The 60,948-nt window shown below is 39.0% G+C and overlaps 3 protein-coding genes across 5 annotated transcripts; 2 read left to right on the forward strand and 1 right to left on the reverse strand.

Moving 5' to 3' along the window:
* The first annotated feature begins 1,252 nt into the window (after nt 1-1,252).
* Nucleotides 1,253-31,408, forward strand: LOC121511135 (RING finger protein 122-like). Of its 3 annotated transcripts, none has more exons than XR_005992023.1 (8): nt 1,253-1,630; nt 1,711-2,143; nt 17,597-17,753; nt 21,729-21,771; nt 21,865-21,906; nt 22,657-22,739; nt 24,977-28,444; nt 30,884-31,408. XR_005992023.1 is itself a non-coding variant. In XM_041789711.1 (7 exons), the coding sequence occupies exons 2-7, from the start codon at nt 2,119-2,121 to the stop codon at nt 25,095-25,097; spliced, it is 471 nt and encodes a 156-aa protein (XP_041645645.1). In that variant the 5' UTR covers nt 1,253-1,630; nt 1,711-2,118; the 3' UTR covers nt 25,098-29,090. The 3 variants fall into 3 exon arrangements, 1 of the variants encoding a protein (XP_041645645.1); XR_005992024.1 differs by having other exon boundaries at nt 24,977-28,378; XM_041789711.1 differs by lacking the exon at nt 30,884-31,408 and having other exon boundaries at nt 24,977-29,090.
* Nucleotides 31,409-35,730: 4,322 nt separating this feature from the next.
* On the forward strand, nt 35,731-45,702 carry pcgf6 (polycomb group ring finger 6). The gene is made up of 10 exons (XM_041788750.1): nt 35,731-36,179; nt 36,374-36,473; nt 37,691-37,787; nt 38,106-38,161; nt 38,263-38,322; nt 38,608-38,725; nt 38,875-38,902; nt 40,763-40,861; nt 44,718-44,804; nt 44,912-45,702. The coding sequence occupies exons 1-10, from the start codon at nt 36,108-36,110 to the stop codon at nt 44,960-44,962; spliced, it is 768 nt and encodes a 255-aa protein (XP_041644684.1). The 5' UTR covers nt 35,731-36,107; the 3' UTR covers nt 44,963-45,702.
* Nucleotides 45,703-47,732: 2,030 nt separating this feature from the next.
* On the reverse strand, nt 47,733-60,646 carry inaa (internexin neuronal intermediate filament protein, alpha a). Its single transcript, XM_041789710.1, has 6 exons — nt 60,571-60,646; nt 59,994-60,303; nt 58,248-58,478; nt 57,094-57,621; nt 52,396-52,520; nt 47,733-48,570 (listed from the first exon to the last, which is right to left on the reverse strand). Exons 2-6 carry the CDS (start codon nt 60,288-60,290, stop codon nt 48,378-48,380), a joined length of 1,374 nt encoding a protein of 457 aa, XP_041645644.1. The 5' UTR covers nt 60,291-60,303; nt 60,571-60,646; the 3' UTR covers nt 47,733-48,377.
* Between the last annotated feature and the right edge of the window lie 302 nt (nt 60,647-60,948).

Here is a 60,948-nt window from a genome sequence, read left to right on the forward strand (position 1 = left end):
AAGATTGCCCTTCAGTGGAGATAAGGGATCTAGCCCAAACCCTGAAGAACCATGCAATATCCCTTCTCAACCAAACTTCACAGTTGGCACTGCTGAGTCAGGCAGGTAACGTTCTCCCAGCATCCTCCAAACCCAGACTCACCCAATCATCTACTAAACAGAGAAGCGTGATTAGTCACTGCACAGAACACGTCCACTGCTCCACAGTTCCATGTCTGTATGATTTACACCACTTTTGGTGATGTGAGGCCTGCATGCAGCTGCTCAGCCATGGAAACTCATTCCAGAAGCCCCCACCACACTGTTTCTGTGCTTAGATTACTGTAGTGGAAGCTCAGACCTCTTCAGCTATAGAAACAGCAGAGTGTTGGCGACTTTTATGCACCATGAGCCTTAGCAGTCATTAACCCCGCTCTGCCAATTTACGTGGCCTTCTGCTTCATTGCTGTTGTTCCTAAACACTTCCACTTTTTGATGATATCACTTACAGTTGACTGTGGAATATCCAGCAGGGATGAAATTTCCCAAACTCTTATTGCAAAGGTGGCATCCATCACAGTACCATGCCTGAAGTCACTTAGCTCTTCAGAACAACCTGTTTTGCAAATGGAGACTGCATGACTAAGTGCTCGATTTTTTTTTACACCTGTGGCAACAGGTCTGATTGACACACCTGGGTTCAATAATGAACAGGTGTGGCCAAGTATTTGTTCCATGTATTGTATCATTTTAAGCCCTTTTAGTTCCAGTTAATAAAAATTAATTAGTGAATAGACAAACACTTTCGCAAGTTATTATGCAACTGAAAGCGGCTTTTTCTAATGACAATCTTGAATCCCTTGTGTCCCCAGAGGATCTGGGGCAGTGGAGCAGTTTACATACCAGTCTGGCTGTAAAAGGATTAAACTCCCTCTTTTGAATCAGTTAATTTTAATGAGTTGTTATTGATAAATTCTCCAAACATCATGTGATCAGCCAAACTTCCTCATAACTGTCATATCACAGTCTGTTTCCACATCTGCCGCTCTGCCATCTGCTCTGCTGCTACTTCAATAATAGCTCGCAGCTGCAGAGGAAGGAGGGGTGTGTGTATGTGTGGAGGGAGAAACCCAGAGGGGGCGAGAGGTAAAGGGAGGGCACAGGAGGGAGGGAGGGAGGAGGAAGGAGGGGGCGGTGAAAGCAGAGCTGTGATGCAGACGTTGAATCACATGAGCAGGGATCTGTTTACAAACTGAGCTTCAGACCAGAAGAAGTGGAGACGAGGAAGGAGAGGGAGAGAGAGAGAGAGAGAGAGAGAGAGAAAAGAAAATATCCAGGAGAGGAGAGGACACATTGTGTTCCTGTGCTCTGTTCCTCCCTGGTTGTTCTTTGTTCAGAGCTCAGGGATACATGAGACGCTGCTTTTAAACAGGAACACTGAGGCTGCCTCCCTCTCTGCCTGTTTGGCTCGTGCTGCCGGGAAACCCATCCATGTCCTTCCCTTTGTCTCTCCATAATTGGCCACGGCGAGATTTCACAGCCAGAGAGGAGGACAGCAACGTGGAGACCTGAAGCAGGAGAACAGAGAAGAAAGGATGGTGGGAATGTTTGAAAGGCAGACAAACAAACAAACAGACTGACTCGTCCACAGGTATAGAGCACAGTGCTGGATGGGATTTGCAGTAGATCACCTCTTTCTGTCACTGACATTGTTGTCTTTTTATCCTCCAGGCTCCCAGACTCATCTCCAAGACTGCTTCCTTTGTCTGTCACTGGAGATAACAAAGGAAAATCTCTGCCTCTGACACATTTCGGAATTTAAATCCAAATCCATGTGGATGGTTGTGACATGCTCTCGGTGCTAAATCATCACCGCAAACTGAGGTTTTATTGTTCAAACAAGGAGCTGGTTATGTGGGTGATGTCTTCTTGAGGAGTCTCAAACCAGGTCTGTTTACTGCTTATCATGTGGATTTAATCCCTTGAACATCCACCCCATCAACTTCCAAGTTTTGAACCGTAGAAGTCGGGAAAACCGGTTGAAATTGGTCTTTTGTGGCAACCAGACTGGGAAATCAGAGAGGTCACAACCCCTGACAGATTTTGTGGATTTTTGCAAACCAAACATCTGCACATTTGATGCATCCTGTCCAGTGGTGTAACGGTAAGTGTCCAGAAGGGTTGTCACGATGCCAGAGTTTTACATTTTGAAACAAATTAGCATGAACTCAGAAAATATCCTTGATTTGAACCCCTGCACTCGGTCTTAACGAGAAACATTGGCAATGTTTTGGTATTTTTTATTTATATTTTTTATTTTTTTGTGCAATTAAGACAGTTCACAGGAGTTGGCTTCCAAATTTTGTATAACTGATTCCTCCCCTATGCCCTTGTCTTTTAAAAAAAAGACAGTTTTAATAAAGCTGTGGTGCTTCTAACGTTATCAATCACTGCAATATCAGAAAATGTTTCATTTTAAAACTCATGGTATCAAAAAGTATTGCAGAATCAAAATTTTTTACAACTTCTGCATTTTTTGTTTGCAGTTTCAAATCAAAGACTGGACAAGGCTGTTATGATGTCAGCTGTTAACTTTGCAAAGCCAGTGGATTGGCCAGATTTCATGTCTGTCACCAGACGATCCATCTTGTAAAAGCTTCAAGCTCAAACACTTGTTACCAGACAGGGAATGACCAGACCAATCAGTGTCATTTAAGGAAAAAGAAGCAGTATCTACAGATGTGGTTAAGTTGTTCTGTAAGCCTGTAAACAATGAAGGCCGCTGGAGAGACTAATGTGGATGGAGCTATAGCTATATTAAAGGATAGCACATAAATAGCACAGATAAAGATGTGTTTGCACTTCTCCTGACCTACCTTAGCCAAAGCTTAATTCACCAACTGGCTCCACCAATGGTTAACAATTATAATCGCTGCCTGTCAAGTTCTGTTATGTAATTTATTCTCTGGGCCATGCACGCCTTCTGTGTCTCATGTTTTTCTGTCTTAATCTGACAGACAGCACATCTAATCACCCCCTCCAGGCCCCTCCAAAATGCTGCGTATGGTAGGGCTGGGTATTTCCCACAGCCAAGCAATTAGATATGATACGATCAATATGATACAATCAATATGATATGATCAATATGATATGTTCAATATGATACAATACAATCACTACAATTTGTTACGATCACTACGATAAGATCATTACTTTGTGATACTATCACTATGATACAATATAAGATCACTACAACACAATACAATATAATACAATCATTATATGAATATGACACGATTTAACAGGATACAACCATACGATATATGATACCATATGATACAATCACTATGCTACAATAACATCACTAAATAAAATATAATAGGATACTATATGTGTCCTGGTACACTGATTTTTGGTTAACGTGTCCATCACAGAATTTATTTCAGCAGCTATTCTCTATCTTAGAAAATCATAGCAAGGATCCTCTAAGGATTCTAAGGATCCTACAGTTGAAGCCCTTAATTTCAAATCTTCAGAGATCCAAGAAGTAAATTGAAATTAATACATTTGTTATCACATAGCTATTGATAAATATATTTGTTAACAAGAAAATGTAACTTTTAAAACTTGATATGGCCCCCTCTGTTGCTCTCTTGCTTTAGTTTTTACAACAGTAATATTATAGTGTCCTTTTACTATAAGCCCACTTGTATATCGGTGGGGTTCGGCCAAAACCACATATTTCCGAAACCATTATTTTTTCAGGAAATGAAAAAATGTTGTATTTTTTATATAATTTGACATAGATTGATCATTGTCAGCATCATATTGGCATTTTATATTGGTTTAACATTTGTTATCACCTATAACCCACTCACAGATGTAAAAGGTGACCAATAGCACCCCTTCTTTAAAAATTAAAAAAAAAAGATAAATGATGAAAAATGAAGATTTGAGGTTTGGGCCCAATGCCAGCGATTTGTAAGAATGTGTTTCTACTTAGTCAAAAACACACCACAGTAGTCAACACAGTTTCTAGGATGAACCAATGAGTGGGTTTTAAACAGTGTTACTCTCACTCAAATTAGCTGCCTGAAACCTTCATTATCATCTGTTTTTATGATATGAAAAGCATAGAAGTGCTACTGTTGTCTTCCAAACCCATTTAGAAGTTAAAGGAAATTTTAAGTTTACAAAGCCAATCAGTGATGGATGTGACGGCCTGTTGTATCAAGCCTAGCTATTGTTGCCAGCTTCTAATAAGCATTGTGTCTTGTCATCTGTAGATGGAGGTTAGTGTTGCTGCAGTATTTTACCTTGTTTTTGCTTAGTTTGCACGTTGCATGAGCCATGTCTGAATCCTGACTTTCTGGTGCTTAAAGAAACTTGAAATAATCCAATAGCCTCTGTTGTGCCTGCAGTAGATAGACTTCATTATCCATGTTGGCGTTTTTTTTTTTTTTTTTTTTTTATCTTTAGCATGTGCTTAAGCATTTGAGGCCTTATTGTTTCTGTACCATCAATATCAGTACAAAACAGGCAAGGAGCAGGTGAACTATAGCACAGTACAAGTCTAGTGTCAGGAGTGTTACCCAGAAAGATGTGAAAATATGTCCCATGCAATGAATATGTGGAACAGACCATCAGGTGTGTCAGGATAGAGGATAATTTGACTGTAGGGAGATGCTGTCCCTCGTGGAAGCTGACACACACCACTGCCACCATGCAGCCAGAACACCAAGTTTGAAACAGGAACTACTGATTTAACATCAAAGATTCAGACCAGATCTGATCTAGATTAGTACAGCAGAACAAATTCTTAAGTAGGTTTGAGACAGACACGTGAATGTGAAGTTCAATGACTGTATGTTAGTAGCCTCATTTGCCAACAGACTGTCAATTACAAAATTAAATCCATTCATTTCTACACAAAATACAATTTTAAAAGAATTTAAGTAAAAAAATAAACAATTGGACATAAATCAGGATGGTAATAACATTAGGTTTATGACTTAAACTGCAGCCAGTCATCAAGGAGGGCTCCAAAAAAGTTGGCTTCACTCCCGTGCGGTTATGATTCCATCCATCTTGATAGACAGCCTATGGTTTGGAACAGAAATGACAATAACGCAGAGTGGTGTATATGATTAGCCCTTTATTTTCATTGCTAACCTCATGGTACATGATAGTTTAGTTAATCCAACAAGGAAATTTCTACTGAGGCAATAAACGAAGTTATAACTGGTGTCCTTTTGGCATGTTTTAACAATCATGTGAACTGCATCCTGCTGGACGTTAAAAGCAACACAGGTTTGAGGCACCAGTGGCATGGTAGTTATGTCCACGCACCCCATCTAGAGGCTGTTGTCTGGGATCAAATACGGCCTGTGGCTCCTTTCCAGCATGTCTCTCTTCACATCTTTTTTAAACTATATCCACCATCGACACGACATCCTCTAATAGAAAATCCTTTGAAAAGTAATGCAAGATTCAAAAAGTTCAAACTGGTGTCATTTATGTGTGACCAACATTTAATTTACCCTAAAACCACCAATCCAAGTTGCACTGGAATATAAGATGCAGTCTGTGTTTGGGGGTCTCTGTGAGGAAAAAAGGTCTAAACAGTGTTCAGCAAATGTGTAGCTCCTCAGTCCCTTCTGTTCTCACCATGTAGAGCTGTGAGTCACTTCGCCAACCTAAAATGTGGTGCTACTAGCCTGGTCAGTGTTGCCACCTTAGTACATTTTGCACATCAATGGGACCACTTGCAACACCCAGTAAATGGAGGACATTTTTTAGTGACATTAGGGTCACAACCTGTGGGTAATGTTGGCTGATGGCTTCAATTGAAGCAATTCCAACAATTTTTGAAAATGTAAGTTTATTTTTTTTTTACACCACAATAGTATGCGAGTATCAGACACTGATATGGAGGTGGCTGGGGTGGAGGAGGTTTGGGGTGTCTACACTGAAATTACAGGCTGACTATGAAAGAGAGGACGACAGATTCAAGATTATAATAGTTTGGGATTTTTCATTAGTTTTTATTTCTGTTTTATTTCTGTTTTCTGTGTTTGATTTCATACTAGTTTTTATTAGTTTTTACTGCTGGTTTTTTAGTTTAGTTTACTTTTTATTTTGCAAAAATGCTTGCTTTTAGTTTAGTTTTTATTAGTTTTAGTGTTAATTTGAGTTTTTTACGGATCGATAACGGGGCTGAGTGAGCGTAGTACATTTTTTAAAACATATTTAAACAGGCTACTCTTCACTTATCATTCTATTTACTCAATGATGATGTTTGAATACAACTACAGACATAAAACTACCACTGTGTGAAGTCTTAACCAATCAGATCAGGCAATTTTACTCTCCCCAGACTTGTGTGTAGGTGCCAGTCAGTATGGTTGTGTCAAAGACTAAAACTAAGGATATTCTGTCTCATTGTTATTTTTATTTGAGTTAGTTTTCACGATACAGTTTAAGTTAGTTTTTGTTTTTTGGTAAAGCTTAGTTTTTATTTAGTTTCAGTTAACCAAAATGATTTTTGAATGTTAGTTTTAGTTATTTAGTTAGTTTTAGTTTACTATAACAACCTTGGACAGATTTAAAGTATGAGAGGTGTATGATGAACAAGGTTGATGCAGAATCTCATTAGCTTAGTATCTCAGAGAGAGAACGCCACTAATCAGCCGATCACCTGAGCAGGAAGAGAGAAAGAATAGAAGAAGGGAGAGATATGAATAAGTGGTGACTAAATAATGAGTAGCAGTCTTCCTGCATGAACTTTCGCTGAGCCCCATTTAGTCATGGTATCATAAATTAAAGCCAGTTGAACTAGAAGGTTTTGCAAAAGCTGTGATGGCTCATTCTTTCATCTTGACTAATGGTATTTTTTTTCCATAGTCCAAAGATGATTGATTGTAATTAAGAACATGATCCAAAAGGATTACATCTCTCAGCCTCATAACAGGATTATCATTTCCCAGTGTTTATACCAATTCTTCATTTGAGTATGAAAAAATTAAGTGGAAAATGTGACTTCTTGCAGTTGAAACACATCTAACAAACATTGATGCTTTTGGACTAACATAGTTCAGTAAGCCCAAAAAGCTGTTACAAGCAGTTTTAGCACATAGGTGAGGAGAAACGTTGTTCAAAATTCTCCATTTCCTCTGTAAAAATCCTCTTTTTGTTAAGTTTATCACTTCACTAGTGCCTACACATACTTTTTATGTGTTCAGGGGTATGGTGTCCCAACTTTTGTTGAACTGTAGATGCAGGGTGAAGTTCTAGGGCTCCATGGCCCTTCAGACAAAGATCTCCCAGAGGCTCACTCCAAACAGAGTGATATGGGAAATCTCCCAGAATGCCTTTCAAGTCACTGGCATGATTAAAAATTTGACTGTCTAATTTAGTGGTTCTCAAATGGTGTGGCAAAGCACTCTGGTGTGCCTTAATTAATGCAAGTTTGGGTGTTTTGTGGGAATTTAACCATATGTTATTACCAAAGCTGCACAACAACTAAAGAATCTTTAACACATGTTCAAGAGGCTATTTTTGGATGTGAATACTGTTGGTTTTACGATTTTGGCTTGACCTGAGATGCGCCTTGGACAAATTAAGTGAGAAAATCTAATCTAAAACCATCATCTAATGTTGTTTCAATGCATTATGGTCCTTTTGATTTCAAACTAGCATTTTAAATGATTGCTGATGCTTTTAACAACCCCTAATGACAGAGGAGCTTGAAGAGTCGTCCCATTTAGTAGAGTAGGATTTTACCCCTTTTAACTCTGTTTCAACAAGGAAAAGGGACTTGAAATCAAGGTGTAGGGATTAAAGTTAGAAACAGTACTGAGCCACAGGCTATAAAACATAAAGCAACATGTGTTGTGGCCTCCTCTTTCACTGTTTTTCTAGAATAGCACCACCTCCTGCTTGACCTGTTGACTCCTAATTCCCTGCAGAGAAACACTAATGAATTTACTTTTTTAAAAACTTTTGTTTAATTTCAAACCCTGGTTTAAAGTTTGCAGCACACTTATAAACACAGTTGTTACAAACATCAGTGTTTAGATGGCATTGAGCCAAGTGGCTACTTAAAGAAATGCTTGTGGCAGTTATGAAGGTCCCTGCTTTGCTTCTTTATTTATTAGACAAATAGGCTGGTTAGAAACACACCATGAAGGTGCTGAGGTAGGTACACATCTGTTATGGTGAGCTACACCCCCCCCCCCCAGATGAATTTAAACAGAGGTGTCAAATAACTAAGTACAAATACTTCGTTACCTTACTTAAGTAGAAATTTTGGGTATCTATACTTTACTGCAGTAATTATTTTGCAGCTGACTTTTTACTTCTACTCCTTACATTTTCATGCAACTATCTGTACTTTCTTCTCCTTACATTTTAAAAATAGCCTCGTTACTGCTATTTCATTTTAGCTTGTTTTCATTCCGGCTTGGCATCGTTCAAAAAAACACAAATAAAAAACCCAAAAAACTATCCAGATAAATTGTGCCATCTGGATAGATTAAATGTGGTTGGATGAGAAGTATAAACATAATACCATTCGGACACCCTATTGGTTTGTACGCGATCCATTGCACCTTCCAACTTGACACAAATCACGTATGCAGCCTAGTACGAAGATGTACGTGGCAGAGACTCAAGAGAACTGGAGCGAAATGTCCCAACCAATCACCAGCGAGGAGGTTGGTAGTACACATACTGTTTATGGTTCCTGAATGTATTTGCATTGTATTAAAATGCGTTCATTTTCAATGGGCATAAATGCGGCTGAAAGAGGTGCATCCCAAATTTTTCAACATTAACATTTTAATATAACATTATAGTCATTATGGCCTTTAGAAAACAGTTTTTTAGGGGAGTTGGAGTAGTGCACTGTGGTGTAATGCAATGGTAGAATGGAATTAGCCCCTGTGGCGCGGCCTAAGCTTTTGTCCTTAATGGTATTTTTCCGCCTTACATTACTTTAATTTTTATACTTTAAGTAGTTTTGAAACCAGTACTTTTATACTTTTACTTGAGTAAAAAGCTTGAGTTGATACTTCAACTTCTACTGAAGTCTTTTTAAAACTTCTACCTGAGTAATGAATGTGAATACTTTTGACACCTCGGAATTTAAATTGTTTTCATTGTTTAAAGCCAAACAAAATGGCCCAAAACACAAGTGTTATTAGCAAAAAAATGAATTTCTCAAACTAAAGTAGAAAAGCAGTTTGAAAGTGTCATAGTCCAGCTTACGCCTCCAGCGGATGCAAGCGACTTGCAGTGTAGTTAAGGACCCTGGAGCTGCGCAAGGCTGGAAGGCACTGGCCCGTTTTAAACATCTCTTCTCTTTCAATATGAACATTTACCCACCAAAATAAAATATTGGTGTACTTTGTAGCAGTGGTTCACAACATAGGGGTTGCAGCCCCCTTGGGGGTCACGAGACACTGAGAGGCATTAGCCAGATGCCTTCCAAAAAACAAAGAATATTTTCAAATGATTTGAAATGGTATATTTGACCCTTTTTTTTCTCAAAAAAATATATGCATAAAATTAGTTAAATGAAAAATTAAAGCATAGTCATTTGGTGAGATTCATGCTTAAATCAAAGTAAAATTTAAAAGTCCACAACTATTCTTAAATTTGCATGGCTTTGTTCAACTATGCTCCAGTTACCTTCAGGCACTGAGGGGGTCCCTGGTCTCCGGCGCCTTTATTTTGGAGCTTGCATGCTGAAAAGCTGGAGAACACCCGGCTTTATAGCACCTACACCGTATGACTTCAGTTTTAATGAAAAGTCATATAAATTCTAAAAATGCAAGTAAGCAACGGAGATTGGTGGAGCACAACAATTCACTGGATCGCTGCTTGGATGTATTCAGTGGTACGGCAAGTCATTCATCACCAACAACTAGAGTCTCCAACTACAAAAATCTTGCATGTCAAGCACATCTTTCTTAGGTCCAACTCCTCTTCTTGTCAGTTTGTAGTATGTTTTAATTGGACGCGTTGTAAACACTCTTATTGTTGCCGACAAATCAACAAGTTCATTGCTGATGTTCATCTAACTGTATGCCTCAGCTTTGCTATCATTGCTATGGCTGTGTTTGTTGTGCTTCCTCTTCTTGGTCAGTTTTCTTCCTGACTGGCTATTTTCTATTCCAGGTAACAATCCTACTCATGTCTGCTTGGCTGCCCTCAGGGTTCCCCCACACAACAGGAATATACTTCTGATTGAATATTTACAGTCTTCAATCAGAGCAGCTTTGATCAGAGCATATCAGAGAGGGACTGATCACTCTTAACACACCACACAACATAGTTAAATATGGCAAGACAATGTTAAGAACCATCTTCTGGCCTTTGCTGGGGGGAATCAGGTAAAAAAAATCAGCATGGTTATCTTCTAGCATGGGCCAGACTTTAATCACAATGTTTCACTCAGAGATCTTCTTCACTAAGTTTTTGTGATGCTGAGCAAATATGCATGCTTCTCTATTGTGTCCTGGTTCAGCCTTGAATAAAAAGAAAACACTGATGACAATGTGACTAAAAAATAAATACAAATAAATAAATTAAGAGTACATGATCACTTTGTCAGACTAGGAATGTCTTTTTTTATTTTTGAATGAATGCAAAATGATCTAAAATGATCTCTCAAGTTCATTCAGGCTGCTCTGACACACTTTTTAAAGTCAAAATAACTTTTCTTTTCCAAGCAGTGTAAACCCCATGAAACCAAAGCTTGCTCCTCTCTAACAGCCTGCAGGTTGTCTCCTGTCCAGACTGCATACATTTGCACAATGGCCTACCTTTTAGCTCTCCACTATCAATGATTTACCAACATTGTGCTAAGATTACAGCTGCCTCCTCCTTCACCCAACTCTACCTCACCACCGCTCCAGCTCCTCAGTACAACTGAACACTGTACCGTCGTGTTGCCAGATAAAGAACGAATGACTTGTGATTTTTGAGGACAACTCTAAAGATATTACATTCAACAATAAGGAGCAGTTAAAGCAGGTTTTCAGCCCCTCAGGCAGACACTCTCCTCTCTACTTCAGCCCATAAGAAAGGAGGTAACTCAGGCCAAGAGGCCAGTGGAACAAATTCCTGAGTGATACAATGTTGGTTGTAAAAATTCACATGAAAGTGACTTCAGATTTCGAAGAAGTGGATAGTAAACAACAGCAGAAGAAAGCAGTAAATCCATTGTCAATGTACTAACTTTTAATCTGAGTTAGTTCCTCATTGCTTTGGATTCATGTTGTAATGATGATGGTGCTTTTGTCCCCATAGCTGCTTACAAAAAGTTCATTCAAACCATGTAGGAACAATAGGGAGAATTTCACTTTAACAATAATAGCTGCAAGTATTTAAGTCACTGATATGTATTTCATTTGAGTTCAGAGATATTCAGGGCAGCTCATTGTAAAGTCAGTCACAAGTCAACAAAAGGCAATCTTCCAATGCCCTAAGAGGACATACTGTCTATCCATGTTTTGCATTATTGTATTTTCCCATTAAGAAGTAAATTGTGGTCATTTTTTTCAGTCTTACTCATTTATCTCATTAACCTTTGAAAACAATGCTTGGTTTATCAAGGTCTCAAGAAAACGGCTGATATTTAACATTTGAAATGGAAAACAGAGTAAAATTAGAAAAGCACTCGGAGAGCGCAGACCTCTGCCATCAGCCCTATCTCCCAATAGTGAAGAATCCTTTAAAAACATTCCTGGATCCAGATGGTGATCCAGATCATTCCCAAAATCTAATTCGCCAATTACTCCCTCCCTGGTGGGATGGAGACACGGTGAGGCAAAGCATTGGCTTTAGTACATGTGGACTGTCATGGCGGAAGCACCCATGGTCTCACAGGACAACTGAAAGTCATGGCAGAGGGTGAATATTCCTCTGTTCCTCCCAGCATTGTGAGTATTCTCGCTATAATTCACTGTCTTGCTCTCTGTTACGCTCCAACTCGTCTCCTCAACCGGGAGTGCGTCTTTCAAACTCTATAAACTCCAAAACTTTGAATAGAAACACACCAAAAACATGCTGCTGGGATTGAAGTTACTCATGTTCGCCATCTCCTGGTGTAAAGTGGTAACAGCACAGAACTCCACCATTAGCCTTATATCCCAATAGTAAAGAATCCTTTAAAAAATTCCTGGATCAGACGGTGATCTGGATCAGTCCCAAAATCTAATCAGTTCTTCCTTATGCCATTTCTGACATTTCCTGAAAATGTCATGAAAATCCGTCCATGACTTTTTGAGTTATGTTGCTAACAAACAAACAAACAAACAAACAAACAAACAAACAAACAAACAAACCTGATCACATAACCTCCCTGGCGGAGGTAAAAAGAACTACTTCCTGGAAATCATATTCCTCCATTTTCTCATGTGGAAAAAAACAATGTGAGAAAAGAAGGCATAGTTCAACAAAAGTAACCATATAGTACAAGGCCTCTAAAGTCATAGTGACCTTTGACCTCCAAAATCTAATCAGGTCACTTTTAAGTCAAATGAGTCAAATTCTACAGAAGTCCCCCTACTGTATTTTGAAATATTGTACTCTCAAGCTTTGAGGTCACAGAGACCTTGACCAAGCATCAGCTGACTAGGCAACAACCTTGACCTTTGACCTCCAAAATGTATAGAGTTAATCCTTGAGTCACAGTGGGCATCAAGCAAAGTTTGTTGAAATTCCCTTTTAAAATATTAAAGGATATTGGGTTCACAAGTAAGGGATGAACACAAGGCCCAAGGACTTTGGCCTTTGCCCTCCAAAAGTATTCAGCTCATTCTTGGTCCTGAGGTCAAAGTTTGACAAGAATCCTTAAAAGAATTCTTGAGATGTTGTGCTAAAAAGCAAGGGATGTACGTGAAGCCTTGTCAGCTTGGTCTTTGACCTTTGACTTCCAATTTCTAATCAGTTAATCCAAACGTCATCGTGGATATTTGTGCAGAGTCTGAGGAAAATACCTTACAAAATCATTAAAGTATGTTTTTCAGGTATTTTATTCACAAGAACAGACAGATGAGCTTCCAAATGGACTTGAGTTTGTACAGTGCTGTTCTAGTCATTTGACTACTCAAAGTGCTTTTACACCACAGGTCACAACTACCCATACCCTCTCACACCACTCACCACTCATACACACACTGATGGGAGAGTTTGCTGAGGAGAGCTGGCCATCAGTTTTAGCTGATCATATTCAGTCGCATCCATACCCATTTACACGCCACTGACAAGCATTTGGAGCACACTGGGGCTAGTGTCCTGCCCAAGGACACGTAGACATGTGACTGCAGGACTCGGGGATCGAACCCACAACCTTCTGATGAAGGACAACCAACTCAACTTACTGAGCCACAGTCGCCCCAATCCTCGGGACAGAATGCCTCCAGCCATGGCTGTCATCGACGTACAGGCATAAAATTTTCTGGATGAATCTCTTAAAGTTTCATAAATCATGTCCCAAATTGCATACTTCTGATAGTATACTGTTTCATAATATACTAAATTGCAGTTCACATATCACAACTGGTTATCATTGTCCCTAAATCTCCCACTGACATTTTACACTTACAGGAAGTGACAACAGTTCAACAGCCTCTGTTTTCTTCTTCTACTTCTTTTTTAACAAGTTGTAAACAGACATTAGGTGATAATAACTTAAATTTGACAGCTATTTTAACTGACTATTAACTTGTATTTTATGTAAGAATTTTTGCAAAATGCCTTTCTGATTGAAATATTCTGCCATGGTTTCGGTAGTATATGGCACTGGACTACACTTCTCAGTGTTAACGCACCTTGTACACTTGTACGCACAGAATATGTACTATTATGTACAGAAGCATGTGATTTGGCACATGCTAATATTGCCAATGTCTTCTTTAAAGTTTTATATATTTCTTTATTTAAAATTTGTTTGAAAATATATTTAGAAAATGGACTTGCAAACAAAAAGGGTGACATTAAAGTAATACGCTTAAAGCAATGCAATGTACAGATACTGTAGGTCAAAAAATAGTTAAGGACCCTCACAGTGAATCAAAATAAGAAAATATGAAGTACGAGACTTTGGAAGAGCAGCTTGGAACGTGTGACAGTGCCTATGCACACATGCACACAAATACAGTATGTTTGTGCCCTGCCTGAAATCCTACTCATGTCCTCCCTATAGGACATGGACAGAGACAAAGAATGAGTTTAGCAGACGGGTTGATGTATGCTGGGAAATGTTGTTTTCTGCTTGCATAAAATATTCAGAATGAACTTACCGTGAGAGTCTGTGTCTGTGTATGACCTCTGCTCTGCTCACAGTGAAAGAGTTTACTGTAAGAAGACAATACTGACATTCACAGTCAAAACACCGTCGCTATCTCACTGGAGACAACTTATTATGTCATTCTCATGTGCTTACATAAAAGCTAACAGAGCTGTTTATTTAGAAAGCTGTACTACTAGTCGTAATACATTTTAATTTAAGGAAGAAATGTTGGCAGAATAGATTATATGGTTGTTAAAGCTATGGTTGAGGCATATATTTACTGTAAAAACATGGACATAGTCTCTGTGACGTCACCTAGTGGTTTATCAAGAGGAGCTTTGTAGCCCAACAATGTTGGAAGCGCTGTCTCCAGCTAACTCAGAAGTGAAACGGAGGACTTAAGCCCCCTAACAAATAGCAACAACAAACCTGTCAGTGAACTCAGCCTTGCCCCTAATTATGCAAATTTAGGAAAGACTGCTCGCCCAAACACTCTTATGTCAATAAGTCCAACTATCCCGTGATCTGCTTGTGGACTCCCTTTCTCAGTCTTTGTGATTCCGCTGCACACGCTCTGGTCCATCTCTGGTGCTTTCCAGAAGCACCAATCTGCTTCACTCTGCTAAAGATACTCGCCAGATCTATTTTCAGTTCCAGGCACTGCCAAACCATGTTCATCCACCTGGAGAAGATTGATCCAAACAGCCAGAAAAATGTGCAAAGCATCCAGCCAACTTCAAAAGACAACACAATTCAGACAGGAACACTCTTGTCGGACTTTACAGTTTTACTTTTGCAGGGAAGGTTCTGCTCAGAAGATGCTCCCTGGATTAGTGGAACAGCATGCTTTGACCTTCCAGGGAGCACATAGCTAGAAACCCCCACAGATACATTAATGAGGATGAATACAATGAAATAAGTTCAAAAGCATTAATACATAATAGCATGAATCTAAATATGAGGGTACAACAAGATTTAAGTTATGAAAGAGGAGGCTGGGGTGGAGGAGGTTGAGTTTGCCAGCAGCAGCATGGTGCATCAGCATTAATGCAAGTAGGGATATAGAGAGAAGTGCGTCAAATTTAAATACAGCCCTGTTTTGAGAGAAACAGCTGTGATTGGCTGTTGTGGTTGGGAGGCGATGATTGGGATCAGCCGGCCGTCAGCTGATCACAGCTAGGCATGTGACTTCTGTGTCGTGCATGAACTGAAGCTGAGCTGCATTGTACAGACTCCGTATAAAAAAACATCCCTTTATCAACATAATGTCTCATCCAGTGGCACAAGATAGTAGATAGATAGATAGAAATCCTTTTAAAGTGATAAAAACTTCATTCTAGGTTTGACAGGCCACTGTATTATGAACCACCAGGCCTAATTTCAGTCATGAAAAACATCTCTAAGTTTATTAAAGTAAGCTTCAAAATCTATTACCAAAATCTACTATCACATGACCTTGTGATTTTGAGTCTCCAGCTGCTCAAGACCGACCCCCATAAGCCAAAGAAAGAAATTAAATGACTCTATCGCTCAGGTGCAAAACAGGCAGGTCAAGATTATTTCAAGGCCAACCTATCCAGAAGTTTTAGTCAGATATTTGTGAAATGGTTTATAATCTATATTCTCTACCCTCACCTTAACCCACATGAATATCAAGTATTTGATCCATCCATCCACCCACCCACCCCTCTAACTCAGTGGATAACGTCATTCATGGTGTCACATCAAAAACAACATTTCCGTTTTTGCTGTCTTGGGATATGATGTGGAATCATTCTCTCACTATGTGCTACTATGTTGTCAACATAGTTGGGAAAAGCACAAGAGTATTGTACTCAGGTAAAAGCACAGTTACTCTTACTTAAGTAGGAGTAAAAGTACTGATGTCAAAATGTACACAAAAAGTACAAGTAGCCAAAAAGACCTACTCAATTACAGTAATTTGAGTAAATGTAATTAGTTACTTTCTACCATTGCTCCGCAGCGATGTTTTCCAACTCCTCTTAGAAGATCATGAGATTTTCCAGTCCAGAATGGATATTTTATCCTCTCAGCAGATTCTGGGTCTACCCTGGGGTCTTTTCCCTGTGGGACGTGCCCGGAAGACCTCTACAGGGAAGCGTCCAGCAGGCATCCTGACCAGATTTTGAACACATCAGCTGACTATTTTTGACACAAAGGAGCAGCGGTTCTACTCTGAGCTCTCCAGATGTCTGAGCTCCTCTCCCTGTGTTTAATGCTGACTCTGGCCATTCTCCTGAGGAAACTCAAGTCCTTATTTTTCAGTAACCACCCAAAGTTCGTGACCATAGATGATGTTTTTTAATTTCACGTAAAAGAAGACCACTACTTGAACCCCTTTACTTGAGGCAAGGACTCACTGTTAGAGTGAGAAATCAACCATTATTATCTGTTCCATTATTTAAAAACCACATGACCCATCTCAACCCTTTTCATAGTCTAGTTTTAAGTTAAAGATACTGTCAGATGCTTTTGGTATGCCTGCCGTTCCCCATGTTGAGTGTGGGCTGTCAGGTTTTGGGACTTTGGGAGACAGAAAGAGTTTTAGTCCACTAATCCAAGAAAATTGTACATACTGACATCATTCTCAGCACCAACTAATGCTGGATCATTCTGTAAATGTTTTTAAATGAATTCACATTCTATAAATTTTACATTTTAAAGATCATTTACCCACTAAGCATGCCGTTTCATCCATTTATCTTTTGAATGCCTATGCATGTAAAGTACATTCATGACATTACTGCTAACTGACTGTGGCTTTGTGTTCTGAACCATGCATGCTCAGAAATGATCATCTTCATATATTAAGATGAGCCTCAGAAAACATTAATGTATATTTACATTATATTAACACTTTGTTATATTCATGAGTCCTTTTTCTGTGTTTAAAGACAAAGTTGACAAAGAATATGTCTTCTCCAATAAGCAAACACCTCAGTTTAACAGATGCCATACGTTATGATGCAGTTTGATTACTCGTTTGCTGTGATGTCCTTATTGTTCATACTTTAAAGCTTGTGAGAAGTGCATTTTGATCCATTTCCACACAAGTGGACTTGATATTTTCACCAGTGTAAATGCAAATCCAATAGACATATCTTCTTGCAAATATGACACCAAATCCTCTTCCTCTGAGAGATCTTCAAAGAGTCAGTCAGTTCTGAGGAAATACAGATGAAACCTGCGCATACATATGTATTTTCTTCTTCCTAGGGGTAAAATCATGTCAATTTGGTTAAATGGAACACTTTTTTTACTGCTGTGTGATCTTTGCTCATGTGTCTGCTTCCTCAGGGTGTCTGTGTGACCTTGGATTGCAGAACGTCGGCCCGCACTGCAAAATGTCGTCTGAAGAGCTTTTCCACCTCCCGCTCAACGTCTACATCATCGTCCTGGGCATTGGCCTCTTCATCCTCATGCTCAGCCTCATCTTCTGCTGCTACCTGTTCAGGTACGACCACCAGGCTTAGTTACACCTCCTTAATTATCAGAAAACTCCACTAATATTGTATATAGGCTTAAAAATCGATCAAATTTTCTCCCTCAGTGCTTCTTTGAACTCCTCAGTCTGTCTACATGCAGCCCAACCCTCCTTCAGGCTGAAATTCTTCTTTGAGTGTCACAGATCATTAACCTGTAACCCACAGTGCATATCACAAGTGTTTTTCATCTTTTCTTGTTCTCACTTTCGCACATCGACATCCAATGCCTTTAAATCCACTATTTCAGCTCTAGCTGGGATATGAAAAGCTCAGCAGAAAATCAAAAGGTTAACTTTAACCAAACAAGAACTGACTTTCTGTATTCATATGGAGAACCAGGTTGAAGGACCAACAAGTTTACTAAAAGTAGATGTTTTTCAGGGCTGCAATGGCTGCAGTGTCGTCATGGTGGGATATGTACTGATCAAGTATGTCCACAGAGAGGGGCTTGGTCTCACCACTGAGTTCCAAAGTCTAATTTCTGGTAATAGTTAAATGATGCAAAAATGGAATATGTGTCATAAATTTGGACTAATTCAGTCCAAATCAGCTGCAACAACAACAAAAAACATACAAGACATTAAGATATGCAAAGTCAAAAGCACACATGTTCAGAAAACAAATGAAATGTGTTTTAAATAGACAAATGCTGCAAATCCAGTCTTCAACAGAAGTGCTCCAGGCCTGCAGAGACGCTCAGGAGAGAGTGAGTGTCTTTCTGAATTTGCTTTAATATAAACAGATTTGGCCATTGTTGATCTTTGGCCACCGTAACAAACAGCAGTTCAATTTCTTTCCTTTAAAGCAACCACAATCAAGTGATGAAAACTTTAAAACTGATTCCAAATCAGGGAAAATCAGGGTTAAACAAGACAATAATTACTCTTTAAGAGAGTAACTTTGAGTCCCAGTTGTGATCAAATGGGTGCCATTTGGGCTAACTTTCTTTGGTCCAGTAGCATTCAGTCACACAGAACAACAGCCCATCAATAAAAACCACCTTGCCTGGTTTCACATAAACATGAGGTACTTGCTGTCACTGACACATATTTTTAAACACTTGAGGTTAGATTTGATTTGGTCCATGTAGCCCTGGGGGTGCCAAACTTTTCCCATTGAGGGCCACATACATATGGACTGGATAGCATGGCTGGTAACAGGGATGGCGAACTGTGGACTGTTATTTGTTGATGCTGATGATGCTGTGATCCTTTCAGAGACTGTGGATCTCTCTGCTCCTCAGATGAGGCTATTAACTTGCTGAGTGGGTACGCTGAGACATCAGGAATGCACATCTTATGGGCTAAAACAAGCATCCAGGCATTTCAGGATGCCTAGGATGCTGCTGTCAAATCTGTGTCTGTGAATGGTGAGAGCGTGGACGTTGTAGAACAGTTCCATCGATCTGCTGACTGTGAGGCGGAGCTTAACCACGGACTAGGAGTTGCGCTTGGGGACAGTGGGTTTGCTAAGCATGACAGTGTGGCATTTCTGGTATCCGAGCATGCAGGTGAAAGTCAGAGTCTTTTGGTCCTTGGTCCTCCTGGTCTTACTACACTCTTGTAAGGCCTGGTCATTGACTGATGGCCAGAGGCGCTGACTGGATTCCTTTCTGACAACTTCTCTTTGGCGCCTCTTTGGGTATAGTTGGCAATGCTATGTGTCTAACACAGACGTGCTTAGGAGAGTTGGATGGGAAGCGTCAGCGGCCTGATCCAGGAATGGCAGTTACACTTTTACAGGCACCTGGCGCACTTTCTCTGGCCTAATCATCTCACTGCATAGTGGGTGCCAAGCACCCCGTTGGCTGGTCCAGACACTGTATGCATTGTGAAGTTGGCAGCTGGGAGGCTACCTGGAAAGATGGGGCACGGGCCTGGTGCAGGCCTGGAAGATGGTCATCAGGAGGCCAGAGCAGCACAGGACAAAGGTTGAGCAACAAAGGCCAAACTGACATATGCTCCCATATGTGACCTGACCACATACAGAAAGACAGAAGAAAGATACAAGGATAGTTGGGTTTTTTTACGCTAACATTTCGTGTGGCTAAATGAAGCAAAATATAAAGTCAAACAAAACGCTATCGGATTGGTGCATAAACTCGTGTACTCACCAATGTCAATACCTGTATTTTAAGCAGTATTGGACGTATTTCGGATACTAGTATCAGAATCGGAACAACTCTACTGGTTGCCACTGGCTTTACCCTTTGAACACCACTGGCACTGCTTTTTGCTGCCGTAATCACTCAGGGCATTAAAAATACAAAATGCAGAAATTATTTTGATTGCAAACATTTTCAGTGTCATCTCAATTTAGGCACAAGCAAAGCAAGAGTTGCAATAAATTCTTCTTGTCAAAATGTTTGTTTACAGAATCAGCCCTGCCTTGAAACTAAGAAGTACAATACAATAAAGTACAAACTATATTGGCTAATGTGGGCTTAATTTAATTTTTTTTTCCTAGGATTTGCAGGGCTCAATCAAAAGTGTACTGGGGTTGCATTTGGCCCCTAGGCCATTGTTTGGACACCCCCGAGTATCCCATCAATGCAGAGGTGTTTTGTTGTGTGACACACAGTGCAAACTGTGCATGGTCTGCACTTAAACAAATCTGGAAGGTTGAAGTGATCACTGCTGCAGGCTCATACAAACAGGCTATAATTATGTCAGTGTTCGGCTGTTGACCTCCAGAGTTTCTGGAAAAACCTGTTCAAGTGTTTGCCCTAGGTCCTGATATATATTCTGCTGACAAAAACACTAACTGGATAACCACTAAGAACAGTGGGGCTGTGTGAAATAGATTTATTTAGTGGTTTTGATTTTATTTATCAGCTGCTAATGTTGCCTTGACATCTGTGAAATTACCAAGAAGATTTTTCAAAAATTTTGAAGAGTGTGTTTTTCAGCTTTTACACTTTTGTATTTGCTCAGTGATTCCATAGTGATTACTCATTTCCAAGAACTGATCAATTCAATTCAAGAAACTGCTTCCATTTTAGGAAAATATCAATTGAGTTTTGTGTTTTATTCATTTATGAATATTTTTTGACAGGCTGGGTGCATAACATTCATTTTTCAAATGCCTATACAAACACCCTCTGATTAATGCCATCCAATAAATACATGAATTCAAAGACTAAGTTAACTAAATCTAACAATAAACAAGAGCTACCACCTGGTGGTTATAAGGCTCCAGGTGGTAAACAGTTGTTGGACACTGAAAGTACAGTGGTGGGTCAAGAGGAACAGCTCGGGGGGGTGGGGGGTTACGTTGTAGTGTAACTGGTAGAATTATTTTTTAAGTACAATGATATAGTTGCATGTTTTGTTATAAAATTTGGTTAAATGAATAAATTTAAAGTTCTGTGAGATTTCAGCTTATTACAGAAGAGGATCAGGGCCACTGAAAAAAAAAGTTTGAGATGCATTTTTTTTTACTTGTGAGGAAAAAGTCAGAATTCTGTGATTAAAGTCAAAATTCTGAGGATAAAGTCAGAATTCTGACTTCCTAAAAAACATTGTCAGAGTTCTGACTTTTTTTCACAAGTAAAAACATAAGTTTTTTTTTCAGTGGCCCTAATCCTCTTCCGTATATTATGATACATATTTTTATTGAATTTTATCACTACATACAGGCTGACCAAACTCCATGTATGATTGTCATGAACATTGCAGTGAAGCTTCTGCTGCTAATCAGAGATCTAGATCACAAAGGCACGTTCTGGAAAGTCCTTTATATCTTCTTGTGTTCAGCGTATTTCCACAGGCTCTTACTTGACTCTGACATTGTGTGAATTCCAGGACTGTTTGAATCTCAGCTGATTCATGCAGCATGACAGAACGTGTCCCAAAGAAGGCAGATATGGAGCCAGCAGGCAGACGGTACACATTTTTATGACTTAAATTACAGCTTCATAAATGTGTTGTTTTTGTACTTCACAGGCTCAGGCGACAAGGCTCCAGAGAACAGTATGGGTACAATGAGGTAATATGTTACACAGGTGGCTTCTTCTTCAGACTGTTGTCACTGATTTTAAGTCTGATATGCATATTGAGATGAATCTTTTCTTGTCAACAGGTTGTTTTAAAAGGAGCAGGGAAGAAGCTCAGCCTTCTTGGTGTAAGTTGAACAGTATAAAAAATCATATTGTTCAAATAAAGTTTTTTTGATCTTTGAAGACATTTTTATCTTCTGAGACATTTTCCATGATATTGAAAAGTGTATGAAAAATCCAGTTGCAGCCAATGACATACATTTGAGACTGGTGTAAAACATGGATCAAATGACTGAATGAACTGAAAACTACATCAGTGGTTATTTTAGTTATACATTTGCTATACATTTCATTGTTCCTCAGTGAAATTATTACTCAGTCCAACTGCAGTTACAACAAGAAAAAAGAGCTCAAAGGTGATTAACTGCATTCACATATGTGCACAAAGAATATGCACACACTTATATTATGGCAGATGTGGCTTTGATGTACTGATTATCTGTATTTGGTAGCCTTGTATTGCACATGCAGTAGTCTAATACTCCTCAGATGTAGATTAATTACTGTCAATATGACACATTTTACTGCTTACATATTGTCTCCATGTCACATATTGCACTATTCAACTTATCACACTGTCCTTAGGCACATTTTGTACTTTACCATGCTAGACTTGAATTCTGAGTCAAATGGATATTGGCAAGAGAGAAAATTTGTGACATGAGATATTTGTAACAGTGCAGCCTGTTCCTTGTGACTCTGAACATCTTGCTGGAAGGTAAAGGTGCACTGAGGAGTAATGATGTGCATGTATTATGCTAAACTGTATGAAGTGAAAACAGTGAAGGTGACCTGCACGTGCTTTCGTCTTTCAGCAAACGTGCGCCGTGTGTTTAGAAGAGTTTCGCAGCAGAGACGAGCTCGGCGTGTGTCCGTGTTCACATGCTTTTCACAAGAAGTGAGTTCTACAGCGTCTCATGCTTATTAATGTTCCTTCAGTGTGTTTTTATTGTCTACAAAAATGTTTTCATGATATAAATGCATTTTTTTTCTCTCTTTGCATGCTACACTTACCACTGACGTAATAAAAAAAAAAAAAAAAACCTATCAAGACTAAGTTGAACTTGGTGTAGCAAGCTAATGTAACAAAGCTGAAGTTGGCCACTATTAACTAAGTTGCAGTAGTGTTACATAACAAAATCTGCTGCAATTATTAACACAATGTGTTCATTAGAATTTTCTAACACTGTGTTGCCTGAGCTGCAGATTCCACAAACTCAGCCTGTGCTTTGTTCTGGTTTTGCTCCTTCCGACAGCACATGCTGAGTGGTCAGTTCACTTTCTTCATCCATGGCACCGTGCTACTATTGTTACGCTACAGCCCACTCATGACTCAGGATGATGCCACAGGATGAGACATAATACTGACGTAGAGATGACATGAACAACAAATGTACAACTGATACAAAAGATGTCAGTGGATCGACAAACTGTTAAAAGAAGATAATTGACCTAATTAAAAACTGCTCCAATTGCTGACGAGCAATTGAATTAAGTTTATTTATTTCAAGTTAACAAGTTGCAAGTCAAATTACCTTCTTGCAACTTGTCAACTTGAGCTGAATGAACTTGATTCAATTGCTTGTTACCCACTGAAGCATTTTTTTTTTAGTTGTTCCATAGTTTTCTCTTTAGAGTGCATGAAAGTAGAATGCATCCACAACCCGATACTGGACAGAGTTACATTAGCTCTACCAAGTTATCATAAAAAAAAAAACCTTTTTACGCAGCTCGGTAGTTTGTCCGCATTTTTAAATGCAATGTGGAAAACATCAAAATAAAGTTGACAAATACTGTTATCAGTGGCCCTAAGGATGTCTACGAATTGAGTTCAGCGAGGGGGGTTGCAAAAGCAACTTCTCCTCAAAATTCCTTGTATCCATGCAGCATGGGCCCAGCCATCCTCTGAGCTGCATGTAGTTGTGTTTATACAAAGAAGGTCATGTTGATTTAAAAACAAATACAGCATCCATAGGATGGACTCCTCCTTCGCTGGCATGAAATAAAAACAATTGTTGCTCAGGTCATGACCTGAGGGGCTGCCATGGTCACTTCTTCTTGGTGGATTTACAAACCAGCCAAGTGCATACTGCTACCTGCTGCATCAGACTGGGTACAGGCGCTAGAGGGCTCGGGGCATGGAATGATGTTGCAATCATGTCAGGGTGCAGAACAAAACAATAGAGCCTCAAATGCAAGCACCATCATACCATCTTGGAACCCATTAGCAATATTCCCTCATTGTTGATAGTTCGTGGCTATTTTGCTCACGTTCATTCTTCTCACCAGCAGCTTCACTGCTGTTTGCATGAGAGGCAGACGAGTGAGTTCTGATATCAGGTTGTCACTGAAGATCTACTGTTAGGTGTAGAAAAATGCTGTCAATTGGGTATCTGATTGCCTGAAGTGTACTGGCAATGCAAAATGTAAAAAAGCTTTTTTGTTAACATGCCAACATATACTATATGTATGCACCACATCAGGCTGATACATAATTTGTCAATACAGCTCAGACATCAGGATGTACTACAAATGGAAACCAGAAGACATAAAGAAAAAATCACTTTGCCAATATATGGACTTGACATTTCTATGTAGACTCTGTACATTGCGATGAACCATATAGTGTCTGAAAATCTCTGCCCAGGGACTCCAAATGTCTCACTTTAAAAACCACAGAGTATGGTTCTGGCCTCGATGTCTTCATATTTTGACTTCTTCATGGGGCCAAAATGTTGACTAACCAGCCCAGAGGAATGACTCATAAATTCCTCCTCGTGATTGATTCCTGCCTCAGAGTTCACAGCTGGAGCAGACACAGAAAAATTTCCGAAAGACATACTGACAAACTTTTCAAGGAGCTGCGCAGAAAATGTTGAGCAAATTCTTCTTAACATATGTCCCTGCATGTGGGAACATGAGAAAGCTTTCTGCAACTGAGACCTGCTTTAGCCCTGCAGTGTAGGTGTGGCACTGACAACTTAAAGACCAGTTTATCTTTCTCACTTTGTGTTTGAACTCCTGCTTCTCATTGTATGTCTAAAACTACCCTACAGACCTACTTGGATATGCTAGCACTCATTCCCTTCCTTTAAAATAATGAACCCCACTCATATGTCTCTTTTCTTCCCTCAGGTGTCTGCTGAAATGGTTAGAGATCCGCAGTGTGTGCCCCATGTGCAACACGCTTATATGTCGCCTCCAGCCCGACCCCCCACAAGCACCTGAGCGACCGCAGAGCCTCCTGGAGGTCTGAGAGGGGGACACCAATCCAGCAACACCTCAGGCTCTCTCTGGACATTTGACTCCTGTCACTATGGAGTGCCCTGTTTCACTTTACTGACAAAAGATTGAAGTTTTAGTAATACAAACATGTCTTTGAGGCAGAGCTGCTCTGGAAAAGTAAAGAAGAGTTTAAAGTGAACTTTAAGTGCAGATAGAAGCCACCCAAAAAACACGATCCATATTCAAACATGCAACCCAGAAAATGTATTGATAATTTCAAGTAGACTGCCCCTTAAAGCCTCCTGAGCTGCTTCTTCACACAGAGACCACAGAAGGAGATTAGCTGTCTTGAATGGGGGTATGATGCAGAAGTGGCGTACGAAGCAATAGAGCCTGATGCTATTACAACATTTGCTCGCCCTGACATGCAGAAATTTTACTAGACATAGCAATTTCAGGCAATATTCAGAAGTTTCATGAGTTCAACTTTAATTTGGGCTCCTTTCAAAGGTGATGTTTACACCCTGGGACGTTTTACCTTTAATGTAAATGTCACAGAGGCGTGAAAGTCATAGCGATCCCTTAAGAGCAAAATTAGTGGAGTGAGGGAAGTGCCGAGTCTGCTGTGCTGTGCTCTCTCCTGCTTCTGTAATGCTGCAATGCTGGTAAAATACTTGAACTGCTTGTTAACCTGGCGTGCCAGATAGGCTGCTTCCTAAACAGATTGTATGGGATATTTTCATATGCATCTGGGAAACCTCCTATACCAAGCTTTTGGGAAGGGCAGGACTTTTAAAAAAATTCATGGAAGGATATTGGACAAACATGCTGTCTGTCACATCAGTACAGGCCAATCAGAGTGACAAGACAAAATGAGAAAGTAACCTGAGCTCAACAGACAGGTGTTGCTGCTGGTTACGAATGGCAAAGCTTGTTGGATAAAGCCATTGAGGCTGGTCGGTAGAAGTACAACATCGTCTCCGCCAAGTAAAGCTTACAGTGTGGCTCTTTGCGCTTGTTTTAATAAAGAAATGCAGCCCAGTTCTAACAAAACTGCAGCTATACTACAGAAACATCCAAGCTAAATGCTTCATATTGTAAATACTAGCAAACTAAACCCGTAACTATTGTTAACTGACACCAAAGGAGGTCGGTAGAAAAGCGAAAGCATTTTTTCCTTTATCAAAAGCTGTCATTGCTGTTCTTTGCTTTGTGTTTAATAGTTATGTGGTCCAGTTCTGGTAAAACTACCACTATACTACAGCTACATCTGAGCAAATTGCCACGCTGGCATGAGCCATTGCACACGGCTTCCAGTATGATTAAACCCCACCCATCGCTACAGCCTCATTCTCCTCAAAGAATGCTGATTGGTCAGATCCTTTTTCAGACCTGGCACGGACGTTTCAGGCTGGAGCTCTGCAAGATGGATTTGTCTGATGACAGACATGGAGTCTGGCCAATTCATCAGCTTTGCAAGGTTATGGTCTTGTAAATATACTCGCCTATACTCATGTGTTCCTAGCGGATACATCTTGAGAGCACACCAGAGAGCTCAGGTCAAATACAACTATCTGCTCTGTGGGATGTAAACTACAAACATGGAGAAACTTAGGCAGTTACTATAGTTCTAAAGTCAGAATTCAGTTAATAGTGACATCTGTACTCTATAGTAATATCAGATCAGCCCAAGCTGACGACCAGAAGACAATTTCAAGCTGGTTCACCTTCTATCATCTTCTTAGCAAACTGGATTGGAAAAGATCATTTTAATACATAACAGGAAAATCTGACTGGAAAATGTTCAGAACCATCAGATAATCAGACCTCTAATGGGGGCAATCTGACCTAAAATTGGCCTGATTATCTTGTAGTGTGAACTGGCCTCTGTGTTTGGCACTATTTTGCAGTGCGTGCTTCAGCTATTGGCTACATGCTCTTCTGCCTCAGCATATCTGATCAGAGACAAGAACAACAAACCAAACTAAAACTGGTTGCTTAGTTTACCTCTTCAGCAGCTCACACATTGTTTTAATCAAGTCAACACATTGTGCTGACGCTAGCTTGTCTAGTTATCAGCCATTAAAAGAATAAAGCAACAGCCATAAACTTACTTGGATGACAAGTAGGTTCCTCCAGTTTATTTCTGGAGAGCTGAAGAGGGTCTATAAAGCATTGGCTTTCAGTTCAGTAAGACAGGGAACTCTGGGTGGGGAGTGATGCAGCCTGCAGACGTCTGTGAGCTGCTATCCTCGATCAGGAATGTCCTAAAGAAGCATTGTAACCAAGTCCCACTCAGCCAATCCAAAGTCTCCTCAGTCAGCAAGTTCACATGTATGGCTTTGAATTCCAACAAACCAACTTAAAAATGTTACAACACAACAAAAGAAAGGGTTTCCACAAAAACAGGCTGTTTTGGTTTAATTTTTTTAAAGATTGCATACTTTTTGGCGCTATTGATGATTTAAAAATGGATATTGTAGGGCTTTAAAACATGTGCTATTGAACTATTGGACATTTTGAAGACCTTAGTTGGCATCTTTGCAGAATTTGGAGATGGTAATTTGTTGGAGAATGCTTAAACCCCTGATTTAACACTGATAGCTTTAAAATGTTGTTTACTTCTGCCCGAGACAGCTGTGTCAGTCCCTCAGCATGTTAAGGATGCCTTATAGTGGCATATTTCTGATGTGACCAAACTAAAGAGATTATTCCTGCCTTCGGAGCAGATCTGCCTCTGAGAAATGTTTGCATGACAAACTTCAGTCTGGCCTATTTCACTTTGTCCTGAGCTGACATGCAGAGAGAGCCACAGAAATAAGACATGTGTTTCATCACAACTTCAGAGCCCAGGGCTTCAAAAATAAGACGATTCAACCAGCAGATACCAGCTTTGAAGATACCAGGTCATCCCACGGCTCATTGTTGCCCCATATTTGAAGCAGACAGATGGAAGACGTGCAGCTGTGGAAAGACAACTAAAAAAACAGGACTATTGTAAACTAACAGGAATGGATGGTGTGTATTTTGGTTGTAATCTTCCATTGTCCCACAATCAATCAGCTCCATCCTACAGAGCCTTGCCAAGCCTAACGAAGCCCTGAATGGAAAGATAGATGACTCATATGGGATCTGATAGAAAAGACAACTACGTGCTTTTACATGTCTGTGCAGCTACGACTATAGACCGTGTGTATGACCTGGATAAAGCCACCAGAAAGAAGCTTTACATTTGCATCAAACCCTACACACCTCTTCTATTGGAGCCAAAAGTGACCTTATTTGAAGCTCAGTTGGAGTAAAATTATTAAGGTACATCTTTAATTCTAAAGGCCTGATTCAGTGAGAATGGATTGCACCTGCCAGTATCTCCAAAATGTGAGTGTAATCTGCTTCCTCTATCTGTTCCAGCTTAAGGTTTAATCCACAAACCATATAGAGATATTGATATTCAGGTGCAAACACAAAGTTGTGCTGTCATGCTGACAGAGCTCAGTTCTGTCCACATAAAGATGTTGATCTAGCAGAGGTAAAGGGAAACCTTTTCAGAGATTGTTTTGATGTCTGACCTGAAAAATATTTCAGTTTAACAGTTTAAAGCAAAACTATCTACCAGAATGAGGCAAGCAAGGAACATTTTTAAAAAATCACTGGAGCCCCTGACTGCCCCAGACTAATTTCACCTCTGGTTAGGATAATACTAACGTCAGATTTATACTTTCAGACTTTATTCAAAAATAATTTATTATAAAGCAAAACAGAAGGGAAATTGTTTTCCTGATCACTGGAAAGTTTGTGTGTGACATCCCCTATAAACACTGCAGCACAGCCACCATCTACAGGAGGGGTGTCAAACTCAATCACAGCAGGGGCCGGATTCTGAACTTGGGTCTGACCTAACAGGGTCCATATTTGACCATAAAATGTCAACCTTATTTTTACCATAAATAAATTATGGGGGTAAAAAACTTGGCACTGATGGTAAATGATTTTGCAATTAAAAGATGAACATGATAAGTTAAAAACTCAAAATATGAGATAAAAAGTCAAACTTACAAGTTTAAAAGGTAAAAACATGACATTTAAAGTCAAAAGAATGTTTTTAAAAGGCAAAATATGAGATAGAATACTGAAACCATGAATTTTGAAAGTCAAAAACTGAGATAAAATTCAAAATCATGATTTTTAACAGTCAAAATATGAGGTAAACATTTGAATCATGAGTTTCAAATGTCAAAATATGAAAGGAAATTAAAAATTCTGAGTTTTTATGGTGAAAAAATTAGATAAAAGTTAAAGTTAGGAGTTGAAAAAGGTCAAAATGTGAGATAAAAGTCAAAATCATGATTTTAAAAGGTCAAGAAACTGAGATAAAATTAAAAATCATGATATTTAATGGTAAAAAAGATTAGATAAAATTCAAAGTAAGGAGTTGAAAAAGGTCAAAACATGCGATAGAAGTCAAAATCATGACTTTAAAAGGTCAAAATAGGATTTAGAATCTAAAATTATGAGTATAAAAGGTAAAAAAAAATGGGATAAAAAGTTATGAGATGTAAGGGAAATATGAAATATGAAAATAAAAATATAGAATATTTGAAATATATGAAATTCAAATATGAAATTAAAAGTCAAAACCTTAACTTTTAGTCATAACTGTGAGATGCAAAATTCAAAATAAAGAGAAAACCCAAATTTCTTTCCCACGATTTCTGACTTTTTATCAAATGATTTTTAAGGTTTACTTTTTTAGATTTTTATTATTCAACAAATATATTAAAAATCATCAAGGATAAGTTTACATTTTTATACTGGAGGGAAATCTGCAAACCTCATACTGGTGGGCCAGTTATAATAAAAATATCATATGATCTGGTGGGCCGGCTATAACTGCACCACGGGCCAGGTTTGGGCCCCGGGCCTTGAGTTTGACTCCCCTGATCTACAGACAGTTATTGCTGCACTCTAACAGTGTGTGGGTGTTATTTCAGAATTAAAGACTTTTTGCAATGAAGCTGATCTACAAAGAAAGGATCATATTTTCTCTAACATGAGTTCCTGGTGGCTCATTTAAGTATCATTGGTGCCATTATTATCATTGAATATGGGAGCATTTAACCCCCTTGTGAATGTTTTGTGAATTAAGTTTCTTTATGATGCATTTGCACAGCTTTCGCAGCTGCAGGTGAATCAGGTCCTTCGCTGTTGTAAACTATGCTAATCTTCATTTTAATAGAAAATAATCCGCCTATTATTCAAAATGAAATAATCTGCTAAACCTTCATTGTGTCTGTTAGTGCAGAACAAAAAAAACATCCAGCTCATCATGGTAGAGACATCATGCCCTGTTTCTTTTCAAAATCTCTTTGTCCAAAATATAAAGAGAGGTCCGGCTGCAGACGATAGATCTCAGACTACTGTGAGACGCAACATCCGTCCGCTAAAAGTTAAAAAAAAGTAAAGTAAAAGTAAAGTCAAGTGAAAAATGTGTCTGTTTTCTTTCACACATGCAGCTCATCTCCAATTCTGGGTTTTGTGCAGGTGTGAAAGTGCCATGATTGTAAACATCACATTGCTCCAAATATTTTCAACTTGTGACTTGCAGGCATTGTGCATTGTCAATCAAATATGGGGTTTCAACATTTGCAATTCACTGCATTCTGTTAATCTTACAATTAAAGTGTCCCAACTTTTTTGGCAACTGGTTGGAGAAGAAGACTATATTGCATTATAAGATTGAAACCATCAATGATGACCTTAAAATCATTGTGAAAATGTTAATGAATCAATCAAGTCTGTTTTCTCATCTGTTTTCAGAAAATCGGGCTTTTTTGCAACAAGTGTCGCCCCCTACAGGACAAGAAAGCAGAAAAAACACACAGTGGCTTTATTTTCAACTTAAAGGCTGCATCCATGTCTTCTGCACAGTCTATGGCTACATTAAACTGAACCAACCCCTACAATAGCACATGTGGGTTTTTAGATATTCCATGTGACTTGTTTCATTTCATACCTGGCTTCAGGTAAAAGTTATCATGCGTCAGTGATGGTAACTCTTTGTTTTATGTGAAATCCTTGGATGTTATCTCTCCCACTGAGACAGAAGTGAGCAGACAGAAATCTAAGCTCCAGAGTGTCAGACCTGCTCAGCAGTGTAGGGATAAAAATAGACACGCTGCACTGATACCAGGAGCCTGTTTGAGCTGTTTTTTTCTCTGACTGAGGTGCACCATAAACTTCATTCTGTGTATGGACTGTGTATTATACTATGAGTACTGTGTATAATGTAAATGCTTAAACATTTTCTGACTTTGAATGAAAAATATAACCAGTGTTTTGATATGTTCCTTCTGATTCTAGTCTTGTTTTTTCCAGTCTTGGTTCATTCTGCTGTGGTGTTTTGATTGAATTAACCAGCTGAGAGTATATTTGACTTGAAGGTTTTTAATGATCGGGCCCCACAGCAGATATTCAAATGTCTTTTGAAAAATTGTCTTACATGAATTCAAGAGAGGGGTGTTGTTGTTCATATGAGAAATACTGCTGCCCTCTTAAGGCAGTAAGATTCCCTTGCATCATAAACAAATATTCTCAATCCCCAGAGGATGGACCTTCACACGAAGATGATACTTTTCCAAACAGCATAATCTAGCGCTGCAGCTAAAATCATAAAACCTGGAAATGAATGAGTATCTCAGCTCTTCTAATTCCATTGTCTTGAAGTCTAAAGGATTTTTTCAATGTGTTTTTGCTGAGACAACTTACATAAGGCCCGTGGTAAACACGACTTTAGGGGGAGTTTTGGGGTCACGGGTGCTGGAGCCAATCCTAGGTGATATTGGGCAAGAGGTGGGTATCTCTCTGGACCAGGTACCAGTCAACCACAGGGCTGACATGCAAAGACAAACAACCAGAAACAATCACATTAACACCTATGCCAAAGGGAGAATCATCAGTTTGCATTGTTTTTACTGAGAGTACCCAGATTTGCCTGACCAGGATTTGAACCAACAGCAGTCTTGCAGTGAGAAAACAGCGCCGACAACTGTGCAGCCCCACTCTGACTAATGACCTGTTGCCACAGATGTATAAAACCAAGCATCTAGCCATGCAGTCTCCATTTGCAAACATTTGTGATACTAAACGGGTCATTCTGAAGAGTTCACTGACTTCAAGCATGGTACTGTGTTAGATGCCACCTTTGCATTAAGATGGTTGGTGAAATTTCATCCCTGCTGGATATTCCACAGTCGACTGTAAGTGATATTATTAGTAGCATTTAGGAACAACAGCAACTCAGCTACAAGGCAGAAGACCACAAAGAAATCACAGAGCAGGGTCAACAACTGCTAGTGTACATGATGAGTAAAAGTCACCAACACTCTGCTGATTCCATCACTGAAGAGTTATGAACTTCCACTGGCATTAATGTAAGCACAAAAACTCAGTGACAGGAGCTTCATGTAATGTGTTTCCAAGGCCGAGCAGCTGCATGCAAACCTCACTTTAGCAACTCCAATGTCAAGGGTCAGGTGGAGTGGTCTAAAGCATACTGACTCCAGACTGTGGAGCTGTGAAAATGTATTCTGCAGAGTGACGATTCATCCATCTCTGTTTGGCAGTCAGATGGATGAATCTTGGTTTGGCTGGGAGAATGTTACCGGCCTGACTACATCGTGCCAACTGTGAAGTTTGTTGGAGGAGGGATAATGGTATGGGGCTGATTTTCAGGGTTTGGTTAGGCTTCTTATTTCCAGCGAACACCAATCTTAATGCTCTAGCACAGGGGCGTAGCCAGGGGTTTTGGGCCCCCAGAAAGAATATTACACAGCCCCCCCTTAACTGGCTAGCCAAGTAACAAATGTTGCATCATTTTTTTTACAAATATGTGTGCATTTTAATGTATTTTTGAAGCATAGTTTCCCCAAAAATTAGCAATGCTTTTACAATGGTTAAACTGAATTTACTCGCATTATTTTGAAGCCCCAGACTATACCATTTGGACATTTTAAAGGGGGGAGCAGAGGCCCCCCAGTATTTACTTTACTGTATTTGATACGAATTTCAATCTGTTGACCGAACCATTTTGTCACTTTTGATTCAATCATGACACTAATTACTAAGAAAAAACAGATAAAAACACACTTCTTATTACAGGCTCCTCAAAGGCCCCTCCCTACTGTGGGCCCGGGTGATCAGTACCCTTTTTCCCCCCTGTGCTACGCCACTGCTCCAGCATACCAAGACATTTTGGGCAATGCCATGCTTCCAACTTTGTGGCAACAGTATGGGGAAGGCCCTTTTCCATCCCAACATGACAGCGCCCTAGTGCACAAAGCAAGGACTATAAAGACATGGTTTTATGAGTCTGGCGTGGAGGAGCTTGACTGGCCCACACGGAGCCCTGATCTCAACCCCATTGAGCACCTTTGGGATGAACCACAACGGAGCTTGCGAGCCAGGCCCTCTCATCTAACATCAGTGCCTGACCACATAAATGCTCTACAGAATGAATGGGCACAAATTCTCAAAAACACTCGCAAATCTTGTGGAAAGTTTTCCAAGAAAAGTGAAGGCTGTTATAGCTGTAAAAGGGTGGCAACACCAAATTAAAGTGCATGTATTCAAATACAGTTTGATTGCAGCCTCTGTTGGTGTAATGGTCAGGCAGGCAGCCAAATACTTTTGTCCACATTGTGTAACACAATAATATAGATAATATAGTGTAATTTGCTGGTCACTCTGATAGGAAAGTCTTGTTTTGAAGAGGTAAGAGTGTGAAAGGGTAAGCTGGAAGCTTAGTGGTGATGTTGAAGTCAGTCGACTGTTGTGTATTTCTTTTATAACCTAACATTAGGTTTTTTGTTGATGGAAACTGCATGATGCTAACTTCAGGGCTGGCCTACAAAACACTGGCACGTTGCTGAGTTAGACCACTAACTATACAATAACCACTACAATGTAGGTAAAAAGTATTTGCAAAACATGAAGTTTTCCACAGAGCCCGATCTTGTAACACTCAGTGGGATGTAAAGTATGTTATTACTGTGTCAAACATCTTGGTGAATGCAGCCTTGTGCAATTGTGGGGAACACTGTTACAGTATAAATGATTCATAGCTGGACCACAGTCATTAGCATTGTACTAAGATGCCAAATGTGCCAAACAAATGATTTAATTTCCCTCCTTTAAACTATAATTAAAATAATTCAAATTGGCTATACAGAGTGTTGTTCACATTGTTGTGGCTGCAATGAATGGTGAGGGTTTAAATGGGCTGAAGAATTTTTCCAATTAAATATCATTCATTGTAAATCCTTGACACAGAAAACACAACAGCTAAAGGCTTCAATACTGGAGGCTTTCCCATTCATTCATTTCATTCCTGTGAATCTGTGGGAGCTCCAGGTTCTTCTGATGGGTCATCGAGTCCAGATCTCAAAGCACCAAACTTCTGTCTAGATAACATGAAAAACAAAAATATCATCACTAATATGATCACTACGGAAATCAAGGAAGCTTAGAAAGAAAAAGTTGGATTACAATACTTTAGCTCTTCTAGAAAAAGTACTTTTGCAAATTCTACCTTAAACCTATTCAAAGGTAAAATAGTGCATCAAATAATGATGTGTTGTTACTGAATGAAGAGCTGCTGGGGTCGTCTGGTAGATGTAAAAATAAAACAGGAAAAAACATGGATAAGTGACTAAGGAAAACAACTGAAACACACAAACAGAACAGAGGCTGATCCACTGTAAAGAAAACCCAGCGAACTAAAAGCAATACAGACAATAACTACTGGTAGAAGAAGGCTACTGTAGCGCTAAAATTATGCAGTTAATCAGTGGGATTTAAAACGACAAGAAAAATTTGTAAGACTTTCAAAGTTAACAGAATATATTTACGTCCTTTAATTTTAATGTATGAACATAAATGAATTTTCTCGTACGTAACCATATGTGAGCATATAATATATAACATTACAACATATGAATATATATGATATGTAATATATTATTATAGGATATTATTATATATTATAAATATACAATATATATAACTTTAAGCTCATACGTAAAGTTGTAAAATATTAATATTTAAAGATCAATGGATACTTTTTCCGCTTTATGGGTGGGTGTTACGATAAAGAACCCACGTTAGGACTTTTTTTCACAGGTCACAAAATAGGCAAAATAATACAAAATATGATACATACGACGGAGTATTAGGACCACGCGAAGAGAAAAAAATAATAATTAATTTTTTTTACATTACGAAAATAAAGTCATAATATTACGAGAATAAAGTCGTAATATAACGAGAAAAAAATATTACAAGAAACAAAGTCTGCCGGGGCGTCATCAACATCAAATTATTATTAGATCCGCGGCGCCGCGGCAGACTACAACTTTTTCTCGTAATATTACGAGTTTTTTCCGTAATATTATGACTTTATTCTCGTAATAGTGTGACTTTATTCTCGTAATTTCAATGTTTTTTTTTTATATTCTTTTTTTTTTTTTTTTTTTTTTTCCTCTTCGTGTGGCCCTAATACTCCGTCGTAGGATACAATAATGTATCTGTTTAGGCCAGTTTAACATCTCTGATCAGGTTACATTTATTCTGAAAGACTCTATACCGGAAGACACACTGTTGTTGTTCCTGCTCGCGCAAAATCCACGAGGGAGGGAAACCTCGTCGCTTCCGCGTGTTTAAAGAGGGAAACAAAGTATCATATGTCTCAATTGTAGTGTAGTTATTTGTAATAAAGTTCCTGTTGCAAAAAAAAAGTATATTAAATAATGTACATAGTTCGGTTAATTTCGGCTAACGTATGCATTTAACTTGTAGCTTTTACCCGCACGCGCATGTGTTTGTTTAATTGCTGCAGGTGGTTAGCCGCTTAGCCGACGGTTGCTAAGTTGGAAAGTTTCCCGTTAACTGAAAGTCAACGTTTCGACAAGTTGCCGCATTTAGAGCGGAATTTAATTCAACTTTCTTTGATAAAAGGAGAAAGGAGAGGTTTGCTGTGTTGTTGGAAATGTCTCTGCTTCCGTTTGGGCACACGAGTCATGTAGACTCAAACATACCAGACAGCGACTCAGAGGACGAGGTACGTGGACAGACGTGCATACAAAACAAGACCGTGACAAATATTACTTATGTTTCACACCGTCAACGGTACCTCACACTTATGTATGTCCTGCTACCCCACATGAAACCTACTATGTCTCGGTGTGAAATCATAAGCAGTGACATGGCTTATGAAGCTGAAATGAATAACTTTGAATTGTTTTCCCCTCACAGCCCAAGCTTCCTCTGAACCAGTTCTACCCATATATCCGCTGTGCTTTGTGCTGTGGCTTCCTCATCGACGCCACCACCATCACAGAGTGCCTCCACACATGTGAGTGACAACATAAGGCTGCTGTAGCTCCTGAAGTAGGACAGGACTGGAATAGGAATATAAAACATCTCTGACATCACTTAATGGGACCATCTCACTTGCTTCAATTTAGCTCGACAGGTGTTGAACTTTAATAGTACATACAAAAAGGGGAATAGTGTAGAGCTGCAACAAAAACGAATATTCAGGGTTACACATAAAAGTTAAGGTATTTTATGTTTTTTAGTATCCAACCTGTAAAGAGTGTTTGTACTCTTATTTAGGCCTAAAGTCGGGCAAGTGGAAACGCGAGGTTGGCTTTTTCCCCAAAAAGTGGACTATTTTGCAGTTTCTCCCCTCCATTTTAAAATGTATTTTAAATTTCAAATTATGTGCAGCTGTACAATATGTTGTGTCAGTCTCACAACTTTTAATACAACCATTGCTGGAAGGAGAATCATAAATGTGGTGTTAATAAGGGCTTCTGTTTTTGGTAATGGTTTATTTGGCTACGAGCTTGTACTTCATAGGGATGCATGATATTATTGCATGATATCAGTAATTGGCAGATATTTGCTCTGAGGGTTCACATTAAGTATTGGCAGATAAAAAAATGCTACTGACATTTATGGACGATATATCATTGTAAATACCAGAAGGATTGATCATGTATTAGGATGAAATATTGTAAAAATATATAACTGTACCATCATGTATAGTTTGTTGCCTCAAGGAGGCTTACTGTGAGTCCTGAACATTCTGAATTAAGCCCAAAATTTAAAACAACTACCAGATTGTCTATTTCCTGCTCCTCTCTCACCCTCACTCACCTTCACCTGACTTAGATCCTCTATGTAGAAGAGGGACTGGCTGTTTTGTTTTTGTTTTGTTTTTTTAACATAAAAAAAGACGTGATTATTTTGGTATCGACTAAAATAAAAATATTGGCTAAGACTGGCTAAAAATATTGGCAAGATTCCAATATTGCTATTCAATGAAATTATTGTGGAAATGGTGGCTGCTTATCAGCAACAATCCAATGTTATGCATCCCTTATGAAATATGCATTTTTGATAATGTGGTATTGAAGTGTGTAAATCTTTTCCAACCTTCTTTTGGTTGCATCAGTGTTTCTATTTCAGTCTTTTTTTCCTTACTAATGTACTGAGAGGTGCAAAGTTTTTGGTAATTTACACGACAAAAACTCTTTACTAATTTGTTTGTTTTATCTCCTCAAGTCTGCAAAAGCTGCATTGTGAAGCACTTTTTCTACAGCAACAGGTGTCCAACATGCAGCATTGTAGTCCATCAGACACAACCACTTTACAACATCAGGTACATGTATGAGCTCTTCATGTGTTTGGTGTTTTGGATCAACTTTTTTACAACTTCACTAAAGAGATGTTTTTTCCTACTTCTTTTAAGTCACTCTTGGGGATAAAAGTCTGAAATTAGTTGTAAAATAGTTTTTCTTGTAACTGGAGTGTATTGTTTTTCTTGTAAGAGGTAGATTGCAAGAAGGCTGCAATTTTTAAATGGAAAAATTCAGCGTGGTTATACATGGCTTTTATGACAGGACATCTACTGTCTCTCACATCTGATATATAACACTCCGTGTAAAGTCTTTATAACACATCATCTCTTTTTCTGCAGACCTGACAGACAACTACAAGATATTGTTTTCAAGATGGTTCCCTCCCTGGAGGAGAGTAAGTATACTATTCATAAATGTGTTTGAAACCTAACTCATAATTTGTGTCAATACTTGGTAAATAAAGTTAATGAATATTAACCTGTCTTTGTTCCACAGTGGAAAGGGAACGAATGGTTAAATTCTACAAATCCAGAGGGCTTGAAGTGCCAAAACCAGGTAAAATAACTCCACTATAAAAGTTAAAGCAGAAGTCTCTGGGGAACAAAGTCAAATACATGTGTTTAATGAAGAATTAGTCACCTTCTCAAAGTGCAATTTTCAAAATTTGTATGCAGAGAGGTTTTAATTTCAGCTTCAGCGTTTCAATTTACATTTAAATATAATCATCCATTATCTGGAAATCCTAAGAAAAAGATTTTTTTTTTTTTTTTTTTTTGGAGAATGGCACAATGATTCGAGTTAATCACTCCTATGCCCTGATCTTTCTTTTCTGTTCTGCAGCGGTGGTCTCTCCTCCAGGTCCTGTTGTTTTAAAACGGCAGAGGAAAGAACACATTTCCCAGCCTGTGTTCACAATCCCGCCTGAGCTCGACGTGTCTCTGCTGCTGGAGTTTGTAGGGTAAAGATACAGCAGAACGCTTTTGTTTCATGATGTTCCAGATCCTGCAGTTTCAAAATGTTGCCACTAGATGGTGCTGCTTGTGTACATTTGCTGCTTGATTTGTACCGAAATGTTTACTAATTGTATGACTCTTCTGATGTTTTCAGGGCTGAAGAGGGAGTCAGTAACTACAAGGTAATGTTTTGAATATTTCTTTTAATTGTATTGTAACAAAATGATGGATTACTGATGAATTTACCTTTAAAATCTATCAGGTTAAGCCTTGTCATACCAGATCTGCAGGGAAAAGGTTGTCCAAGATTATTGCTTGATTTAAATTGACAGTTCAAAAATATAAGTAAATAAGATGCACTCACTAACCACTTTATTAGATATTTGTTCAATTGCTTGTTCATGCAAATATCTATCAGTTAACATGTGGAAGCAATCGATGCATTCAGGCCCACAGAAAGGATCATAACCAACTACTGTTGGATGTTTAGTGGAGAGTCAATTTCTTCAGCATTAGTTAAACAATGACACTGGCTCAGTAAATCAAACAGATTAAGTAAAAAAAAAAAAGACTTGTTAGTCAAATTCAAATATAAACATTTAGTAGTTTATTGTGGTCATTTGAAGCATGAATTTGATTTTTAAAAGAATATATTTATAATTAGGTATTTTAAATGGCAGAGCTTTGTATTTTTACTGGTGTCACGATTCGATTCCATATCCTGATTCTTCACGATTCCCCCATTTTCAGTATTACTGCACATGGTTACCTTTAATCAATTGAGGCCAGCTGTTCTTTACACAATAGATCTAGTCTTTTTCTATAATTTAGCTTTATAGTCTTACAGAAGATAAAGTAGTGTTTTTATTTTAGGGTAAAGGTTTGCAGGAAAATATAAATAGCTATTGAAGAAGGCATATTGTAATAGGCTTGAAATTTGAAAGTATGAATAAAGGTTTAGTTGTTTTGGTCCCTTTTAAATTAATTTATAGGTCAGCTTCTTTTCTAAAACATTCAAATAATGTTTCATATTGAAATTAAACAGCTCTATCAGCTCCTTCTCCCTGTTCTTCCCCCACTCAGTTTTACTTAATGGGGAATGAAATCAGATCGTCTGGTTAGGATTTCAAACTAATGTAACTTTAAGAAAGCATTGTTGGTACATTGCCAGGAGGTGTTTCACTCTTTTAAGTAATTTATTTACACGTCATAAGTTATGTCCGCTCCACAGGTGTGTTTTATCTCGCATTTATGTTCAGCAATAATGCATTTAACTATTGCAACAGTATTGGAAAATACAAGACACAATGGTTTTGAACTGTTGGTGGGAAAAACACACATATAGAGCCCACCCACTCTTAAAAAAAAAAAAAAAAACACAAAAACAAACAAACAAAAAAAACGTCTTTTTCACCGTCTTCTTCTTTGTAATTCTCCCGGACTGGCTCCGTAATTCTGTGCTGAGTGCAGGCCTGCAAAGCGCAGAGGTTCCAGTGTGATACTCCAGCAGTGTCCTAAAACAGGGGTTGATTGGTTATGTAGCATCATGTGTGACTAGAAAAGCTGCGCCATTTAAAACAGATTACCATTGAAATGCATTGAAAGAATACCTGTTTGAAGGGAAACAGGTTGTTATTTTAGTATTTACTGTAGGTCTAACTGCAAGGGAGGATAATACACATGCAGTGTCCGTCCGCATCGATGCAGAATCATCCACGGCTGCATTGCAATGCATTGTGGAAATGATTATTTTCAACACCACTAGTTCATGGTCACTTGCAGCCCACCGACAGTTGCCCCGTGGCCTACACTTTGGGATGCAATGTTCTAAATATTTTTTTTCAGGAATTCATTCTTTGTAATTACTCTTTAAGCCCTCTGCAGTTAGATACATATTTAAGGTACAACTGTCCAGCTTGTTGGCACGGACAAATGTCCTTTTGTTTAAAAATTTTACAAACGTATGGCTCCAGTCTATTTCTTTTTTCCATCTGGTGTTCTGTATGAAAAATACTTCAATTTTTTCTTCCTTCTCCAATTAGCCATTAGAGAGGCGGTACGTTCGTGTGTCGGGCGAGGCCACTATTCGCCATGTGGAGCTGTTTATCAGGAAGAAGATGGAGCTCAGCCCAACCTGCCAGGTGAGTCCGCCAGGCTACCAGATAATGACCGGAGTCCAAATCCTGATCACTGATTTAGCTGGACAGCAAAAGAGGTCAGCAGTACAGGATAGTGTAGGCGTGCACCAAGACAAGGTTATGTCAGTGAGGTAGAGCTGGGAAATACGGCCTAACATTTATACTGTGTTTTTCTTGCTCTTTGCAGTAGCTTTATTATGTTTTGGTATTACAAAATCAAAATAAATGCTTTTGAATATATACTCAGGTGCTACAACCCTCCTTCTTCCTCTTCAACAAGCCTGTGACGGCTGTTTATGGATGTTGTGTTCACTTCACACCTGTAGTTTCATTTCTTCTGCTGATATGGCAGGGTATGGGATATCTTTAACAGTGATTATTAAGGGGAATTAAAGTGGGGAACTGCAGGTTGATGTTTGAAACATTAATATCTACAATTCTATGTTGTTTCTGTTGGTTTTAATTTACTTAAGTGAACTTATATTTATGGCTCTGTAGGAGAATTATTCAAAAGACAAATCATAAAAAGATAAAAGCAAGGTACAGTTCAGTATCGGCTTCACACTGCAGAGACGACATCTTTACCTGAATAAAAGCTGAGCGTGACATAGAGGGGTGTGCTTCATCGGTCAAAACCCAGCAGGAAGTCTCAGCATAAAGGACAACCGTAATGAGATTATAATCAAATAATCAGTGCAGTGATACCACAGAGCAGTAGGAGGAGGCTCGGGAATATTAAAGTGTCCTCTTACCTCCTCTCACATAGACAGAAATGTTAAAGAGGTGTATCTCTATTTAGGAACACGTGGGGGAGGATTAGCAGCTTGCGCTCATTTCCTGGACGCAGTTTTACTTGACCCAGAACTGTCTTGACCAACCTGGAGAGACACGGGTCCCCTTCCCAAAGTAGCAGCTATCACAGCAGTCATGTAACCCTCGTCATTTCATGATAAACCACTTTGGGGAGCATTAGATATTGACTAGTTTACCCCACAGCCTCTTCCTAGTTTGGTATTATTGATGTTTATGTCCTGTTTGTTTAGTTAAAAGTTTTACTCTAATTTTAATGGAGAACAGAGTACAGCAGATCAATTACTCCGGTCAAAGCTAATCATTGTCTAAAAGTACAGGGCACTCGTATGCTTCTCATGCATTTTCTATTTTCAGCGATATCATGAATTAGTAGGACATATTATGGTATTGATTTAAGTTTGATAAGAGTTCTGATGATTTAGCCACAAAAACAGACATTTCATAAGTGAACACTTAGAGTTAGGTTTATCAGTATGTGCTGGTTTTGTTGAATACACATTGTAATGCCATATTCATTTTGATCTTAGCTAATGATAATAAATACAGTGGAAGCTAAACAAAACAGTTAAGGAAAAAATCCTCAAAGGGGGATGACTCAAGCTGCTGCCAGCATAGGTAATTTTGCTGTTGGATGCTATAGTCACGTGGTAGGATGTATAATATTAGTTATAGGACCTGAGGCCATTTTTTCTGCAAGTTCTGTGTTTGATGAAAACCAAGACTGCGAGTTTCTTGTTTTTGTGACTAGTCATCTGAATCATGTCTAATATCTCCATAAGCAGTCAGAGCACTTGCACTTGCATTGTGCATTAAGACTGTTGGAATGAATTTCGGGGTTCGAATATAATTTTAATATTTAAAAACTCATTAAAATTTGAAATCTGAAGTTGCTATCTGAGCGTGCTTTTTAAATATTTTTGCTGTTTATAATCGTTCTCGAGTCTCTCCCCTCTCTCCTTGAACTCTGCTTCACCCATATGTGAAGCATAGGTGTAAGAACGAAATGTTTCATCACATTACACGTGACATGATGTTAAGTTTTCACACCAAAACACAGGCGCAAATGGTCGCCATTGAGGAAGCTTGGGGATGTTTATCGCCAAGGGGGTGCACACGATGGCGGTGATTTGGCAAGTAGGGCTTCGCAAAATCAACAAGAGATGCCAATGTATGAGAGTAAAACCGCGCTGCCCACAGACAGTGACCCGCTGTCGTGGTGTAAAATGTTCCAGTCCAGGTATCCTCTCCTGTCCCAGCTGGCACGCCGTTACCTGTGCATCCCGAGCACTGAGCACCTCTGTCAGGGTGGAGAGGATTTTCTCCACGGCTGGGACTACAAGTCTTGATTTGGAGGACTCGTGACTCGTCTTTGACTCAAGCGCTGATGACTCAGACTTTGACTTGGACTCGAGCTTCAAACTGCATCAGGACTCGAGGAGGAGGAGGATGTTATTTTCATAAAGACTGGTCTATTCTGTGATGTTTATTTGTCATTTTTGTGTGATAAAACCCCTCATTACTGATCAGTGTTCACGCAGCGCCCGGCACGTGCGTTCACCTGCATGCATGTTCACATGTCTCTAACCTGAGGAGTGGGTGAGCCTGGGTGTGTGAAGCAGCGTGACACGCAGAGGAGCTGATAACTTGATAGGTGGCTGAAAGCGGTGACTATTCTCCCGCTCCATTCAATTAATGATTCACCCACCCAGAATCAGCAGCATGTACGTCATGACTGTTGGGTCTGTTGTTTTTTTTATTACTGTACTACACCTACTAGTAAATTATTTCCCATGTATAAATATAATTTCTACTAAAACAGTGATTGATCTGGTTGGTGACGTTGGACTGCTATTATTTTGAACACAAGTATACAACAGAGGCAAAAATGGCATCAGCAGAGAAACTGGTGGAGCGTAGAGCTCTGTATGTGCAGATCTCCCTGTGTATTTTAAACTCTCACTTAGGGGTCGGTGATATGGAAAACAGTTTTAGGTTACAGTCTGGATGTTTTCTCCTGAATATCTTAAATACTTAAAATTTCTTTCCCAAATTCTAATCCATTTCATGGAGCCAATTTGTGCTTTTTCGACCACTTTAGGGTTATGATTTGTGTGTCCTTTTTTGTTTTTTGTTTTTATTTATTTTAGTGTTCATCAGGTACATTTTAACAGTGACCTCTATTTTACAACATTGTTGACTATAAGCAGAATGACTACAGCAGCTTTAAACAGTTTGGCAACCCTCTGTTCACAAATAAACTTACATGACAGTTTTGTCTATGCTGCGTTTTTATAACCTTGCAAGGCAGATGGATACACCGGTTTCCTTATTTTTAACTGGTGAATCCATCTTGTTAAGCTCCCATCTGAACCGTTTGGGCCTGGTAAGCCAGTGACAGGACCAATCAGCGACGAGGGGCAGTACTTTCAGGCACAGCAGTGTCATTACGTAAACAAACAGCAGCAGGAGTTGGTGCAATTATGGAGGAAGAGATTAGCGTGGATGTTGCTAAAGCGTAAGTTTTATCAGAGCTTGATGACATGTCTTCATGAAAAGAAGAACAAAGAACAGCAGTGAGTTGTTTTCTTTTCAAAAACGACAAAAGTCGAGTACTAACATGTCTATAGTCGCCATGTTTCGCATTAATCCTTGGTAGCAGCGCAAGCGCCGCTTGATAGCTGCTACGTCACGTCTTTTGTTGCTCTGTTTGGCCCGTGGAGATGTGACAGACAGAACGTTCGTCCAATCACACTCCGAGTTTTTTTCAAATCCTCCGCCTTTTCTCAAACGTTTCCTATTGAAGCTTTCCCATCTGGTGTGTCAGATTAGCGTTTTTAGGCTTCCTGTGTACAAACGTGCAGAGCAGATGACAGGACATGAAACTGGTGATAAAACTAGCATAAAAATCACACTGCTGGCGAGGGTTTTGCCTGGTTATTGCAGATTGGCGCAGACATAGTGATGCACAAGCATTTGTGCACACAACAGCATAGGTCACTATGGTGTGGATTGGACACAAATCAGGCTTTGTTTGTGTGTCCTGCAGGTGGATGTGGTGTGTGGAGATCACCTCCTAGATCACTACCAGTCCCTCAAAGACATACAGAGGTCTCTGGGCCAGGAGGCTATACAGGTAGGCACCACAGAGACCCATTAGAACAAAACCACAACTGTATTTCTATTCATTTTGTAGGTACACAAAATACATTTAAATGACCTTTTATTTTTTCTTTGATTCAGGATGGTTTGTTGGTGCTACACTTTGGCCTGGTCCTTCCCTCTGATCCTTGAACATGACTGATATTTGCAATTCTCTGGCAGCATTGAACTACCTCAGGCTTGCTTCTCTAGATGTGGATTAAGGTTTCCCCATATGCATTAATGGGCAAGGAAAGTGCAGCTTTGACTTTATTGAACAGTCTTATATGAAAATATGTAAACCTGATCTTCTCTTCTTTTAAGCTTCAAATGAAATGTCTTTAGGAGATGCTAATTTCATTCAGAACTACTGGACACGGTGACATGCGTTTGATTTTCTCAAGTGCCAATGTGTAGTAATGACTCATTAATGGTAAATTCCACTCCATACTGCCATGGTTTCTTTATTTATAGTGAAGTGTGTTTCTAGTCCACACATGAGTGGGACTGCTGCTGTGTCTTAAACTGGACTCTGTCAGAAACCAGATACGTTTATTTCAGAGTTTTCTATTTATAATTCTTGAGTTTAAGTGTGATTTCTGGTAGAAAACTGTGATTCAAAGGGCTTGAAACATGAGGGCTTCCACTACCAAAGCTTTTTATGTGTTTTTATATGGACTGTATGTGATTTAAACATTTAATTTAACAGCTATGAACTTTTGATATGGATTAATGTCATTGATTTGATAAAACCTGCCTTCAGTGAGAATTTCAAGAGCACAGACATCTAAGGAGAGTTTGTGTCTAAGTCTTTGTGAGTTTTTCAAAACAATTTTTTAAAACATGCATACTAATTTTTTTTTTTGTTGGAATAAATAAATGAAAGCACAACAGATAAATGTCTCTTTATTCATCTGTGCTCACTGTTATTGTGTGAAAGTGAATATATGACCACATTTAAAAAAAACAAGGTTGCCAAGTTTAGCTTCCATCAGACCAACGCTATTGACATTCATCCATTTTGTAGTTAAAATGTATGTTTGATAATCACAGATATTAAAGACGAGGGATGTGGCAACAAAAGATAATACTTTTGCTTTTGAATGCCTGAATGGTATAAAAGTAGAGCTGGATTATAGACCTGCATAAAACATGTTGCATTGTAAGAACCAGTACATTGGGTGAGTTTTAGCTTAAATATCGAAAATGAACATTAAAAGGAAACCTGCATGTTGAGACTTGTTGACTTTTTTCAATTAACAATCCTTGTAATCAAGCTATTTCTGTAACTCTCAGTGAGACTTCTGCACCTGTCCACAGGTATTTTGGTCCACTCCTTGTGATCAGACTGCTCTAGCTGTCTGAGGTTTGAAGGGTTCCTTCTCCAGACTGCATGTTTCAGCTCCTTCCACAGATGTCCAATAGAATTTAGATCAGGGCTCATAGAAGACCACTTCAGAATAATCTAGTGTTTTTTCTTAGCCAACTTGGGTGTTTTTAGCTGTGTTTTGGGTCATTATCCTGATCTGCAACTGACACCAAGCTTTCTGACACTGGACACCACATTTGGTTCCCTCTAAATGTTTTGATAGTCCTGAGGTTTCATTGTACCCTGCACAGATTCAAGACACCCTGTGCCAGATGCAGCAAAGCAGCCCCAGCATACAACATAACCGAGCTTCCTCCATGTTTCACTGTAGCTACAGTGTTCTTTTCTTTGTATATTCTTTATTACATCTGTGAACACTGAGCTGATGTGACTTACCAAAAACCTCCAGTTTTGTCTCATTTATCCAAAAGACATTCTCCTAGGAGCTTTGTGGCTTGACAATATGCATTTTGGCAAATTGTAGTCTCACTTTTCTCTGATTTCCTTTCAACAGTGGAGTCTTCCTCTGCCTTCTTTTATTAAGTCCTCTTTGGCTCTAACAGCTACTGATAGTGCATTGTGACACTGATGTACCTTGACTTTGGAGTTCACCTCTAATCTCTTTGGAAGTTGTTCTGGTCGCTTTGTTTACTAGTCTTTATCTGTCTCTTCAATTTGTCATCAATTTTCCTCTTGTGACCACATCCAAGGAAGTTGGCTACAGTCCTGTGGACCTTAAACTTTAAATATGTGCACCTGTAGTCACAGGAACATCAAGCTGCTTGGAGATGGTCTTAGCCTTTACCTTTGACGTGCTTGTCTATAATTTTCTTTCTAATCTCCTGGGACAACTGTCACCATGATACCAAACAGCACAGTGACTTCTAAATATGCAGACTGACTGATTACAAGAATGAAGACACCTTTGATGCTAATTACAGGACACACCTTAGTTTAACATGTACCGATGGTCAAATTATTTTCAATCTTTTCTCAGGGTGTTATCAATTTTTTCCAGGCCACGTACATTTATTTGGTATTTAAACTGATTCCGTTGAAGCGATGTCAAAGCAATGTCTGTCTTTAATTTTCAGTAATTTTTTTATTTATTACTACTTTTGTCAGTTTCAAGTAATTTCATTAATGGACCATTGCGGGGGTTTCTTTCTTTAACAAAGGTGTACCAACAATTTAGTCCACCTGTTTATGTACATGTATTTTTATGTACATACGTCAGCATGCAGTGGCTAAAATAAAAGTCTGTCGTAGGGGCTCGGAGGTACCAGCATGATTAATCAGGACAAACTGTGCTTTAACTTATTCAATGTAAACTGTTATTGTAATGTATTTTGAATACAGTTTTTTTAAAATGAAAACACAGACATCATTTTGAGTCATGTCACTTTATTGTTTTACTCAGTGCATCTGAAACAACACAGATTATCTGATCACACCACAGACAACTGAAATTATTGGTTTGACAACATTTACTAAATCTGATATTTTAAATGAGAAAAACTTAGTTAACGTAAATGCAAACATGGTCCACCAAATTCTGCCACTACTAAAAAACAATTGTGTCATTCTCCAAACCCCTTATGTGTCTAAAGTGCTATTTAAAAGTGAAAGTGCCGTAAGGTTGAACTGTTTTCTCTATTATTTTCTATGTGACATCAACCTAATGACTACCCAACCATTTTAAACTTTATTGCTATAACTGGCACATTTACATGATCAACTCAAGTTCTCATGTTTGTTTAGTCAATTTCCCCCTTAACAAAATGTAAACATGTCAATTTGAATCCTTAGAGCAAGTTTGACAACTGGTTGTCTTTTTCTTACTTTTCACTCAGGCTTCAATTCAGTCACACATAGCAGCAAAATGGAAATTTAACCCTTCCACATTCAGAACCTGGTCACATATTTATGTTTTCTGTAGACTTCATGCTAATTTAACTTGTTTTAAGTGAATGCATACAAGATCTTTTGTTTTGAGACAATATGTCTGCCAGAGATTTACAGAGATCTGCACACCCAGAAAACTGGAACATTTGTCATCCATAAGACAACGGTTATCTCCCCAAATCTTTACTTTCAGTTCTGGTTCCGAAACACATGTATGAGTGTTGCTAATAAGCTCACCACACATACACAGTAAATCCCATTCGTCACCCTCCAGACCTCTGTGTGTGTCTCTGGTCAGTTGTTGGAGTTGATGTCCGCCTCATCTTTGTCCTCACGGCTCTCCTTGAAGCTCTCCTTCGTGGCCCCGTCTTTCTCCCTCTGGCTGTTTCTGGTGGAGCCGATGGAGCCTCGAGGCTGGTAGCTGTAGCTCGCAGCGCCAAAGGACATCCCTGAGTTAAAGTGGGTCTCCTCTCCTTCCAGAAGTTTCCTTATGAGACCAAAGGAAACAGATGTCAGAGGGCCAAATGCCTTAACACCCCTAACAGTGCTAAAGATTTCTTTTAAAAAAATCTTCAAGTTATGTCTTTTACACAGTCTGGAGGTGCCAGCAGCTACTGAACAAAGTGTAATAGCTGCAACATAAACAATTACTGGTGTTGTAGTTCAAAGAGCAACTTTGACCAAACGCTTCATGGTAGTGACAAAAGATGGTACAACAAATTGCCTTGATGTCTTGGTAATAAAGGAGTTAATTACCGGCACTTAACCAGGGAATGAATGAATAACTTCACAGCATGTTGGGCACACAATGAGGAACTAATGAATAGATGATCCTTAAATAATGTTTCCAAATTACATAATCATGCTATATGATGATCAACTGAAGTTAATCAGTCACTTCAGAAAACTTGTTACTCACTGTCTACCTGTTAAATAATGGTTAAGTAGCATAGATGAGAGAGTCTCTTGCGCCTCAGCTCCTCCACAAAATGGAGGTCTGTGCTCACAGAAGGACCAGCGACAAACAGAAGTCTTTCAAGGGATCTAACAGGTAAACCCAATGAAGAAACTAGAGCACACAAATCACTTGATGACGTTTAATCAGGTGCCTCCTCCTCTTTTTCAGGAGGGTATTTAAGGTTTTCAAACTGCACCATTACTGTTTGACTCTGATGAAGACATAGTGCGCGTCGAAATGTTAGTCCTCTGCACCTGATTAAACGTCATCAAGTGATTCGCGTGCTCAGTTTCTTCATTGGGCTTACCTGTTAGATCCCTTGACACACTTCCAAATGGTTAAGTAGCAGTTTGGCGCTCATTTATTCTCCAGTAACTGCTGTTTACAAAATTTTGAGCACCCTATCTAACAGTTATTATGAATTAAGTAATCATTAACTACCAAATACATTTGAGAAAGGTACATTCAACATCTACATATAAACTTATGGTTTACAATCAGCTAGATACTTATTTGTTCCCTGATAAACTAGCAGTTTGTTACTCATTCATTGCAAAGCAGGGTGGGAAATTAGCATCCACCACCAGCTAAATGCAGGTATTTTTGAGCAGTGTCTGGTGAACTTCAACCTATCAGCCACTGGGGCAGTCAAATAAAAGCAATGTAACAGAATAATTTTGTGAAGTTAAATGACATAAATTGAGTCCTGTTTTGTGCTTTCTGAAATACAACCAAATAAACTAAGATATGATTCGTTATTTACCTGAAATGAAGATTTCATCTAACATTATAATAAAGATTTAGAGAAAAGTTTTAATGTATCTATGCATTTTTAGTCAAATAAGTAAAAAAAAAAAAGGGGGGTATGAAAATGTTCTTATCTAGTTATAAAAACACTCATTCTTTCACCCACATGTAGAAACAGCAGCAGTTACCATAGGATGATGATGATCCTGTTTCTCCTTATAAAAGGTGATGGCGTTTGTGCTCCTGGATTATAACAGTAAGCGTGAGCTCCTCATAAATGGGCACATGATTCTCGGGGTGCTTTTTCTGAACACAACACCTGCACTGAGTTACACCAAGCAACAACAGAATAAGCTGTTTGGCATTGACAGAGAAGATTTGGCAAAATCTTTCATGGCTGCAAACCACATACTCAGCTCTGCTGCTCATCCCACAAATGCATGTTCCTTACAAATGTGGCATCATTTTAAACGAAATAATGCTTTTCAACAATATACTATTTATTGCCAAGAAGCTCTGTTACAACAAAGAAATAATCTACCAAACACATATTTCTGTACTTTTTGTGTTAAGTTTAGATAATGTCAAAATAAACTTTTTTAGGACAACTTAACTAAGCGGCATTCAAGACTAATCTTAGTATTTTTAACAACAATGAGCACCTAACCATTCAGCTGAAAGTCATCAGCAATAATGGCTGCTCCTCAAACCAAAACACTGGCAAATGGGTCAGTAGCAGTACGTAAACTACAAACTATATAATGCTGCTCATTTTTTACCACTGACATGCTCAGATTATTCTGACAACATAATTGGAATGAACCCCACAGAGATAGACCTTTCTATTAAGAGTAATAAAAAATGATCCACCATCTCTATAAAGCAGCCAGAGTCCATTGAAAAAACTGTGATTTAATTGTACCGGCCACACAGGTTGCTACTTTTCAAAAAGGATTTTTTTTGTGTCAAATACAGTGATAGAACAAAAGTTACCATTTAAACCTCCAAAGTCACAGAAAAAGTAGGAAATCCAATCAGTGCAGGAACAGGAACTTCTATGTCCTATAAGGTCAAATTACCATTCTCTCAGTAAAGTTTAGTTGTGTTGCAGAGAGCCATATAACCTGCAGTTATTTAAATCTTAGAATTTTTTTTGTTCTATTTCTTTAAAACATTATCTCAATACACCCAAATTAAGCTAAATCCACTTGACAAGTTCATATAGAAATCTTCATTCAAAAGGTTATGGACAAAAATAGTGCTTGAATTTCTTTTTGTTTAAAAAAGTTCTACCTTTTAATTTTGTCAAAAGTAGACATTTCTCATATTTTAAGAAATTTAAAGTGATCTTCATTTTACGTCAATAAACGTGAGTAAATTTGTTTGCTGCATCAGCTGATCTTTTTCAAATAACAAACATTTTGGTTCTGTTATAGTGTCGGTCATGTCTTGAAATAAGGTTTTTATCTGGATTTGCAAAGTGAATGTGGCTTAAATAAGTATATTGATGTATTTTTGACAGAACAAGTAAGACAAAGGACGCCTCTTTGTTGGTATGGTGGGCAGTGAGACCTACTATGGAGGTGGGTGGCTTTAAAGGGGACATATTTTTCCCCTTTTAAGACAAGTTTATATTGGTCTCAGAGGTCTCCAAAACATGCACTCGAAGTCTGTTGCTGAAAAAACACTCCAGTATTGGATTTTTGTATGTTTAAAAACCCCTCTGTTTCAGCCCTGCTCAGAACAAGATGTTCCTATATCTTTGTCTTTAAATGTTACTGAGCTGTCTGGGTCCGCCCCTTACTACACCCCTCTCAGGAAATGGATGTGGCTCTCCTTATCCTCCTCTCAGCTGCCAGCTGGATCAGGAGAGGAGGGAGAAACTTTCTTTCAAGTGGAGATGGCCACTGAACCCGCGGGCGGTACGGCTTGTTTCAGCACACATATTCTGTCAGGTGGAGAAAGAGATGGGGGAGGGAATGGATTTTTCTGGTACTTGCAGAGATTGAGGACAAACAAGGGGCACATATATTTGTTAGAAAAGCCGGAAAAATTGATTTTTGCATAATATGTCCCCTTTAAGGCCCTGGAGCTCACCCTACAGCCTTCCTGAGGGGTCATGGTCCAAACTGTACATAACCCTGGTGAAAGGTTGTTCCCTCTTGATACCCCCAGTGATGCCATGGCTCTAATTTGCATCGGCCTAGATGGTTGAGTTGTTTTAATTCCATTATTTAACCAGTGAGTAGGGACATAATTGAGATCAGGGGTCTCTTCACTGAGAGCTAATTCTTTCATTATGGCACAAGAATCCTGTGTTTATTTCAAATTGACTGGAACTCATAAAAATAAACTTGCCAAGATTTGAGTTTTTGCAGAAAAACATCTGTGTTTTTTTTATGTCAGTAATAGCTTCATGAGTCTGATTTGGCACATGCTGAAAGAAACGCCACAGCCATTGCAGCTCCTGTCACAACTAATAATTAAATCATGCAGACAACTGCATTTAAAAAAAAATACTCTCCCGAAGACAGTATCTGTTCCTCATTTAGTCCTAATAAAGTAAAAAAAAAGCCCAGGTTTAAACATACTAGATACAGTCAGCACCTGTAGGCAGCAATCTCTATATCCAGGGCCATCTTCACGTTGAGCAGGTCCTGATACTCTCTCAGGTGCTGAGCCATCTCCCCCTTCAGGTTCCTCAGCTCAGTATCCAGCTGGGTAATAGTGTCCTGTTACATGGAATAGAGACATAGATGTCAGGGAAGCATGGAGATTAAGGGTTAAAACATGACGCATGTATACAGTGATTTAAATCCACTGTGGTATAAATGCTGATTGTAGCATTTCCTTTAGGGCGAACAGGAATACAAAAACCTCTAAGGATTAGCTTTACCTTCTCTAAAAAGCCAGTAAAGGCAGGTTGCCTTCCTGTATCCGATTTAACAGGTCAGGGGTTAATCTAATAGTCACGCAGCGTTGGTTAACTAAGAAGTGATGCAGCCGTCTCACAGTCTGAGTAACTACTTAGCCTACCAAAGGTCATGTTTGACTTCAAACTGGGGAAAAGGTTTCTCACAATGCAACAATTTAAACTGAGATACAACTCTATTTAAAATCAAACGATATCAATGTTCATTTTGATACCACATTAACGAAATGAGAAGTCATCAACATGCAATATTGTTGATTCAGATGATCAAAAATTACAAACTGCACTCATATGTTGGCATATGTTTCAGTGACAACTTTAGACCTTGAAAGTACATATAAACATGTTAGTCCAACTATAATCTTATTTAATCCCTTTTCTCAAAGTTGGACCAACATTGATAATACAGGTGAAGATCGATTTTCTTTTGCATGTTTACACCTGAATTGGTGCAGGCTAGCCTAGGAGTTCTGCAGTGTTATCTTTGGTAGTTATTTGAAATTTAGTCCTAGTCTTAGGGCCTTTGCACACCAAGGACGATGCAAATTAAAAAAAAAAAATGGAAATAATCTGGAGGCCAATTTTGCAAAACTTTTGCAGTGTGTTTTGCACTATCCTCTGGTTAGCTGTGATACACGAGAGCAGAAGATAAAATGAGGTTTTCATCATTTGTGCCTGCCGATACTACTAATAATTTAATTTAAAATATACTAACAGACCTTAAGTGCTCTCTCACCTCATCTCTGCTTGTGTTTTGGCAGATTATACAAACAGTGACAAAATATAATGACTTTGAATGTCCAGTAGTCCAGCAGTAACATTTAATTCTTATTCAGTCTCACTAACAAACACTACACTTACTTTTTGTCCAAGTTGTGGTTTGCAAAGATCTATTTCTTAGCTTCTGTCTGTCTCATAGAGAAAAGGTTGTTGACAAACATTCTAACTCATATTTTATAAGGGCAAAATTAACACTGACATTAATTGATGCTAGTCTCTAACCTAAAAGTCAGACAGCAGAGCTAAGTTTAGCAGAAACTATGTTGTCTGCCTTCCAATATTACCATAAGAAGCTTGGGGATTGTGTGCATAACATTTGCACCCAATGTAAGCATAGAGTGAGTATGAAAACTGTGAAGCTGACTAGTTGCCCAAGTTTTCACCATCTGACAACTGGTTAGCCCTGCTTTAACTCGTTAGCATGGTCAACAGGAGGAAAGTCCCATAGTAACATGGCTGATCTGGCATGGCCAGATCAGTAAATCAAATCAACCTCAGTGCATGAATCTTGGGACAAGAGGAAGAAAATCCAAGTGACAAGCCTGATAGAGCTTTAACTGTGCATGCAAATTTACTGAGTGGCTTCTAGATTTAGCTTAGGTCAGCACAAAGACTGTAGGATTAAGCTGACCTACATACTAGTATCTTTATATCGTGCTACATTCAGCCAACCATCTTCTTACTGTAGTTTATTTTTATTGTCCCAGTCATTCTCTAAAGAGAACAGACATTTTAGTTGAAGCTTTGCAAGATGGATTCACCTGATGACAAACATTGTTTCTGGCTAATCTATCGACCTGGCAGGATTACTTGCAAGGTTGATTACTTGCCAGTCACAACTGAAAGTGACACCATAGTTTGGCACTTTCTAGCAGCAAAGGCTGTTAATGCATTTATGTGAGTCCTACGGGAAAGTTGGTGGAAAATACTTTAAGTATTTCAAGCTAGTATGCTAAAAATGGTGACCTCGATAGCCACAGATCATACAAATAAATGTGCACACTTTGGCAAATGTTGTAAAGGTGCCTACATTTCTGCCCTACTGTTGGTTTTTCTATTTAGCCATTTACAGATTGAAAATTTGCTGCAGTGACATTAAAGTTACTCCCACATTGTACCTCTGTACTGACATGGTACAAGTTGTATCTGTAAAGTTGTACATTGTAATGACTTTGCCCCATTGTTTCGCTCTTCCACAAAATTTCTATTCAGGTATAAATTTACAGATTCTTTGACAGCAGGGTAGGAATGGCTCAAGAGGATATGTCTGTTTGCTAAAATGTTGAACCATTTCTTTCCACTAATGTATCTTTAACTGAGAAGTTTTTGTCTGAAATTGTTTGCAGGGAAACAATTGGTTAGTAGAGAAAAATCAACAGAGTTTAGAAGGTGATTGTTTGAACCTTCAAGGCTGTCAGTGCGCTGCACATCTTATTCAATCCCTGACATCTTAAAGTTGAAGACTACCTGCTGTGTGCACTTTGCTAACAGCATTACTCTGGCTGAGGCTGTGACATAATTCATGAGGAACTTGACTCTGAGATCTGTTCCCTCCAAATCCTATTCTACAGCGTTGCAGACAGCCATGACCTTCCTACCCACCGTGCCAGCAGGGTGGAAGCAGGTGACTCCTGCTTTTAACAGACATTTAAATAGCATTAAGTTCATCTGAAGTTCTACCTTCAACAATTGTGCTGCGTAAACAGGAAGTGTAGAATCCCCACGGGGTGTTTGCTATGATAAAATGCCATTATAGAGGTGTGTCACAAAGTAATAAATGATTTCTAAGAGGGCTGTCAGCATAATGCATTACCTGCAATTAATTAAAGTCCATGATTAAAGCATTAATTTTCAAAATGAATTTATCGCATGCTTTATTGTCCCTTTCAGCATTTTAGTTTAGCCACTGCAGCATCTCCCTGCAGCCACAGTAATGTCAAATAAAACTATCATTGCTCCTTAATGTCTCATTTCACTTTAAAGAACTCAAAGACAGTTCAGTGCACAAGTAAATAATCATCTGCACACTGTGATATCAAAAATTTGCCTTTTGAATGCTCCCTTTTTTATTTTCAGTCCAGAACAAGCTCCTTTTTTTCTGCATTTAATGTCATAATCTTCAGTCTACCCAAGGTTCATGAGTTTCTTTCAAAATAAAAGCAAGTCTGTATCCAAACAGGAAGTCAATTACCCATATCTTAAGAAAGTAAATAAATACAAAAATGAAATATCATGAGATTAATATGCAAAATAGAGGAATTTCAAAATTGAACAAAAGAGGAGATCATGGTTAACTCCAGAAATTCTAATATTAATTACGTAGACAGTTTCAATAATTTCACATCTCTAATTTCTTTTTGTCTTTTGCTTCAGTGCATTTCTCAAATCTGTTACAATTCTGTTTCTGCCTTAGATATAAAAACCCTATATTTACCAAGGTTTTTTTCAATGCATTTAAGAGCTGGTTTCAAATTGACTATGGTGTACTTGTATTAATATGAATGTGGTTTACTTGTCCAGAACTTTTTTATTTTTTTTACTACTGTAATGTTTAATATTTAGATCAGGACTGTCAGTGTCACCTTACTAATATTTTTTTGATTAAGCTCCCAAATCAACACAGAAATTTTTAAAAACTGAATTAATTGAGCGCTTTTTTTGGGCACTATAGTAAAGCTACCATAGCAGATAGTACTCACTGCAGCATTTTCCTACTCTTACTGTACAGTTTAAAAACAAAAAACAAAAAAACAAATAGACAGCTCAATGAACAAGACACCCTGTTGAAAGCACACCTTTTCATTTTTACAGTTACCTCAGCTATTTTCATTTACCTCTCTGTCCTTAAGACATGTTTATTTCCATGCTTAAAGCTAATGTTGATACCATCCAGAAGTTCTGTATTTCCTTTCAAAATAAAAGCATTTAGGGCATATGTCCATAGTCAGGAATTTTGACGCTGACAGCGCTTATTTCTAACTCAAAGCCAATGTAATCAAGAGCTCTCAGAAAAACGCCCTCAGCATCAGCTGTTTTTGATGCCACATTCAAAGCCCTCTCAGTTGAAAACAGTTAAACTTTTGGACCAGAGTTTCAGCTCTCCTTCTGTGCTGTGTGTGCTTGAAGGTCTTGCTATTCTTTTCAGACTCTGTGGCTTCGAAGTTTCTTGCTTAGCACTAGTTTGCACTAAAGAGATTTGTGTTAATTTCAACATTTTGTTTTAAGTCTCTTTGTGGTTTTCCAAAAAGGAACATCCCATTCACTGTAATATCTACTGCTGTTGATCTCAGTTTACTTGACTTTCAGATGTTCTTTGCAAGCCAAGCTAACTGTAGTGTTAGCTATGAACTAAGCATTTTCTAACCCCTGATTCCTGTCCTTTTCTGGCCTCTTTTATCATTGTTTTGATAATTTATGGCTCTGATTACCAAAACAATGATGCCCAAAAATCTAAACTCAGAAATGTACAACATAAGTCTACAATCTAATGGGCAGTAAACTTCCTCTAAACAGCCTACCAAAATAAAAAAGAGTCCTTAGTAAATTAAAAAAATATGTCCCTTTGGTTATTTTAAATGCTTACAGCTGCTTACCTGCATGGCTGTGACTTCACTGTTGTGTGCATCCTCCATCTCTGTGATCTGCCTCTCCAGAGACTCGTTGGCGCCCCTCAGGGTCTCGATCTCGATGGTCTTAGACTGCAGCTGCCTTCTGAACTCACTGAGCTCCTCCCTGCTCGCCCTCATGGCCTCATTGCTCCTGGTGGCTTGCTCGCTCAGGCTGGCAAACTTGTTCTTGTACCACTCCTCTGCAGACTGCAGGTTTTTGGAGGCGATGGACTCGTACTGGTTACGGATCTCCTTCAGTGCAGAGGTGAGGTCAGGTTTGGCAAGCTCCAGCTCCACAGAGACCTGCTGCGCCTCCATCAAGCTGCTCAGCTCCTGGATTTCCTCATCATGTACTTTCCTCAGGAAGGAGATCTCGTCCATCATCGACTCCACACGGCGCTCTAGGTCCAGGCGGACGGCTGCGGCATCATCAACATCCTTCCTGAAGGACTTCAGAGTCTGCTCGGCTTCCTCCCGGGTCCTAAACTCATCTTCATACTTTAGAGTAATTTTCTGAAACAAGACAGGAGAATGTGAGAGAGTAAAACTATGATCCACTGCTAGTTTGTTTTTTTTTTTAATCCAAATGGATTATAATACCAAAGAAATAGAAGTTTCTCCAGTAGATTGTGTACATTATAATAAAATGTTTATTGCTCCCACCAAAGTACTTCCACAGAAGCCAGAAGTATTGTCACTGATAGGCTGAGATTGTAATTCTAGGGCCCCATTTTACTGTGAAAACTTTGCAGTCCAAACTGTGCAGTGCACTAGTGTGCATCCACAGTTTGCTATCTAGATGGAGCGCTATCCCAGGGCAAACCCAAGTGCAGAGCACAAGAGAGGATGTATTATGTGCCTAGATTAAGGTTCTTAGATTACCAAGGTCTGCACCCTTATGATGTCAACAGACAGAAAAGGCCAGAAAGATGTTTCATTTTCTTTGTGCAAGTGTTTTTATCTGCATGAGTATAATGTTATATTCATATAATATGTTTTATGTTTAAGTAGTGGGACAATGTCAGAAGAAAATACAATCTTTTGCAAGATTAGGTGAGAATTAAGATGACACATGCATAACATTTTTTTGGATGAAAATCACCCCTCATTCTCCTTTTCATACTTGTTTCATATTTTACCTGCAGCTCGTCCTCTAAGTTGTTCCTCTCGATCAGGATGCGGTTCTTGTCTCGGTTCAGCTCGTCCACCTGTGACCTCAGGTCTCTCATTTCCTGCTGGTAGAGGAGAGCGACGCGGGACGGCTCGCCCTGTTTCTGGCGCAGACTCACCAGCTCCATCTCCAACATTTTGTTCTGCTGCTCCAGGTTACGCACTTTATCGATAAACATGGCGAAGCGGTCGTTCAGACCCTAGAGAACAAAATACAATATTGAAGAAATCATCCTTGACTCTTCTAAAAAATGCTTGCTTCCATTATCATTTCTCATCTAAACTAAAAAAGCCACTTAAAAGTTTACTGGTGCAGGGCTCATGGCTCACACACTTAAGTCCGTTTGTTAAAAAGCTCTTGTCCAAATCAAAATCTCATCGGTCAAGCAATTGTAGATGTTACTTTCTTCATCCATCAGTGCCAGCCCTGATTTTGAATATATGTAAATCTCTCATTTCTATTAGTGTCATGATAGTGGATGGATTATTGTCTTGTTTGAGAAGTAATCCCAGTCCAGTGTGAAGCTTATTGTAGTGTGATATACACACAGGCAGTTTTATCATTAGGCAAATGTAGGCAATCACATGAGGTATCATGATCCAAGGGGCCTCATTGTAGGTGTGCATCAATGGGGTATATGCTGAAAATCACAAAAATGGTGCCAAGGATGAAAAACAGACACATCAAAATGGGTCCTGAGGAGGACCCCTGGCTCCAACAGCAACTCTGTAGACAACACTCAGAGCCTGAGAGTCACCCACGTAGTTGAATCTCTGGGGGAGGTACGTGTCGGGGATGTGCATGGGCTTCTGTGTAGGGTTCAGTGCTACATGGACCTAGGACGTATGCAACTGCACAGATTTGATGGAGACATGTCAGACTTATAATGTGATGAGTGTAAAGATGCTCTCCAAAGAGGTAAAGAGCAGGCACTGCTGGGTATTTTGGGTGTTTGTATTTCAGATTTGGGTAAGTATGTGTTTTATTTCTAGCTTTACTACATGCAAAAAGATGCTTCCATCTATTTCGTTCACTCACTGTGATTTACTTCAGCTGAAAGGGAAGGCCATTTAAACTGGTCTTTCATGCCAGCAATTAAAATGTTCTCCAATTCTTGATAAATTCTCAATTTTAGAAATAAGTGGAGCTTTAAAACATATTTTGTATTGAAACACAATTAAAGAGTTTTAAATGCTGTCTGTAAGAAATCACTGGCGCTCACCTGTTGCAGGCTTGCAAAATTACTGTCCTAATAAACATGTTATAAATAACTGAAGTTTCTGGGCTGTCATAATATTAAGCACAGGCTTTATGACATTAGAGAAGGCTTCATTCTGACCCCATTTTCATCCAGCAGATTTACTTTATAAGGTAAAGGCAATTAACTAACCTAAGAACCAAAATTCATGATTTAGAAGCTTATAACATTTAAATGTTAACTACTTCAGACCCAGTCTACAGTGAAATACTTAGATCAAGTTCTGGTGTGATGAACTGAATCTTGGTTTACTGCACTTACTTATAGGCTATGTTAAATGTGAAGTCTTTGGTGGGCATAAAATGCAGCTGTGTCTGAAAAAAGGCGATCAAATCTAACACACATCAATGTAAAGGGGAACACTGTGACCAAGTCATAAAATTAACTATTAAGTGGTCATTGTGGTAATGAACGACACTTCCAAACGTGTATCGTGCTTGCATGTTGCTCACCCACCTGCAGCTGCTCCTTCTCGTTGGTTCTGATGACCTTGAGCTCATTGTTGGCCACGGAGGTCTGGGTCAGGTCCAGGGAGTCGGAGGCCATCGGCGAGAAGGAGATGGAGGAACGGCCGACCCTCCTGTACAGACTCATAGAGGTCCCGCTGCTGCGGGATGACACAGCCATGGAGCGAAGTATCGGGGAACCCCGGGGAGAGGAGCTGCCCATGCGGTAGGAGGAGGCGGAAAACCTGGGAGACTCCCCGAAGATCTTCCGATAGGATGAGGAGGTGTAGCGGTCTCCGTGGTTCATCTTCGCTCTGAGTCTGAGTTAAAGTGAGGGACTTAATGAGATTTAGGACGCTTAAAGGCTGCAGGTGGAGCGAACCACCTTACGCACGACGCTACAGGTGTCCAAACAAGCTGTTTGGTACAGATAAGTTGCAAGTTTAAATTCTATCAATATAAGTGATCTAAATAGAAACAGGGAGTATTTCCCCTAAATTTCAGATCTGTCTCGAACTCATTTTTAGTGCGTAAAATGATGGTACCGCCCACCTCTCCCTAAGTGCACAAATGTGTCATGTACATACCAGCAGGTGTGAAACCAGAACACTTTGACGGAGGTTATGCGAGTTTCTCCAAGTCGGCGACATCTGTAATGGCTGCATGATAGAATCAAGTCCCCAAGTACTAATGCACACTCATTTAGAAAAAACCGAATAAAACAGTGAGAGTGGGTTTGTCATTGTATGTCACAGAATACGCAGGCTTTGTTGATGATCTCAGCAGCCCATATGTTTACAGCCGGCACCGAACTGAGGGCTGTTGCATTTTGGGTAATGGTGTATGTGTGTTCTGGGCACCTTTTTAAAAGTACTGATACTGCACCGGTGTCAGAAAAAAAACAGATACCCAACCCTGGTAGCACAGCGTTTGGTCTTAAACTTCAAGAAAACAGACAAAATACC

The sequence above is a fragment of the Cheilinus undulatus genome, linkage group 6, assembly GCF_018320785.1.
Source record: "Cheilinus undulatus linkage group 6, ASM1832078v1, whole genome shotgun sequence".
In the NCBI taxonomy this organism is placed as follows: Eukaryota; Metazoa; Chordata; class Actinopteri; order Labriformes; family Labridae; genus Cheilinus; species Cheilinus undulatus.

Excerpts from the sequence above, each read along its gene's own strand:
- LOC121511135 (XM_041789711.1), top strand. The coding sequence starts at position 2,119 with ATGCATCCTGTCCAGTGGTGTAACG. Across the intron at positions 2,144-17,596 it reads TCCTGTCCAGTGGTGTAACG|GGTGTCTGTGTGACCTTGGA; the intron begins GTAAGTGTCCAG and ends CTGCTTCCTCAG. Across the intron at positions 17,754-21,728 it reads TTCTGCTGCTACCTGTTCAG|GCTCAGGCGACAAGGCTCCA; the intron begins GTACGACCACCA and ends TGTACTTCACAG.
- pcgf6 (XM_041788750.1), top strand. The coding sequence starts at position 36,108 with ATGTCTCTGCTTCCGTTTGGGCACACGAGTCATGTAGACTCAAACATA. Across the intron at positions 37,788-38,105 it reads CAACCACTTTACAACATCAG|ACCTGACAGACAACTACAAG; the intron begins GTACATGTATGA and ends CTTTTTCTGCAG. Across the intron at positions 40,862-44,717 it reads AGCTCAGCCCAACCTGCCAG|GTGGATGTGGTGTGTGGAGA; the intron begins GTGAGTCCGCCA and ends TGTGTCCTGCAG.
- inaa (XM_041789710.1), bottom strand. The coding sequence starts at position 60,290 with ATGAACCACGGAGACCGCTACACCTCCTCATCCTATCGGAAGATCTTC. Across the intron at positions 58,479-59,993 it reads ACGAGAAGGAGCAGCTGCAG|GGTCTGAACGACCGCTTCGC; the intron begins GTGGGTGAGCAA and ends TTTGTTCTCTAG. Across the intron at positions 48,571-52,395 it reads ATAGAGATTGCTGCCTACAG|GAAACTTCTGGAAGGAGAGG; the intron begins GTGCTGACTGTA and ends TGGTCTCATAAG.